Source organism: Dreissena polymorpha, chromosome 6 (assembly GCF_020536995.1).
Source record: "Dreissena polymorpha isolate Duluth1 chromosome 6, UMN_Dpol_1.0, whole genome shotgun sequence".
Taxonomy (NCBI): domain Eukaryota; kingdom Metazoa; phylum Mollusca; class Bivalvia; order Myida; family Dreissenidae; genus Dreissena; species Dreissena polymorpha.
Window position 1 is genome coordinate 35165853 of NC_068360.1, and position 72089 is coordinate 35237941.

General features: G+C 36.0%; 2 protein-coding genes across 8 annotated transcripts; one reads left to right on the top strand and one right to left on the bottom strand.

Moving 5' to 3' along the window:
• Nucleotides 1-16514: 16514 nt before the first annotated feature.
• Nucleotides 16515-33812, bottom strand: LOC127834700 (polycystin family receptor for egg jelly-like). Of its 5 annotated transcripts, none has more exons than XM_052360722.1 (17): nt 32739-33812; nt 32510-32632; nt 32108-32276; nt 31445-31576; nt 29625-30294; nt 27925-28095; nt 25734-25894; nt 24866-25005; nt 23763-23962; nt 23385-23618; nt 22412-22576; nt 21791-21870; nt 20805-21153; nt 20392-20566; nt 19816-20067; nt 18530-18655; nt 16515-18038 (listed from the first exon to the last, which is right to left on the bottom strand). In XM_052360722.1, the coding sequence occupies exons 6-17, from the start codon at nt 27964-27966 to the stop codon at nt 17986-17988; spliced, it is 1977 nt and encodes a 658-aa protein (XP_052216682.1). In that variant the 5' UTR covers nt 27967-28095; nt 29625-30294; nt 31445-31576; nt 32108-32276; nt 32510-32632; nt 32739-33812; the 3' UTR covers nt 16515-17985. The 5 variants fall into 5 exon arrangements, 4 of the variants coding, with proteins under 4 accessions (XP_052216682.1, XP_052216681.1, XP_052216680.1 ...); XM_052360721.1 differs by having other exon boundaries at nt 31200-31576; XM_052360720.1 differs by having other exon boundaries at nt 31110-31576.
• Nucleotides 33813-42543: 8731 nt separating this feature from the next.
• Nucleotides 42544-53357, top strand: LOC127833961 (uncharacterized). 3 transcript variants are annotated; one of them, XR_008027699.1, is made up of 5 exons: nt 42544-42787; nt 43425-43487; nt 43766-43807; nt 44368-45171; nt 53093-53357. XR_008027699.1 is itself a non-coding variant. In XM_052359478.1 (5 exons), the coding sequence occupies exons 2-5, from the start codon at nt 51144-51146 to the stop codon at nt 53038-53040; spliced, it is 420 nt and encodes a 139-aa protein (XP_052215438.1). In that variant the 5' UTR covers nt 49886-49996; nt 51058-51143; the 3' UTR covers nt 53041-53070. The 3 variants fall into 3 exon arrangements, 2 of the variants coding, with proteins under 2 accessions (XP_052215439.1, XP_052215438.1); XM_052359478.1 differs by lacking the exons at nt 42544-42787; nt 43425-43487; nt 43766-43807; nt 44368-45171; nt 53093-53357 and adding exons at nt 49886-49996; nt 51058-51216; nt 51854-51916; nt 52195-52236; nt 52799-53070; XM_052359479.1 differs by lacking the exon at nt 53093-53357 and having other exon boundaries at nt 44368-45402.
• Nucleotides 53358-72089: the final 18732 nt, after the last annotated feature.

Consider the following 72089-nt stretch of genomic DNA (forward strand, 5'->3'; position numbering starts at 1 on the left):
TAATGTGTGCAACCATTCATTTATTTCGTTGACACTGTTCCTAACACTACGTATATGTGTACGACTGACACAGAGCAGTATCAGAATATAATACAAGACGAACACGAGTATCCCTGAACGAGCACATGAGAAACTGAAGCTTAGAGGAAGAATACTCAAACCCCATGTTTGGGCGTCTTTGGATATACAATAGCATACATTAAAGCTACACACAACGATGGTATGTACAAATATTTATACCTATATGGCTCTAATCATTTTAGAGAATATTGTTTACAATTATTTTGTTATATAAGTCTATATATTGTACCTCACATAAAATGTACCATCGTTATCTATATAACCGTTTCATGTATTTCAAATAGGATTTAGACAATCTTGAGTATACGGACCGCTATCAAATTTATTTTATGGACCGCGCGGGCTCATTATGCGAGTTGCATACAGCTAAAATGCACTGCGCGATACCCCTAATTTATTTCGCTTTAGACATTTGCGATTGATAAAAACTGGATTTTTATTGCATCAATTATCTTTGAAAATAAGTGACAACTTCTCATTCACATATTTAATATTTAATATAAGTGTCAACGCAATACCGGATTAGAACTAAAATCGAGATTAATTACATTTTTGTCAGTTTATGAGTTTTTAAAATCATTGATATTAAACTGATTGATACACGTGACGAAAATATTCGGTACTATATATGAAACGGAAAACCCCACTTTGGGCTGAATGGCAAAACAGTGACCAGCCTCTCCGCCCTTATCTATATACAGACAAAAGGCAAAAATTATCTCATAGTAAGTACCTAACTTTTAAGAGTGTTTCGGCATTCAAATCAAATAATAATATTAGCTGGAAACCAGAAGTCAGATATATACCTATTTCATTTATTTACTTTCAATAGTTTTCTTAGCTTAAATAATGCAACGTTAGGATAAAGTTGTGCCTAAAAAAAACAATGATTTTGGTCCGTAATCAGCAACATATTTTCGTATCAATTGAAATTAAAAACACTTCTAAAACTGCATATGGAAGAAAGCAGCACAGACATATTAAGTGATAATTAAATAATGAGCTTTAGTACAAACGATTACGCCAACAAGGTTAGTGTGGAACCACATTTTATGTACACAAACTTATCTTAAGGTAGACGACCATGCTGTACGATCCCGTCGAGTTTTTGTTGAATGGTATGACAATATTAACTCAACAGGGTAATTGCGACTCTAGGGTAATATCAGATACTTCAGCATGGTTCCTTGCACACCATTTATATCGCCTGATTATGTGACGTTTACTCATTAAGTTGAGTATTAATGGCTGATATTATATAAATTTCTCTCACTGCTGAAATCATTAGAGACTTTATGCCGGAGATGACCGATGTATTTGACCATTTTGGAATTCTAAGGATTTGACATATTTAGTAGATAAAATGAAAATTCAACTCTTGACGTTTTGGACCGATTATTCGAAGCTTCGTTTGTAAAGAATTATACCCATAAAAACTTCACGATATATTGTGTTTTTCAAAAAGTTCCAATAATAATGAGATGTCTAGTTTTATTCGACGATGGCAATGTTTTCACTTAAATTTTAAAGAATTGTGTACGAATTATTTCTGCATACTTTACAGATAGAATAACCGATGCCGAACAATTCAGGTGTAAAATGAACATTTGTTCGTAAGAAATGTACGCAATCATGGTGATGGTCTTTACAAATCAATTCATAATAAAAATGATTTATATAGCTAAGCAAAAGAATTCTAACTGTTTCACTCATAAACATTATATACAACAAATGTAGACTTTACAGCCCAATAGATTGTTAAACCATTATGCAAATACTTTAGTGAAATGCGTTCAAACTATTACGTTTACATCCTTCTTCATGCAGTAATTGTGCGATTACCATTATCTAGTATGGTGCCCTCTATATCAATGTCATTTCGAAGAAATGCTGTTCCATGAATGTGTCTTACATCGCAATAATTGCAGAAATTTAGCAGAACATAGCACGTACATTTAAGTACAAATAACATTAATAAATCAACAAAAACAACTTAATATTACAATAGATGTATTTACGATACAGATATGCGACCGACGGACTTCACTTCTTGCTATGTTCACCGTTCCAAAAGGATTCGGTTTATAACGAAATATGATCGCGGATAGGCATTGTTATTGGAGTCGCCATAATATGGTTTTGCATAACTGAAAAAAGTTTATTTGTATAGGAGAAAAAAGCAAACAGCATTCCGAACAATGTGTTTGTGCAGCTTGCATATCCATATGATTTAAAAATGTGATAGTTACAAGGTGTTATGTTTCTTGTGAATCCGCTCAAACTGTGCAGCTATGTAGGTTGTTTTATTATGACCGAGAATCCGGACCTACTCACAACAAGTCTTGTTTCCCCACAGTGAGCGCATAAACAAATATCTTCATATGAAGTTATCTGAAGCAGTAGTACGAGAACTTACATAACAGATTACTTTTATCTTCCCCATTAATTTAACGATCCGATAAACTAAGACAGAATTTTCCGAGCACCATGCATTTGTTAATTTTAATACCCACAAAAGATGAAATTACAGATGCCGAATATTTTGTCTGAAAATGTGTCCGTGAGAAACGAACACAAGCATGGTTATGGTAATTAAAGCATTTATCATAATTAAATAAGTTTTTGTTATAGCATACGTCTGCTTATGAATAAAATAAAAGTGTTATCTGTTGATGTAGTTTGAAGTAAAAAAATCTTTGCTTCACATTATTTTATTTAAATTCCTATATTTAATAGAACTGCACTTATAAAACTTCATGTAATAAGCATCTAAAATTAAATAACGTACCCAAAGGACTAAAAGGACATTTTCAATTTATAGAGCTTAACAAATCTACTCGAATTGTATCATTCGTAAACATTCTCTTCAATCAAGGGGGACCTTACATCCCGCTGCATCGATAAACAAGTATACACATAGTTGACTTTATTGCGGTCGAATATTCTTCTGTTTATAGCCTCTGTATCCAGTAATCTTGCCATTACCATATCCTATAATTATACCCTCTTTGTCGTCTGATAACGCAAATACAGCATACAGCACTTTGTTGAGTTTCAGTAGTGCACTGTATGTACATTTTATTATAAATAGTTTTATAGGAATTAATAAATGAGATCTTCTACGCACAAAACATATTGAATAGTACAATAGATGCCAAATACCAGACCGACGTGTTTCACTGATTTCTATGTGCACTATTCCAATAAGATCCGATGTCTAACGAATGATGACCGTCGATATGGCAATGTCAATGGAATACTTTGGTTTTGCATAAGGCCCTAACTGAAAGAGTTTGTTTGTATATAACATAGATTATATCACAAAATGCCGTATATTGAGTTTGTGGAGTATGAATATCCATCTGGCCTCAAAAGGCGTTATTTACAAATGCATAACCCATTAGGCGCATACGACATATCTGCGCATTAGGCTTAATCGGAGAAATAGTAATTTGTTATTATTTGTGTTACTATGTACATACTGTTATAACATATGACATAGTTTGTAAATATGTGTTAAAAACTTACCTAAGGCTTATGAGTTTTTTCACTTGCCAATAAACTATTATGTTTTGGTTAAATTTTCATGTCGAAATATTACAAATCTGGTAAACCTGTTGAACAATGGAATGTTCATGTTAAGATTTAAATAACAGGATCATTTTCAATTAAGCAATCAAGCCACTATGTCATTACTCTAGCACACAAAAGTGGTGCCATTAAATATTTATAGACAGTGTTGTTAAGCGAAATCCATTAATGACACTCACTATAACCAAGGCGCGTGTTTAAATGACCTTATTGACTTGAACGTGATACTGTTATGGAGACGAAATTCGAAAGAAGTGTTTTAAGTTTTTACTAATTGATCCACCCAGGTTCTAGTTTTAAAACGAGGATCGGACATGAGTTAATATGATACAGTAACATATTTAACTGCCCAGCAGTCCGTCTTTTTCGCCCATCTTACATAATTTGAATTTATTTTAAATACTAGACTTAATATTTAATATTCGATCAGTTTATAGTCGTTTTATGAAGGCAAAGTGTCGAATTGCGATCACGAATATTGCGAACCAGTTGAAATGTCACGCAATTTCCCGCGTTTCTTTTAATAATATGATGTCATAATAAGCAAGATTGTCGACAAAGCGAACAAAAGCGAACGCGATCCCAACTGGTCGAAGCCAGAGATATAGTTTTTAGTGCAAGCATGTACTAACAATTAAAGTATAATATTAAGCTGACTAGTGGTAAACATTTAAAAAAGCGACTTCTAGGCGGACGTATAGTTCTATAGTACATGCCATCATCTATTCAATTATTTTCCCGATTGTGTCTTTTAAACTTGTCTGATTATGGATACTTATGTTTCTTATTTATGGTTATATTTTTATTTTACATCAAAGAGTTATAAAACATAAAATAATTTATATTTCTTTCTACGTTGAGGTGATGTATTTATTATCTAATTAGATAAAATTATTGTAGAAACAAATCATATCTTGCCGCGATCGTTTTATAATTTACAAAGCGCTAGTGTGTGTTTATATCATGTTTTTTTTGCAATATAATATTCGAGTATATTCAAGTTCAGTCAATATTTTATGCATCGAATTAAAAAAATATCTTTTTTTTCTTTGTTTTTGGAGTAAATACAAATTTTTATCACTTACTTTCTTCACTTTTCATATATATATATATATATATATATATATATATATATATATATATATATATATATATATATATATATATATATATATATATATATATATATATATATATATATATATATATATATTCATTAAAGCATACATTATACGCTTCATTCAAACCGAAAATCGTCTGATGTGCAGTTTGTTCTTTTAAGGACAAACTTGTTTTTTTAAGGACAAACATAAACCACACGATTCAAACGGATGCCGATCCAACAGCAGATAGAAACGCGGCAAGCTGCTAGGCTAGACATTGCTTCCTGCCAGAAACCAACAAAACCTTACTCAGAATTGCCGTGCTGAATGGGGTATTTTAGAAAGTTATTTTTATAATTTATGTGTTTGTTTTAAGTTATTTTCAATATAAACAACAAAAGATTTTCAAAAATTATACAATCTCATTACTCGTTTTGTTGGCCAATGGCTCATGGGCGTACGCAAATTCATATCTCTATATTTGTTTCCATGATTTACACGATTGTTTGTTAAACAAGGTAAAATAAATAACACCAATTTTATGGTGCCCAAACTTCTCTGGATCTGCCTGAAAACAAAGATTTACAGCATAATGTCAAAGCTCTGTTTTCAAAACAATGAATATAACGAAGATTTTCGTCGATTTCCTTCCGATTATGGTTGATATTTTAATTCACGACCAAGGAGAAGTGTTTTCTGATATTCTGTGTCGTACATGACTATGAGCAGGACGCCCGTGCGTCAATGCAGAATCATCTTCCATACTTTGTTTCCTTGTAGCTACCGTAATGCCGTTGGGACCCAGTAGTCATAGAGGGTATTTCTCAAATATTTCGAATATTTGGGATACTTTTTCTTAACTTTTATAAAGCATCCTAAGGTAAATGTTGGACCTTACTTGAACGATGTTATTGTTATTAATAAGCAACGTATTTTAGTTTGATTTCAACTGAACAACCTAAGTTAAGCAAATTATGCATACGACAAGGAAGTAGAAAGCACTATCGGTCACGTCTTGTTACTACTAAGATAGTTATAAATACCTACTAAACGTTTCTTATACAAATTATAAAAACTATTTTATATATTTTGCAATTGTAAATTGCATATTTACCTTCTTAATAATACCTTTATTTTGCCTAGCCTGACCTTGCCAATCTAAGTTGGTCGACAACCGACGGAAATTCGCGCTAGATATTCAAGGCCATATGAAACCTATTGACGCCTTCCCAAATATACTTGAAGGTTAGATGACCATGCTATACTTTCTTCCTGTCCAGTAACTGTTCAATTCTCTGACGTTATTAAGTCATCGTGGCAATTTATACCCCAGGGTAATAATATCGTCTGATTATCAGCAGTTTACACATTAATGGCGGTTTGTGTAGCAGTTGTGATGTTATTCTCTAGTGCTTAATTTACAGGATGTATTATTTCAGAAATATACTATATTTACAACCCTTACCCTACACTACGTATGCATTTATGAAATATGATTCAGAAAGTTATTGGATGCAAGCAACGAAAACATAAGTTATAACCACCACAATCGATGAATGTCACATTTTCTTTTATCTTACAGCTAAATGATTTTATAGAACAAATACGACTCATAAAGAAAAGATAAGGTTTTCTCCACAGTTTGTTAGATCAGGTTTCATCCACACTTATTTTTAGAACATTACGTAGGGACTAGTTTTTTTTTTTGGCCTTTCACCCCTGATTGCGTCATTTAGGTCATTGGGTACGCAGTCGTTTAACGAGTTTGCGTGTGTGTGTGTGTTTACGATGGATAACTATAATATTATGAATGTGAAAAACACAGTGTTTGGATATAAAACTGGAATGAAACTGGTGAGACTGCATTTTCGATTTAGTTAAAATGTCGAATGTACTCGAATAACGCGATGTTTTGTTGAACAATTGATGGATTAAATTTAAGAAAAGTGTCAGTGAATTGTTCATTAACTTTTCGAAGGAAATCGATGTCGAATTAAAATGGTAATTTCTTTGATGGTTTAGTCGTTCCTTTGTCAGTCGATCAAAGAATGTCTATCCACAAAGAATTGCCTGATTACATCCAGTGCTTTAAAATGGAAAAGATGGATGGCGATGAAGAAATTTGTATAGAATTTTAACTCGCCATGGAAGCAAATTAAAAATTACGAAAATAAACATGGACGTGGTTATTATACAACTTCGTTAAGTAGAACAATAATTGTATGTAAGTAAGTATAAAGTGTGTAAAAAGAAGAGTTGTTTAAAGACTAAAATTAACAATATCGGCGGGAATAAATGCTGCATCATGCTTCACGTAGCCACGGTATGTGTCTACACATTTTGTAAATTTCAAAATGGCGGGAGCCATGTTTGTTTTTTGGTTTATTACAGTGGTGAAACAAGAATTGTAGTTTGAACACAACCGTCTGTGTTCTACTTGAGTGTGTTACATTTGGAACGTTGATTAAATTTGAATCGAGGCGTATAGCGATATTTTGTCTCCTTACTTTTCTTTTGCGTGGAATTTTTAAGGACTATTTCGATTTCCGTAAACAGGAAAGATCACAATAAATATTACTACGCAATGTAAGATTCAGTTAATTTAATGTGTTTTTGCTTTTATTTTAAGGAATAAATTAAATAAAACAATATTGTAGGATAAATAGAATACTATGTTAATGTGATTGTGTACTTAAATTTATCCCACTCGTGCCAGAAAGGTTTACAAGGCTCGGCAAGCCTTGCCATATAAACCTTTCTTCACTCGTGGGATAAATTTAAGTACAAAATCACACTAACATAGACACCCAAAGATGAGATTTGCAACCTTATCTTTCATTTCTGGCATAGTTCAATACACAGTAAGACAACCGAATAATGTATTAAATGTTTTAATGAAGTAAAACGATATAAATCACGAACCGGGATGCCGGGGCCTATTCCTTACTACTTTATTTTTTGGCATGTAGAAATTATTATAGCAAATTACGCCACAAATTGTGGTAAACACTACATTTATTTCTTCAGGATCGGCAGACGAAATTACAGAGGGCTAACCATGTTACTTTAAATGAAAAATGAATACGTTGGAATAAAGCGCAATGGTCGTTAATACACATAAATCAAGAAAGGTAATAATTTGTCTAACAAGACATTATTTGTTGAGCAAAAATAAATGGAAATAGTCTTTTGTGAATTCGATGCTAATCATGTTTTAACCGGTTTCAACCCGCTTTGCTTTTGATTGACTCATCTTATGACATGACTTGATCCCATTTTAATCATTTATGTTTTTTAATGGTTTGTATGTACCGTCCTACTATTATGAGCGATTTGACACTTAGTAGCAATGGTAAAAAGAATTTCTCTCCTCACAATCTTTTTTTACTAACCCTACATGCATAATGTTGAAATGTCAAATATATACTTTTATTCCTCCATATACAAGACACGAAGATCAAAACACAATATAACTATATATAAACAATGGTTAGATAAATACAAACATAAACGATATATATGGATGTATATATCAACATCGGCAAAAAAAGAGAACTTTAGTAACAATATTATTTAGTAAAACTGTGTTATGTTACGTAGAAGAGTCTCCAAGTTGTCCCATCTAGGAGGCAAAATCGAAAGTTTAGACAGGGAGCTAGAAGTATCGTGATATCACGATCATTATATAAAGTTAGATATATCCCCAGGACATCTGTAGCCTAGCACCGAAACACGAAATTGCTAGACAGACGATTTCTGGCTGAAAAAAAACAAACAAACTATTTAAATGCACTGTATATACTTATAATAAGTTAATGTAATCGCAATGTAATCATTGAGTGAGTCCCCTACTGTAAAAACATTTTGCAGACTAGTGATGAAAGTTTTGTATGATTGAGATTGTCATAATTTATATTAAGAAACATCCGGAGTACATAATTGCACTGCTCAGAAAGACTAGAGCGACACATCTGGTTGAAAGCACCAAGTCCGTTTGTGTCTATTATGGTATTCCATAACTGTTCACGAATGTTAGAATTCATATTACAGAACAGAATACGATGGTGCACTATATTCAAATTCACTCCATTACAAAGTGCACATGTATTTATATACGCGGGCATAGTAAGTCGCCCAATTACTCGCATTGTCTTACTACATAGAGAGGAGAGTTCAGGGTTATTTCTGGCGATAGTCCATAAACCACACACTCCGTCAGACCGTAATATTGTTGAGCCAAGAAAGGGGTACTTTTCTGAACACTCTTGAAACAGATTTACATTCCTTTTTTGTGTAACGTGTCGGCGGAGCATGGTTTTCCACACACTTTTCACCGGGAACAGGCCTTCTTCAATGTTTTGATCCAGGGTGCTGTGTAGTTCGTACTTGCATAATATCGCACGTATGTCAGGAATAAAACAATGGTGCTGTTCGTCAAAGTTTTCATAATACAAGAGTCTGCTGTTAAACAAATGTTTGGCCATGTATGTTTTTGGCAGGTTACATAGTTGTTCTAGAAAAACCAGCTTTCTGTAATCAACTATTGTCTCCATAGGCACGGCATGGATAGCACATAAAGTAAAGTTAGTTGCAGTGTTTCGTGGCAGACCCTGTATGTGTTTTGGGCAAAACCTATGAGAGCGTTCTAGCTTAATTATGTCGTCTGCACTTATTGAAGTCCACAGTTCACAGCCATATAATGCTTTAGGTGTCACAACAGAGTTATAAACTTTTATAGATGTTGATGGATTGAGTGCAAGGGGAGTTATTCCACTATTAACGATACTCAGATATGTCCCTCGAAGCTTGTTGCACGCGTCATCAACCATTCCTGTAGAACGTAGAAACGGGTCGCACTTCAAACCGAGGTGAACGTAGGAAGATGCCTCTTTGATTGTGTGAGTACCGAGTTTGAAAATTCGGTTTGTCTCTCCCTTCAAGCGTTCATTAAAAACAACGACTGCACATTTGCTCGAGTTTTATTGGTACTGCCACTGTTTTGAATAGTTGCTACAGATTTCAAGCATTGCATTTAATCCATGAAAAGAGTATGACAGCAATAGCATGTCGTCGGCGACTGTAGGTGAGCTGACCCGAATATTGTACACACAGATACCAGCCCAAGATTTCTCTAGGGTACTGATAAGCCCGTTGATGTAGAGTAAGTAGAGCAACGGGGAGCTGCGTCCACCTTGCCTCGTGCCCTGAAGGACGTCGAACCACTCTGAGTGATTCCCCTGATACCGGATACGCCGCTTCGTCTGTCCGTGCACAATTTTTGTCCGGGCTATTTCTCAGCAAATAATGACCGGAATTCAATTAAACTTTATGGGAAGCTTCACTACTAAGAGGAGATGTGCATATTATCCGCCGGTTCTGGTCGGATGATTTTTCACAGAGTTATGGCCCTTTGAAATTTTCCATTAATCTACATAAAAGTGCAATTCTTGTCCGGGCTATTTCTCAGCAACTAATGACCGGAATTCAGTGAAACTTTATGGGAAGCTTCACTACCAAGAGGACATGTGCATATTATCAGCCGGTTCTAGTCAGATGATTTTTTCACAGAGTTATGGCCCTTTGAAATGTTTAATTTGCTAAACTATCCATTGTATTATTTTGTCCAAAGTTATGCCCCTCAAGACGATTCCTTTTATCTGAATATATAGTGCAATATTGTGACGAAAAACAACTTTGGTGAGCATCACACGTCTCCGACGGTTTCTTGTTTTATATGTTACAGATATCTAAGTGAACGAAAGCTTCTGCGGCTCACGTTATTGGTTAACGTATTTGCACATGTACAAGATGAAAATAACGTTCGCATATACAGTCAACCAGTTTAGAATCACCCGGCAAAAAAAAACGTTAATTCTTATGGCCACAATAATTTATTTTGGGATTTAGTGTCAATGTGAGAAGATGTAAAAATAAAGGGTAAAATTTATTATGTATGATAACAGTTTAGGCCAGACGGCATATGCAATTTTTTGTGAAAAATAGCCAATTAAAGTTCACTCTTCGGAAAATTATTAAAAATCATTCAACTGACAGAATTAGTATTTCAAAACATTGTCATGGCATTTGTTTTCAGTCAGCAAGAAGGTTATTTTAAAATAATAAAGCCTTCTATATCCATGTGCACATTTCAAAGCATGACTCATTCAATTAGTTCCAGTTAACTTTTTGCCGCATTTATCCATCCTGAAAGCATAATACAAAAGCTTTCTTGCTAAAACTTTGTTAATTTATTCGTTTACCTAATGTATACCTTAGACACTTATCATTTAGTTGGTATGGGGGCATTATTGAAAATTAGATTCAAATTAATCGGAACTGCTGATTATCCGGAACTGGTTGACAAACTGTATTTGGTTTCCCCGTATTATTTTGAAATTACAAAACGGCATGTGCTCATCATGGTAGTTTCACCTGAGAGGAAACGCTATAAATAGACATGTTTATAGACAAGTTTATTTAACGCAATAATTGGACATATCTGTGTCTGGATTTTATTCTGTAAACGCATCCATCAAACGTATGATCAAACGTTTTCCGGGATTTTGTTATTGAAAAATAATACGGGGAAACCAAATATATGCGGACGTTTTTTTTTCAGCGTGTACCTGTGCAAAAACGTTGCAAATAAACATCAAATATTTTAATATATCAATTCTTCATTTAATCAATGGATTAACTTTGAAGCTTCATAAAAAGAACACAATGCATGCTTCACTGCTTAAATTATAACCTTGATAATGCGTTTGTTTTGTACCTTGCATAATAATAATAATAATAATAATAATAATACAATTACAAATGAAAATTGAAGATGAATTAAATGTGCTGTTACCACAAATTTAGTTTAATCATAATCTAAAGAAAAAGGGAACAAGTTAATGACCGACAAAGGTAAACAAAAATTATCTGGTATAGCCAACATGTGCAGTAGAAATAACTACTAGCACCTTTATGACGTTACATAGCCATTATAAGCGGTAGAAATATATATCAGCTGCTTCGTTACGTTGCATAGACAATATTGACAGCATGTAAACTGTGAGTGTCAATGTCAATGTTAACAATACATCTTCGAGGATAAACTAATCTTGATGTTTAGGTTTCATATCATCAGCACGTCATTTATAGATGTTTGATTATATCGAGTGCTATTCTTCATTATAGAAGGATAGCAACGGAAACCTATATAAGCAAGTTAAATCTGATTTTTTCAGTAATGAAACTTTGTTTAACAGTGATGGTATAACGCTTTGATTTGTGGTATTAATATGATTGCAACTTGGCATCGCAGTTTGGTTTTAGCGGCGTACAAAACAACAATTTTACCACCAGTGTTTTGCTATGGACCTTTCTCACACGTTGCTGTGACGATTTAAATCCCTAACACTTAGAGGCGCACCGAACCTCACACCTAGCCCATCGCAAAACAAACATATGTATATAGTCATTACCTCAGAGCACTGAGAGTTAATGCAACAGGATAACAAAGTATATCAGCTGAATGTATTAACACTTTTAATTACGCAGTGACTTTATTGGCGTCACACTGAAGTGCGGCGACTAGTATGTAATACGTTTGTTTTCGCTTATGGGAGGAGAAGTTATTTTACGGATCAATGTACATATTTTTGTTGTCAGAATATCTTGCATAGTGGTGATTTTTTGTGTAAATTAGTGTAAATAAGTACTGCATTTGTGCCTTTTACATTTACTACAACATTTATTGCCAATAATGCAGAGCTATTTGTTTCAATTAATAACTGATCACAGGGACTGGGCAATAATAAAAGATCAAGGTCGCCGTGGTGTAATGGATATGGTGTCCGCCTAGCGACCGGGAGGTCACGGGTTCGATCCCCACCGTGGGAGCGTTCTTTAGATCTCCCACAAAGACACCAAGTACTGGTTCTAGGCCCAGGAAACGGACTCGAGAGCATTTATATAAGCTTTCGATGCAATAAATAGGTTTAAACTAATAAAAGATCACAGGGACTGGGCAAATACGCGAACCTGTGAAACTTTTTGGTTTTGTATAAAAACTAAACTTCTTTGTTCCACTATCCTAGTAACCACCTAGTTACTAATAAAGGCGCTATAGAGCGCGAAGCGCGACACGTATTATTAATTGTTATTATGAGTCTTGATAAAGGAAGCAACCGCTTATCAATGAAGAGCACCATCACAGCACCCCAGTCTCAATACTATCAAGTCCTCCTACAGGGTTGTTTTTTAAGAACCACATATAGAAGGCCGCAAGCCTGACCCGTATCTTGCCAGTGGTATTGACCCTTTGGTATGGACCTTTAACCCCGCTCACTATCCAGCGTTTAATCTTTCGGGTTTACATTTAAACCGACTATTAATAGCTAATTAATATCTTAGTTAGAAGGCGATTTTTCAAGCGCTTCCGTAGTGTAGTGGTTACACGCTCGCTTCACATGTGAGAGGCCCAAGGTTCGAGCCCCAGTAGAATCAACTTATTTTATTTGTGTTCTATGTTAACTTTTTGTTTTGATGTAGACATGTAAGTTTAAATAAATATACTGTTTTATTGTAACCATTTTGTGTTTTTATTATGCCCATGAAATATATGTGTGAGAGGTTGGGGGGCTGGGGGGAGGGTTCGAAAACACATTAAAACTTTAACAGTGTTTTCATATCAATGAGTCCTCAACCCCTATCGTAAATGAGCAACGTAAGAATAAGTTCAGAATCATCTCTCCTTGAATTTGAAAAAAATATGAAATTACGCTTACAAGATGAAGCAGATTTGTTAAAACCTACACAGGTCTGTTCCATTAATGAAAACTGCACACAGATGCCAGTAAAAAAAGGAAAACAATGTAAATAAAATGAATTATGAAATATTTGGGAGTTACAACACAAAATAATAGATAATGGTTATTTGGGAGTTATAACACAACATCATAGATAATGGTTATTTGGGAGTTATAACACAAATCATAGATAATGGTTATACCAGTATCTTTTTCTATTTTGTTAAAAATAATCGGCCAATATATTATATTCACAGTAGAAAAAAATCGTTCCATGTAACTTCATTGAGTGCCTTTTACACTGAAATTCCCGACGCCCTTTGATGCTTTGCATCAATACTTATCTAGTGGAGTAAACAAATGCAACTGCCCGAGGCATGATGATTTTCATGGCATATGCAAATGATGTATCTGTGTGCATCGATTTTTGAATAATGGCTTCACATGCGGTTTTTATTCCGACATCTGACCCACTGATTATTGCAGCCAATGCGTCACACCAGGCTACTGCTTCGACTTTTTAGCGTTCTAATTTAATGGAATGAATATGTTTGGTCCAGCTATTTGCACTATTGTCATTATAATAGTATAAACTAGAATAATCATATCCCTAATGAATCATTATATTTATTGCGTTTTGTGCTCTCTACTGTGAATGCTGTAAATGACATTATTTAATTTGTGTATGTCTCTCACCATTATAAGTTAAACTTTCCCAAGGGAAAGACACCCGATAACGTTGTAGAACTTTAGGTCTTACCCTTTCTCCATTATGTATATTTGGACCAAATGTATAAATTTGTATAAATGTCATGCTTTTGGAAATAAAATATGTTTAAAGTTTAAAGGTACTTTGCACACGACGAAATCATAAATCAAACTTGCTAAGTATGAGGCGTTTATTTCTGATCGTTTTTTTTTCCAGAGATTACCATGTGGTGAATGCGCAAAACGTAGATCGCACATGCTTTACGATTGAATGCATAATTATACTCTTATTCAATAGTGTATATATAGTCTCTTGTTGACACTAGATTATACCTAACGAAAGTTTTATATATAATAAACATAGTTATTCTATGCCTTCATTAATTCAAATTATTCATAAATGCTTGTTGGGCTTCGTGTCCGTATTGTCTGAACGCACAGACAGCGTATCATAAAGCTACCTACCCACTCCATTCCAGTAGTATACCTGTATGCAAACCGTCGTTATATATAAAATAAACATTGTTTTATTTGTAGCAACAATACCACAGACCATAAACCGCTTGGTCCACATATAATTCAATTGTAGGCCTTCATGAAGCTTGATTTTTCCAAAGTTATATCTAGAAAAATCAAATTTTGTTTCTGACAAAAAACAACACATTTTCGACAATGTTCGCCCGCCACACCAAAATCTAACTGCATAACAAACGTGTTTAAGAAGAAGAAATTAATGCTAAATATATAAAACTATTCTCTCTCTTTTGGTTCGGATTCTTTAATATCGTGACCAAATGCATTAATTGTTTTTTAATTTATAATATTTCTGAGATTATTAGATATTAAACATATTTCGTTGGCGCTATTAGTTTAAAGACGGGTAGAGTGTATTATTGATGAATGCTTAGTCGATTGTGGTTTGGGTGTGTGTGTATTTCTTCACATGTATAAAACACAGTTATCATGATAAACATGTGTTCTCTCTACCAGTAAATATGTTTTTATAAAAACTGGAAAAGTTTGTGATTGTGCTTTAATGTGTTATCGACTCATGCATATTGACGTAACAAAAACTTTGTTACATACTATTTAAGTTAATTTCATATATGTAATAGAACTTTAATATAACGGTTTAAAGCAATATGATTGTTTTGCCAATTTAATGACAGACGAATATTCATTATGTTAAAGGCACAACTACAGAAACTAATTATATATTGATATATTTCATTTACATAGCTGAAACAAACAAGAGATTTGTTTGTTGGAAACACAATTCCCCCTTTTGCGCCGCTTTGAAATAACATTTCAATATATCATTTGGAAGGTTTAGAAAATATCTCCCTTTGAAAGCTTATTACTTCCCTTGGATTGTATGTTTTGACTTTTGACCCTGAAGGATGACCTTGATCGTTCACCACTCAAAATGTGCAACTTCATGAGATACACATGCATGCCAAATATCAAGTTGCTATTTTCAATATCGCAAAGGTTGTCGCAAAACTTTAACCAAGGTTAAAGTTTTGGGACATAATGACAGACAGACAGACAGGCCAAAAAATATGCCCCCAATCATTCGATCCGGGGGCATAAGAAACTCTAAATGTATCATTCATAAATATTATTTAATATCAATTCGTACCGTACAGTCCACGCTCTAAATATATAATTATCCAAATAACCGAACTAATTACGATCAACACATTTTACCGTGTTAGCCTTGTTCATGCAATAAGTGTGCGATTTCCATGATCTATGATGCCCTCTGTGTCAATGTCATCTCGAAAAATGTATATGTTTCCAAACAAGGGCGTATCATAACCAAATGATCGCAGACATCACTGTTGAGTTTGAGCACTACACTGCCTGGGAATTGTATTACAAATCTTATTTTTGATTATTATTTTATCAATGAGTTTGTTTACGCACAGCACAGCTGAATATAACAATAGAAGTATTGATGGCATACCGACGGACTACACTGATTGGTAGGCCCACCATTCCAATACAATCCAATTGCCTGACAGTCGATAAGGAAATGCATTTACGTCGACATACTTTGGTTTTACATAAAAGCCTAACTGCAAGAGGCTTTTTAATATAGGAGTAATATATAACAGCTTGATGAGCTATTGGTTTGCGCAGTATAAACAACCATTCTATCATAAATAAACAAAAAAATTATAAATATAGTCATGCGCTATGGCATGCAGTTGAAATCGTAATTGAAACAAAAGGATCAACATATTTATTTCCCTCAAATTCATACATTTATATTAAAACAATGCAAACGTTTATCACAATGACACAATTGCATCACCATAAATGTTTCAATAAAACATATAAGAAATAACTGAATTAGATTTTTTTATATTACCGATATTTTGGGTGTCGTTCAATATGTCGTAAACAGCATGCAAATTAAACAAAATATGTTCTAATTGCAGATACCCCACGCAACTTTTAAGTCAGCTAGCTCTTACAACCAGACAAAAAGTACTTTCAATGGACAATGTCCCAATATCGTAAAATGCCTCGATTATTACGTGAAACAGTATACACTTTGCAGTGAGGTAGATAGTTTCATCTAGACAGAGAATCCGAATAGATTTACAGGAACATCTTATATTTCTTCACATACAATACCTCACACAGTTGCGCATAAATATAAATAACATATGTAGTAAACTGAAGAGGTCGCACAGTTATATTACAAGCAATATCACGTTATTATTATAAGTAACATATGGCATAGTTTGCAAACATGTGTCAACAGTCGCGATGATGTTTCTTTTCATTTGCAAAGCAAACACAAAAACATTTACATTTTGGTGTCATACATGTTTTTATGTCGAAATTTAACAAATCTTTTAACTATGTGAAATCATCCGATGTTCGTGTTAAGATTTTAATAGCAGGATTGAGTTATAATGACGCACTTATTTTCAATCAAGCAATCCAGCCAATCTGCAATGAATCCTGCGCACAAAATTAGATCCATTAAATATTTAAAGCCAGTATCGTTAACCGAAATCCATTTATCACAATAATTATAACCAAGGCGCGTGTTTTAAGTACTCATTAACTCGCACGTGATATTTTTGGGGAAGCGAAATACGAAAGGCGTGTTTAGTTATTTATTAATTGATCCATGATTGATAAATTTCCACAGTGAACAAAATGTAAGATTGTAATACCCACAGTAGTTTTACACAGGGGACATGATATGAGTAAAACTGATAAGAGTCTGATAATACAGCTGCCCATTGTTGTAATTCTGAAACATTCTGCGAAGGTTAGCTAATACGTTTCTATATATTTATTCGTTAGTCAAGCATGTATATTCGTAGTTTAAATGCAAGATTTTATATAAGCTTTTTTATTTAAAAACTAAACAGACAAACACCAAAATCTGAAGATAAGAAATACATACACATTATCAAGTTTTTGAGGAAAGTGTCGTCCCTGATTATATATATATATATATATATATATATATATATAAAATGTCGTTCATGCTATTAAATATATATATCGACATTACTCGTATTATAGAATATTTATTACACAACAGCGTAGATACAACATGTATTACAAGTGTGTTTTTTAATAGTTTCTCAGACTGCAATACAGTGTGATTTTTTAAAATAGCACTCCGCAACAAAACGTTACTAACACTGGCGGTCAAAATGCCGATGCTGTGTTCATTTTCGAAACCTGACCATCGCTCGTTTGTCGGCAACCGGCATCGAACAATCTAAAAGACACACATTGAGTCTTCGTGTTATTCTACAGAAAACAATGAGAAATGCAAGCGATAAAACGATATCATTATGAACGGGCATAAGGCTGACTGCTATTTAAACTTATTTGAATGGATTACTTTACAGTCTTACTTTTGAAACACTCGAATATTGTCTATCACACGAACAATGGACTTTATGGAAACGAAAACTATCACGAAGCCATGGCTATTTAAAAGATTGAATGAAATCACTTAGAAAAGACCAGACTACTTGCGCTCAATTGGTCATTCTCGACTCAGGTACTACTTAAAGTTCATCGGATACTCTAGTATACTACAAAGTAACCGGTGTAAGGAAAATATACTAAAAAGCACCCCGGAGTATGGACAAGTGCCTTTAATGGTATTTTCCGTACCCGAGGTTAATTGTTCTATACTTAAAAGTACCCCGGGTTTTTAGAAGCACCACATGAGCCTCAAACGACCAATTGAGCACTACTTGCCTAGGGGGTCGGATGTGAGGGCGCACTGCATCGCGATCCGGGTCTCCTTTAAGGTGTCAATATTAATGTTTCCGATCCGTGCGTTGTTACTCCGCGGAGCCGAATGCTGCGACTCATCTTTTTTCACTGAAACATTCAGACCAACTTTACTACAGGTACAACGGGGCATTTTGGTAAAACAAATGACGCTGTTTATTAATCAACGCCCTCACCGGTTGCTAAATTTCCAAAACCATATTGTCTCCTTATATATATGGACACACTACTAAAAGATAACGTTTACAAGAAAAGGTAGGTGCATCATACAGGAAACGGAAAACAAAATTCAATGATTGTAACGTACCTAATCGTTTAACGGATTTGCCGACCAATATGAGTCTTTGCATTTTTTTCAATACAAAGTCAACAATTTCATCAACCGTGTCCTTCTTGGCTTCATCGTGAGCAGCGCCAAGAACATCGTAAGGACGAGGCAGACCACGAAGACGATGAATAACAGAAAGTAGATCTTAGCCATTTAGGGGCTCGTGTTATCCATCTCCGTAAACCTGTTCTTGCCGATCATGCTGAGAAACATGGTTTGAAGGGAGGAGTAGATGTCCTTGTAGTGCTCGAGATTGGCACCAAACAGCAACCAGCCGAGGATGCAGTAAATGGTGAAGCAGGTGGTAAAGAACAAAGCGAACCAGATCAGCTGCGAGGCGGCCTTCTTGAAGACCCGTACCACGGTTTCGATGCTCTTGCTGTAGCCTAGCACGTTGAGGAGTCGAAGAGTTGCCATAAAGCAGAGGATTCCCTGCAGGAGCACGAGCATGTCGTTCGATAGAGCGATATGATAGAAGTTGATAAACGCCTTCTTGTCCACTTTGAATACGGACATGGTTTTGACTGGTCATCGCGTGTCGAACTAAATACATTGCAATGGCCACGTATCCTAGGATGACAAAGACAAGATCATACACCTGCCACGCGTCGCTAAAAAACGCTTTCTTTTGTTGCACAATCATGACGATTATCATAACCGTAAACCCCACCAGGTACACGATGTATATCAGCTCGCCCGCCAGCGTGTAAAGGCCCATGGGACCGACGTGCTGGTTCACATTCATGGGATGTATTCCATAATAGACGAACGCACTGCCTGTCATAGGGAATTCTACCAAGAACATGTTGTACGTAAAAATGTTGGCTTGTAAGCAGTAAAGGGTAAAATCTAGGGCAACTGCTCTTGTGTGACGGTCAATCCAGGAATTCAGGTAAAGCTTGGTCACAATTTTCTGACTTACTAGCATATTGACGTCCAACTTTGCGATGTATCCTTCTCCACCATATATATTGTTCCTCCCTGCGATAGGTAGACCCCCAGATATCGAACGCCGACGTGAAATTCCAGGCAGCAGATGAGTAATCGAAGATGCTCTCCTTGTCGTCGCACGGCCCGGCCTTCCAACCAATGCAGAAGACACGTGTTTCCTCGTCCGGCTCGTTATAGTTCTTAAAACATTTTGTTTCATCCATGTACTCGTTTTTACAGCGATCTGAAATTGTGAATGATCGTATGTATACACTAAAAATGATATTGTTGATTATTATAATAATAATATAATAATAAATTGCCTTTTATCCTTCTATAATCTTCTATAATTATTCACAGAGGAAAACAAACTATAATGGTTATTATTCAGCCAGATCTTGCTGCAATCCAAAATAATTTCTTATCGATATCAATACATTAAATTTCATTCAGCTTTAAAATGTTTGAGCAGTCAAAGTTGTATACTCGAGCCTGTATTTAGCTGTATGAAAAGTGATGGTGGTAGTTGTAAAACTATAGTAATGGAAGCTAAGCAGTAAACATGCACCTGATTTGATTCTGAGTTGTCGCAGTCGAGGAGGACCGACCCTGTACTTAGTCCCTCCTTTAATGAACTGCTGTAAGCGCCAGTCGAGCGTTTCATTATTGATATCAACTTCCGGGAACATCCGGGGCAGCACCGTCTTGTTGAGCCATTCAAAGTAATCCTGGTGCTTTTTTATCTACAATACACATAGTTCATCAAGTCTCGTTGTTCGTGACTATAAATTTGATATCTCTGTAGATATCTACACATAACTCGATTTATAAATCGAATTTTATATGAAATAGGATGAACACTAAAGACAAAACAAAAAAGATACATTAACAAATAACAAACATAGCAAATAAACGTATGACTTATTTTAAGTCTGCAACAATAAGAAGACATACTCCTCACGATTGAATACATGTACCAACCTCAGTAAATTTCGGTAATTCATGTTCAGTTTGATGAGGAGGTGGGTAATTTCTATTGGGAGGTGCAATGAATGCATCAATAGTTTCTTTGTAAATAAGGTAGGAGCGTCCGTCACGTATACTGTAGGCGATACTGAAGATTATCCAGCACATGAGGAGGTTCAGTATGGTGTTCCGGATCGCCCTGTTCATTTGCAGCTCCTTCCGCCGCAGACGCTTGGCTTTCTTCAGATGCCCCTTGGCCAGAGGGGGCGCTGCTAGCCGCATACCGCATGCAGACGACATTGTATGAACAGGGTGCGCATACCCCCTGCAGACGACATTGTATGAGCACAATCTCGCATATCGCCTGCAGACGACATTGTATGAACACGGTGTCGCATGGAAATGTTTTATATGGATGGCATGGTTTCACGTGCAGATGACACTATGTGCTTTTTAAAGATATCACGACTTTGCTTCTAAAAGAAACTGTTGTTGTTTTTTTTAAATAGCATGGTATCGCTTTCAAAATACATAATAGTTAGATCTTCATAAAAGTAAAGCTTCCTGTAGAAAACAGTACGATTTTTAAAAAGCTTCCTTCAGAAAATAGGTAGATCTAAAAAATGTAAAGCTTCCTGCAGAAAACGTTGTGCTTGCACGGTGCGGCATGCCGACGACCTTTTATACAGATCTGTAGATAAAGTATAAACTACGTACACGACGCTGTATTTATATATAGGGAGTTTCTTCCCGCAGTTGGAAAAAGTTTCCGTTGTTTATCGACAAATACAAATATTTGAAATTATGATGCTTGGAATAAATCTACGCGCGCGTTTGCATAATGTCGCCGGCAGACAACATTGTTATAACAGAGAGCAAGGTGCGGCGTGCAGACAGTATTGAAGGCATGGTTAATAAGGATAACATGGTGTTAAATGTATTGTTAATAACATGGTGTAGCTAATATCTAAATATTAATTTAAGTTAAAATAAAAGATTACCAGACCGTCCCCTGAGACTGTTCGAGTACTTCTTCATGATGGTACTTTTGTCGATGATCGCCTTGGAGTCGGGCATCGAACTGAATACGATCGTGAATACCAAAGTCATCAACACGACCTGCAGTATGCAAATGCATGTGCGTAAAATGTCGTCCCAGATCAGCCTGTTCAGTCAGCACAGGCTTATCAATGACGACACTTTCCGCATTGACTGAATTTTCGTTTATATGAAACCTCCTTTAAACGAAAACGCAATAAAAGGGGAAAGTGTAAAATCAGTGCTTTTTGACGTATATAATGCGCGAATTTAATAGTTTTTGGAAAAAAGTAAATACAAAAAAAAATATACATCAAGGCTGAAGTTTTAAACAAATTTTGATTAATGAGTTCCAACCAGACCTATCGACAGACACATATGTTAAAAAACTTGGAAGAAAATCTTCCCAAATGCTTACATGTAAACAAAAAAATAAATACTTAAAACCAGGTACATCAAGTCTGACCGTAAAGTGCATTTGAGTAAAGTGTGGTTCCAGATAAGCCAGTGAGGTCCACACAGGCTTATCAGGGACGACACTTTCCACTTGAAGTGTGCGTGAAGTCGGCCTAGGCTATGGTTACCTTGACGGGGTCAAGACAGAATATGGACTCAAAGCAGGAGAGGAAGAAGGAGGTGAGCCTCTCTTCTGACTTCTTCTTGCCCCAAATGAAAAACGCGCATAGGAACCATATGATGAAAACCAGGAACCAGGCGAGGTACGTGCACTTGTACGGCAGTTTCAGGTCCTGATACCAAGCGCAAACGCATGTTCGCAAAGTATCGTTCCAGATAAGCCTCTACAGTCCGCACAGGCTAATCAGGGACAACGCATTCCGCATTTACTGGATTTTCGTTTGGGAGAAATCTCATTAAACAGAATAAATCCATGTAAGCGGAAGGGGTCGTCCCTCATCGACCTGTGCAGACCGCACAGGCTAATCTGTGATGACACTTTACACACATGCATAAAGCCCAGTTTCGGGCGTTCGGATTTGTGTTTGTATTATCGCTATTGATCGACCAGTAAGCTACAATTTGAAATTTTCCGAGTGGCTTCATGGTCGGTAATGACAACGGCAATGGGCTGTTTATTGACCGACAAAAGTATGCATTGAGAAACACATTTAACAATGCTAACCATCACCTTCTGATATATATTTGAAAGGAAAACAACGATAATGGTGATATATAAAAGAACGGTAAATATAATTAGCATGGCTTATTTTTAAAATGTCGAGATTCCGTTAAAGGCGTCAGCGCTTGAACATCGTCATCTACTGACTGTCAGTAGTTTTTCTAGTTGCGCTGCATGCTCGCCATTGGTCACTGTCAGATATGAATTATCAGGTGAATTATAAACACGACGAACGAACCGACAAGACAAAGAAGCTATTTCAGCTACAAGGGCGTTGATACATTCTACTAAATTCAATATATCAGTATACATGGATATGAAGGGGCTATTGTGTTATACCAAATCAAGATTCTTAATATTGTTTACCTCAAGTGTAAACAAACCACAGACGTTAACAAGAAAAGGGGAAAAATATCAACCTGCGTTGAAGGGTATCCTTTCTGGACAAGACACTTTTCAAGCTGAACGCTACGCTGGTGATGTTTTTCGAGCCAGTCGTGGACCATCGGGACCCGGATCTTGGTCGACCTCTCACTGGGCTTGAACAATGTCGTGTTCAGGTCTGCGGGCTTGGGTTTGGAGAGTTTGAAGAGGTAGATGAGGAGGATAGTGGGCGGCATAACAATCAGCGCCGAGAAGAAAGAGGTGTATACCTACAAAGGTCATATACTTTGGCCTCGTTCTGGTAAAACTGAGCTTAAAGCATCCGCGTAAAGTGACGTCCAAGATAAGGCTGTGTAGTCATTTTTTGTCTACCCCCCCACCCCTAAAAATAATAATAAATCCACTGAACAAACCTGTTTCAACGAAAATCGGAAAGGCCCAACTTGGATGTCCGCGCCGTCCTCGATGTCTTCGTCCTTGCCCTCAGCCCGGAAGAACATGGCGTTGGAAATCAGGCTTAGCATGATGAATGCCAGGGCGCAGGAAACCCGCTGACAGCGCCTGTAGTTGCTGGTCTGTGGCCGGTATGCGATAGACACCCACATGTGACTCTCTGTGCATCGTGCAGGCAGGGATATAGACAAGAATTAACGCTACGAATTTAACTGTAGCGAGGTCTTATAATTGTTCTTACCAACAGTTTTAAAAATATGCTTACGGAGAGATACAAACAAATAGATTGTCATTTATTCGTGCTCGATTTGGTGCAATGAAAACGTCTGATGATTATATTATGGGAATTCTACAATTGCTGAGATTTGTTATACCAAAATTCTCAGTACAATAGTATTTTATTAATTTTACTAAAATATATGCTGAATGCATAAGTAAATGAAATGATATGCGATTCCTATTGTCATTGACAAATGATGGAGGACTTTAGTCTGTCAACATCTTTTCTAATTTCACAATTACTTCTTGAGATGTATTGCAATACACTATCAAAGCACCTTTTCTCTTCTGGCTGAATAAGCATTTTATGCAGATAAGAAAACGTAACTCTGTATAGTATAGGTACATGTACAGGACAATAAGTAGGAGAGAGTTATCTATATAAAATTGATAGTGCAGAGCTGTAAACAGTGTAGAAGGACTTTTGCTTGTTGCTGTGTGATAACGCATAAACAAGACCGGAAAAACAGACACTCTATGGTAAAATAATCACACCAAAACACATTATCTTGTAATTTTATGATATTCAGAATTAAAGCATATTTACGGTAATTCAATCACAATGAGCGATAAAGGGATTGAACGGGTTTGACAGCATGTGAGCTAAGTTTCGTCCCAGAATAGGGAAGCTAATAATAGACTTCTATTAAACAAAAAATACAACAATAGCGGACAGTATCGTCTCTGAAAGCCTGTGCGGACTGAACAGGCTAATCTAGGACGACACTTAACGTACATGCATCAAGCCCTGTTTTCTCAGAGCGAGAATCATATATTGTATTACCGGCAAGCATCTCCTTGGCGTTCCTGATGAATCGTGTGTTGAACTGGTTAATGCTCTCCGTCTTACGCAACGGAAGTACACACTGAAGCAAGCCGTCGTCCTTCTCGAGCGCCATCCAGCGCTCCGCCTGGAATATGAATCTGCGAGCAAAAGAATTTGAGCCATGCTCTGTGAAAAGGGGTTTAAATGAATGTGCGTAAAGTGTCGTCCCAGATTAGCCTGTGCGTTCCGCCTTAACTGAATGTTTGCTAAGAAGAGTTTTTCTTCAAACAGAAAATATATAAACAAGCGAAAAGTGTCGTCCCTGATTAGACTGTATGAAATGCACAGGCTTATCCTGGACGACACTTTACGCATATGTATTTAACCCCTTTTTCACATAGCACGGCCCATCTTAATTGCTTTTCTTCATTCGAGTCAAAATAATTATTGAAAAGTGGAAGTTCAAAGATACATAGGGAAAACGTTCTATTGATCAAACTGCCCAATCACTGCACCCCAGTACTCGAAAATTTAAATGTTTTCCATGCGGTTCTTATTTTGTATGGTTGCTTATTTCTGCCAAAAAGATCTTGTGTATTAGCGGGTTTGAAGGTCGACAGCACGTCAGATCCACACATTTATTTACCAGAACGACACACATTTTTATTGAATTCATTAATGTAGTTTCGGCTCTATTTTTTGTCGCTCTAAGAGTAAAGAGTCGTGGAGTGGGGGTGGGGGGGGGGGTAAGGCGGAAAGTGTCGTCCCTGATTAGCCTATGCAGATTGCGCAGAGGGCTAATCTGGGAGGACACTTTACACAAATGGATTAAACCCCGTTTTCCAAGATCAAAGCTCCTATGAATATTGTAAGCGCTTATACGAACGTTTCGTTTCTCTGCAGGTCCTGCACCTTTATGCGACTCAGATACCAGCCGGAGTGCTTGCCGCCGCCCGAGTTGTCGGGCCAGATCCGGATGTACTCCAGGTCTCCAAGGCATACCGTCGTCGACAACAGGAAGTTCAAGACGCTGCCGCTAGCAAATTCCTTAAATCAACAGCACATCTTTTTCAGAAATGTTTTCTTAAAACAAGCATTTATTACCAGTAATTTATAAGTCTACGTCTTTAAAGTGCTATTACCGCGGTATTTACGAGATCGAGTAAAGAAAACAATGTCTTCAAACAAATCAATTATATAAGTTTTATTAAATTACTGATATACAGAAAACCTCAATTTTGTATTATCTCGAAAATGCATAATGAGAAGCGTATGTCTTGCAGCGATTAATACAAGCACTTAAGATTAGGGTAATAATGTACGCTCATTATCTCGGCTGTTTTCGGAGAAAACCCGAGCTATTGTCATAGCCAGCTCGTCGTCCGCCGTCAGGCGTAGGCGTCGTGCTAAAAACCTTAACATTGGCCATAACTTTTTAAATATTGAAGATAGCAACTTGATATTTGGCAGGTATGTGTATCTCATGAAGCTGCACATTTTGAGTGGTAAAATTTCAAGGTGAACATCATCCTTCAAGGTCTTAAAAACAAATCCAAGGGAAGTAATAAGCTTAAAATGGACATAGTTATCTGACCTGCCAACGTATATATTTTTGTTAAATAAATCAAAGCGGTGCAGTAGGTGGCATTTTGTTTCTGACAAACACATCATGGTAAAAGGTCGAGGTCATCCTTTACGGTCTACGGTAAAAAATACAAATGCAAGGGAAGTAATAAGCTTTAAATGGAGATACCTATTTAATATTGAACATAGCAACTTGATATATTTGGCATGCATGTGTATCTCATGGAGCTGCACATTTTGAGTGGTGAATCTTCAGTCCCGGTAGTGGCTTTTAATTATTTGCTACTAAAAATAGAGATTTGTTAGAGACAATTATTTTCAAGGGAAGTAATTTATTTAATTATAAATGTCATAATATTATATATTTCCTTACCAAGAATTGAAATTCTTTTCACAATTATTGTACAGATTTATTATTTTGATTATTTATAATTCAAATGATTGATTTGTCAAAGTTTTTTTTTAAAATGATATAATTACCATTTCTTTCATGTTCATAACATGTACATACCTGTGGACTTATGTCCATAGATACATGATCAAATCTGGCTATGATCTCTTTTAAACCACAGGCCTAGGTTGTCAGTGATGTCTGACATGGTCGTAATAGGGGGCATTGTGTTTCTGACGAACACATCTCTTGTTTTAAATTATACAATTATCATTTCTTAACTGTTCTAATTTGTGAATGCTAGTTTTCATTAAATACCAGTGGACTTATGTCCATAGATGCATGATGAACTCTGGCTATGATCTCTTTCATAAACCACTGGCCTATGTTGTCAGTGATGTCTGACTTGGTCATTTTTTACTGTCTACAGACCCCCCCCCCCCCCCGGTTGGATTGGACAAAATCCAAGGGAAGTAATAAGGTTTAAAGGGAGATGATTTGTATATCTGCCAAATGATAAATAGAATTTTTTTTCTCAATGCGGCGCAGTAGGGGGCATTGTGTTTCTGACGAAAACATCTCTTGTTGGGTCACTAGGTCAAAGGTCAAGGTCACTGTCACCTCTAAAAAAAAATTCTGACAAGCTTTCGCAGCCGAGCGTGGCACCCGTTATGCGGTGCTCTTGTATATAACTTCTGATTGCATCACAGTTATTCGTCCAAAATAAGGCAATTTGCAGAAGCACATACATTAAACAGATTTTGTAAAGCAACAACAACAACAATTCAATGACTTAGAACGCCTATACATAATCTTTATGTAATAATAAACATGTGCATCGCTCCGGGAAAACAGGGTATAATGCTTGCGAGTATCGTCCAAGATAAGCCTGCGAAGTCCGCGCAAGCCTATCACCGACGATACTTTCCGCTTTAATGAAATGTTCGTTAAAATGAAGCCTATTATTAACAAAAAGCAACAGTCTAAGCGAAAAGTGTCGTTCCCGACTAGCTTGTTCGGACTGCACTGACTTAATGGGACGGTACTTTACGCACATGCATTAAGCCCCGTTTTCTCGGAGCAAGGCTGAAGGATTGCCAACCTTTCTGACACCATCGGAGAGTTCCCGGACCCCTGTGTCCATATCCTCGCCGGAGATAACGAAACCCACGCGAGATCTCGTGTCGGCCCCTGGGCGGATCCCAGTGATCACCTTGAGGATGTAAAAGTAGTTGTCCAAAGAGAAGTTGTCGGCTAACGGCGTCACGCCCCACTGAAGTTACACCGGAAGTAATATGGGCCACTGTGCGTTAATGCAATTATGCAGATCCCTCCTTAAATTAGGGAGATGTGTGTCTTGTTCTGTGAAAATTGGTCAAAATGCATGTGTGTAAAGTGTTGTCCCAGATTAGTCTGTGCAGTCCGCACAGGCTAATCAGGGACGACACTTTCCGCTTTAATGGTATTTTTCGTTTGAAGGAAGTCCCTATTTGCCGAAAATCTAGTTTAAGCCGAAAGTGTCGTCCCTGATTAGCCTGTGCGGACTGCATAAGCTAATCTGAGACGGAACTTTACGAACATGCATTATTGCCAGTTTTGTCAGAACAAGGCACATGTTATCTTGACGGTACCTATTTACAGACTAAGGAATTAGTAATGTTCCAATTGTGTCCAATATTTAAAAAACCCAACAGACAACATATATCAAAAGGAGCAAAACAATAGGACAGACACATCAATAAACTAAACGAGATACCATATAGTCAACGAGTACATATCTGATAAAATCGAGATTTTTTAACCATTTGAAAAATAAGAAGATTACATTAATCAGAACGTTTTGATATTTTGTTAAATTGCTGTCAACGCTTTAATAGCATACATGTAATCAAATCGTAGTCTCATAAGTACATTCGGGGCAGGCCGATGTTTGGTGGTGTAACCTTTTGAATCCATACAAATCAGTTTAGAATCTTGTTGGGGGCAAATGTTTTCGGATTTTTTTGTATTACTGTTTGTTTCACTTCAACATTTTGTTAATAGGCTCAAGTCTTTTAAATTGAAGCACACTTCAGAAAACGCAACAATGCGTGAACAGTTACGAAAGTCTATGGATTGTGCATATAACTGCATGTGCCTAATACACCGATAGGTGATGTTAAGATTCGTTTACAAATGCATGTTGGATTAATATTTAAATGAGCGAATTAATTGTTTACATTGTATGCTTTTATAAAAAAAGTTTTTCGAATACATCCATATTAACGTGATGATGAAACATTAAGGAATATATCGAATCCTTAATACATGTCTGGCGATATAACAAATCTAAGTGTCCTTTTATTATACCAGCAAGTATTCATTCCACTGATCAGATGATCCTTTTAATCAAATGCCAAATACATAAAAAAGTAATTTGGCTGTTGGAAACTTCGTACGTTCGGTTGCTTAGTGAAATCTAAAATTGTCCATAGATTGGAAAAACCATTACGCAATATCATATGTCAAATATGCCACAAAGCAAATAAAGATAAACCGTTGAAAAAATTATTAATATTGAGTAGCTCTCTTGAAAAACTGCATCAGGTACGACACTTTGCGTCTTGACAGACATGTCATTCAGAAGAGACTTCCTTAAACGATAAATTCCTTAAAAGCGGTGTCGTCCCTGATTTCGCTATGCGGACTTCAGAGGATAATCTGGGACGAAACTTAACGAACATGCATTAAACCCGGACTTTCCAGAGCGAGGCGCAATTAAACTGATAAGAGAATGAGAACAAACATTTATGCCTTACTTACCTTCAGCACATTCAGTCTGTTCTGGCGCCGGGCTCAGATGATGATAAGGGCGTAAATGAGCAGGATCAGGATGAGCGTTGCCATGACGGCGGCCTGGTTTAGGGGAGAGAACTTCAAGAACACAGAACTGATGTCGATCCTGTTGGTGGGCACGTGGAAGGAGTGAGAAAACGTCATCTTCTTCATGGCTTTACATTTGCATTCAAGGTAACCCATTTCGATGAAGTAATCGCTCCGAGTGAGAATTAACGTATTCATGTAGATACTAATTGATACTCACCCATATTAAAGGCATACGTTTATTTGATCCTTAACAGAACTATACAAAGTATCCGTTAAACATACAATTTGGATGATGGAATTCCTTAAAATGTTAATTGAATGAATGTGACTCCTGCAACAAATGTTCAGTGAACATATCTAAGGATATGTATATCATGCGTTCATGTAGTCTTTATTTTGTAATGTATCCCTTACTTTGTGTTTTACAATAATATGCTGAGTGTACGTGAAAGAACATAACATATATCCCGCTCCCTTCCGCTCCACGTTAAAATAACCTCATCGTCCCAAAATATGCAACCAACGGCCACGACGGACATGTCGAATGTCGTTCGTTTTATGTTCGTGGCGTCAGTGGAGCGACGTGTCCTAGCACCGGTCTGATTGCCTGGAATAAATAGGAGTATAAAGGCATTTGCATTACGTGTTGTCACATATGAGCATGTGCAGTTCGCATAAGATAGTCAGTTTCTTTCCGCCTTAACTGGATTTTCGCTTATAAAAAACTTACTTTAAACAAAAAATACCATTACAGCGGAAAGTGTCGTCACTGATAAACCTTAGCGGAGCGCACAGGCTAATCTGGGACGACACTTTATGCACAAGTAAAAACCTCGTTTTCCCATAACAATAAACAAAATTCCAATAGTATTGACTTTGGCAAAATGAAAATAAAAGCAAATATCAGCCTACGTGTAACTGACATCGGACACGGCAGCCTAGGTGTACCGGACAGCGCACACTGCAACCTACGTGTACCGGACAGCGCACACTGCAGCCTATATGTATCGGACAGCGCACACTGCAACCTACGTGTACCTGACAGCGCACACGGCAGCCTACATGTACCGGACAGCGCACACTGCAACCTAAGTGTACCAGACAGCGCACACTGCAACCTACGTTTACCGATCAGCGCACACTGCAACCTACGTGTACCGGACAGCGCACACTGCAGCCTATATGTATCGGACAGCGCAAACTGCAACCTACGTGTACCTGACTGCGCACACGGAAGCCTACATGTACCGGACAGCGCACACTGCAACCTACGTGTACCGGACAGCGCACACTGCAACCTACGTTTATCGTTCAGTGCTCATTGCAACCTACGTGTACCGGACAGCGCACACTGCAGCCTACGTGTACCGGACAGCGCACACTGCATTCTAAGTGTACCGGACAGCGCGCACTGCAACCTACGTTGACCGATCAGCGCCCACTGCAACCTACGTGTACCAGACAGCGCACACTGCAACCTACGTGTACCGGACAGCGCCCACTGCAACCTACGTGGACAGGACAGCGCACACTGCAACTTCGTGTACCGGACAGCGCACACTGCAGCCTACGTGTTCCGGACAGCGCACACTGTAGCCTACGTTTACCAGACAGCGCACACGGCAGCCTACGTGTACCGGTCAGCACATACTGCAACCTACGTGTACCGGTCAGCGCACACTGCAACCTTTGTGTACCGGACAGCGCACACTGCATCCTTCGTGTTCCGGACAGCGCACACTGCAACCTTCGCGTACCTGAGAGTTCCAGTCCCAGACACAACTTGCAAACTCTAGCGCTACTCTGACGTTCTTTCGGAGTGAACTTCGCCGACCAGTTGGGGCAGAGAGGACCTTCTTAGAGTTATAGTTAAACCGACTGCAGAAGCCCTATCAGAGCGAAAGATAACGTGGTCAGCATTTTAGAAGTGCATACATCTCAGTGAAAATAAAACACTAGGAATGGGGAGTTGTGTGTAAAATACCAGCAAATGTGACATACGCATCGATCCCAAACTTCAAATATCTTCACTGTGTCATCTTAAATCTTAGCACTTTAACCCACACAAAACTAATATGTAAAGTGTTTGTATAAGCTGCTTACTGTTCACAAAACATACAAATTATGACACGTGCTCTTGGAGAACTGGACTTAATGCATGGAAACAAAGTGTCGTCCCAGATTAGCCTGTGCAGTTTGCAGAAGCTAACACTTTCCGCTTCTATGTGTTAAGAAAAATCCAGCCTAAGCGAACACTTTTGTGCCACATTAGCATGTGCGGCGTTCGCAGGCTAAACTGGGATGACACGTTACGCACATGCATTAAGCCCGGTTTTCAAAGAGCGCGTCGCATTGGAATCACTTTAAGTGCATTCTAGTTTAGTAGCCAGGCTCTGTTCGACACGTGACTCCTAACTCACATGCCAGATACGCCGTGATGGACTGTATGCCGGCGGCAGGCCGCATATTGATGTAGAGGTCATCTTCTGGGGCGTCGATTAGCACCGTGTGGTAGGTGAACATCCCCAAAGCGTCCTCCGGGTGCACCAGAGCGCTAGCGTTTATCGTCGTAAATGAGGCACTAGCAACCTGTGCGAACAATAGCTCACCGTTATGGTTTATTACTTTGTGCAGTAAATGTATAATTTGTTTCGATTATTTAATTTTTACACCTGAAAAAAAATCTGAAATAGCGTTAGGTTAAATAACTTCACGGTACAAACATTTTCTGAAGATTATTGACTACATGTGCCCCAGTTCTTACTTCAAAAACCTTAACCATGTAAGAATATGTTATTTGAAAGACTGTTTAAGTTTGTTACCTTGTGAGTTAAAGTTATCCGCCCATTTAATTCGCCTGGCGCATTTAGGATGAACGTCTTCTGCTTTGCTATAAAAGCAGACGGTCGGCTGTCATCGATGAGCATTGACGTCTGCTCGCTAACCTGAAATAAACGTTCCAGCATCAATAGAAACAAGGAACATTCGGTCAGTATTCTTAACGGTAACTGAAAACAAAAGAGCAATTTATGTCAGCCCTCTTGCATATACCATTTTTCCCTTAAGGCCAGATATGTCTCGTTAAGTCTGTGGACCACATCATTCCGCTTTATAAATCATGTCATTTTATGTCACAATATAGTATGATAAATCCAACAAAAACACATATTTTTCTTTCCTTTTTTATCAACGTTTCGGCTTACGCCTTCATCAGGATAATACAAATAATAACAGAAAGCGGATGTTACGTCATTGACTTAACGTACATTAAAATGCGGGAAAATGTACGTCAATAAAATGAACGTTAATTAAATTAAGCTTAACTTTCGGATTCAAGAATACACAATTTCCTATAAAATTATATATAAAAATACTAATAGGAAAAAACAAAAGTAAGCTTAATTAAATTGAAGAGCTAGTCTTTTATGTTAAAAAGAACTTTGTTATTCATACCATTAGGGTGTAATGTTTTAAGTCTATGTATATAGTAAGTTTCTTTACATAGACGATCTATGTTGTTATTAACAACATCAATTGGCATAAAGGAAAAGTCATTTGCGCTGTGGTGATCTTCATTAAAATGTGATGCGACCAAAGTTGAAAATTCAGGGTTAGAAAAGTTTCTTATGTCAAATCGATGACTGTTCATTCTTTTTGACACCGGTTGCATGGTTTGTCCAACGTACTGTTTCTTACACTGTTTACATGTAATGAGGTATATTACATCTTTAGATGCACAATTCATATTCTTCTGTAAATTAAATTGCTCGCCTGTTACTGTACTTTTAAATTTTTCTCCAACGTGTATGGATTTACAATGGGAGCAACGTGTTCTTCCACAGGCACTGGACGCACGTGAACTGTTCAAACTGTTCGTAAACTGAGCACGTGTAATGAAGTTTCCTATATTATTAGGCCTTTTAAACGCCAGTATTGGCTTATAAGTTTCATGCACACTTTTCACTTCTTCTTTCTGTGACAGGTTAAGTAAGTCCCAATACTTGTTTATTGCGGCTCCTATGTTTGGCAATGACGGATTATATTCCACTGTAAATGGGATAACTTTTGTTTTTGCTTTATTGCAGGACTGTAATGCGTCTTCTTGAGATAGAGCAGAAACTTTTTCAAATGTACAATCGATAATTTTTTCCGGATAATCTCGCTGTTTGAAATGATGCTTGAGGTCTTGAAGTGACGATTTAAAACTGTTGTCATCCGATATAATACGTCTATATCGCTTCGCCTGACTGTATGGTATTCCGTCCTTACACTGTTTAGGGTGGCATGACGTATAGTCAAGATATTGGTGGTTATTGGTCTCCTTTATGTGTATATCTGTTTGAAGTGTTAAGTCGTCATTAATAGAAACAGCCACATCGAGAAAAGACACGATTTTCTTAGAAGCAGAATACGTAAACTTCATGTTGGGGTGAAAACGGTTTAATGCTTCAATAAACAATTCAAGCTTCTCTAAAGAGTGGTCCCAAATCATAAATATATCATCTAAAAAGCGAAACCACAGTGTCGGTTTATGTTCACATATTTTAAGGAAGTCTTTTTCAAGTTTTCCCATAAATAGAGAGGCATATGCTGGCGCCATTGGACTACCCATAGCCGTACCCATTTTTTGTAAATAGAAATCATCATCAAATTGAAAATAGTTATTTTCAAGTACAAGTCGTAACAATTTAGAAACTATGTTGCTATTAATGTTGCCATTATGTAAAAATTCTTCACAAGCCTTGATTCCATCGTCGTGTGGGATGTTCGTGTAAAGCGATGACACGTCTAGAGTGACGAGATAGGTTTCTTTACTATTAACTGTCTTATTTTTGAGCTTTTTTATGAAGTCTGTTGTATCTTTGATGAAAGACGGCAATTCAAACATGTATGGTTTGAGAATGGAGTCTATATATTTCGAAATATTCTCCGTAGGTGAATTACATGCTGACACATTTTTTTTTATGTCACAATATAGGAACTCAGATTGTATACATGCACATCTGCACTTCTGCGTGGTACGATGAAGTTCATGCACCTATGACAATGGACGCCCTGCTATTAGAACTCAATGACATATGTTCCACGCTGATGATCGTGGGCTCTGACTCCAGGTTCTGTTTCAACAAAGAGGTAGCCTTCTTGAGCTTTGCCTTGTTGCCGACCCCTCCGTACTCCCTCGTGCAACCGTCACACACCGACCTCTCATTGTCATCGACCAGGTCCTGCTCAAACTCTCTCTTAATTACATTCAGTTTGGTTGTCTTAATATAAATAGATTGAAAACGTTCTTCACTCTACTCAGTTTGATTGCCTTATTAGAAATAGAATGACAGCATTCTAATCTCCACTCAGTTAAGTTGCCTTAATACAAATACCGATGGATCGAAAGCGTTCATCAGTTAATTTAGTTGGGTTGCCGTAATTCAAATAGAACGAAAGCATTCCACTCAGTTTGGTTGAATTTACAAAATGCATTATTAAATCCACGCAGTTTGGATGCCTTAATAGAAATATATTGAAAGCCTTCTTCACTTTACCGAAGTTTGTTACCTTAATATAAATAATTTGAACGCGTTCTTCACTTAACTCAGTTTTGTTACTTGAATAGAAATAGAAAAAAAAGCATTCTTAACTCAACTCAATTTGGTTGAAGTAATATAAATAGACTGAAACACTCCTGCTCTCGACTAATTTGGTTGCCTTGATACAAATAGAATCAACGCGTTCTTCACTCCTCTCATTAAGGTTGCCTTAATCGAAATAGATTGTAAGCGTTCTTCCCAAAACTGATTTGTGTTGCCGTAATAGAAATAGATTGTAAGCATTCTTCCCAAAACTGATTTGTGTTGCCGTAATAGAAATAGATTGTAAGCGTTCTTCCCAAAACTAATTTGTGTTGCCGTAATAGAAATAGATTGTGAGCGTTCTTCCCAAAACTAATTTGTGTTGCCGTAATAGAAATAGATTGTGAGCGTTCTTCCAAAAACTAATTTGTGTTGCCGTAATAGAAATAGATTGTGAGCATTCTTCCAAAAACTAATTTGTGTTGCCGTAATAGAAATAGATTGTGAGCGTTCTTCCCAAAACTAATTTGTGTTGCCTGAATAGAAAAAGATTGTCTTCCCAAAGCTTATTTGTGTTGCTTTAATAAAAATAGATTGTAAGCGTTCTTCCCAAAACTACTTTGTGTTGCCTTAATGGATATAGATTGTAAGCGTTCTTTCAAATGCTAATTTGTGTTGCCTTAATCGAAATAGATTGCAAGCGTTCTTCCCAAAACAAATTTGTGTTGCGTTAAAAGAAATAGACTCTAACGAGTTGGTTGTACTAACGAAAGCGCCCCTTCAACATACAGAATTTGGCTGCCCTTAAAGAAATGTAATCAAAGAATTCTTCATTTCACCGAGTTTTGACTCCCTAATTAAGTTAGAATGAACACGCTTTTTACTTGATCGAGTTTGGATTCTCTATTAGAAATATAACGAAAGCTCGTTTTATTTCTCTCAGCTTTTTTATCTAAAAGACATAGTTTAATTTAGTTTAAACCTATTTATTTTAGCTCGGTTGCATTGAAAGCCTAAGGCTTATATAAATGCTCTCGAGTCCGTTTCCTGGGCCAAGAACCAGTACTTGGTGTCTTTGGGGGAGATCTAAAGAACGATCCCACGATGGGGATCGAACCCGTGACCTCCCGGTCGCTAGGCGGACACCATATTCGTTACACCACGGCGACCTTCGAGACATAGAAGAAAGCGTCATTCATCCCACAGTGTTTAATTGCCATAACGGCAATGGATTTAAAGCGCTTTTAATTTTACTTAATTGCCTTAAAAGCAATAGAACGAAATAGTTATTTATTCAATTTATTTTGGTTTTCAATCTCATGTGTAAAGAATGAAAGCGCTTTTCGCCGAGTATGGTTGCTTTACCAGAAATGAAATGAAAGCGCTTTCCGCTTAAAAAAGTTCGGTTTCCTCTTGATAAATAAAATGAAAGCATTCTTTACAACGCTGCGTTTGGTTACATGACCATGTATTAAATGTAATCTTTATTCAGGCTACACTGATTGATTGTCTAAAAAGAAATGGAATGAACACGTTTTACATCTTACAGACTTTGGTTGCCTTAATTAAAATAGAATGAGCCTAAAAGTTAATTTTTCGTTATAATATGATTATTTATCATTCAAATTGATGTTTTCACTAATTAATATCATAGCCACACGCTAACCACCTGTGGTTATAACAACCGTAGCAAAAATCTGCAATTTTAAATATATTCATATAAAGTTATTATGTTTTTATACATGTGTATATAACAAAATTGTGTTAGTTATACTTTTTGAATAAACAGTTTATGTAAGATTCAAAATTCGTGAAAGCAATTATTTTCCTTCAGTAAAAAGTGATGTTGTTATTGCTGCTTCGGGTGACGATGTACCTATATATGATCTTTGTTTTCTAAAAGACTCGAAACCAACGAATAAACTATTGTGATTTAACTCTGTACAAATGAAGCACGATAATTAGTACTCGCGTTTCGGCTTATATGATATGGTATAATATAGGTTTGGGGAAACAAGTTTAAACGTGATCATCAAAGAAACGAACCCAGCCCGACCCACATACCTCCTTATCTTCATCAGTGTATGCTGCAACAGGGGCACTCTGTTCACGACCAGAATGAAAGTATCTCGAGTCCAGCCTGCAATCGTATGCAACTTAATGTAGAATTATTTATTATGATACGTCAATCACCGATACCATTTTGTGTAATCCGTTGTAATGACTGAATCACGCACTGTCGTGAGTTAAATGATAGTAGAAAACGATTTGATGTAATGAATTATATAAAAACTCTTCATGCCGATATCTATTGTTTACATGACGTTCAATGAAACGCACTGAAATGAAAAAAATATTCACAATAGGGTGAGGATTATTTTATTAGTTTTGGAACAACTAACTCGAGGGGTGTTGCCATCTTATTCAAAAATAAATTACTAATTACGGTTAATTCGGTTGAAAAAGATGATAATGGAAATATGATAGCCCTTAACCTTAGCTTCTGTTCCAAACAGTGAACATTACTGAACTTATAAGGCCCAAATACAGACAACCCGTTTGTGTGTTTGATAGATTTGGTAAAATGGCAATACTATGTTTATTATATGTGGAGACTTAAATTTAGTGCTCGACCGACTGTCAGATTATTGTTATGTATAATGATCACGTCAGTCATGATAAACCCCGCCTACCATGTTGTATTGCTGCATGCCTATCGCTGTATCTGTGTAGTATTAAACTAGCCATCAAACAGACCGGTGTTCTCGCGTTGTCTTAAACCCACATACACAACAATTATGTTAACTATAAAAATTTAAATAGTAATAGGAAAGCAAAAGACTTGCTAATGGTGGAAATAGTAAAAAGGGATTTGAATGACACTTTCAGATATATTAATGGTGAGAAAAAAGGATACACTTGGAAACGTACTTACCCATTGCAACAGGGTCGTCCTAAAATATCCCTTATTACAAACGATATGATTGAAAATTTACTAAATTCTCAAATACAAACAAGCTTCAGGTCATATCATTCTATTATTGGCATAGTTTTATGTTTTGAAAAAAATATATATGGTAAAGGTTTATGAAAATTCAATAACTCATTGCTATCTGATATAGAATTTTTGCAAGTGATTAATACCTTGATAGATGACATTGAACGGCAATATTGCGTTCCTGTATATAATCTAGACATGTTAAATGATAGTGATGACAGCCAAATACAGATGTCATAAATCAATTTTTCTCAGAAACACTTTTAATGGAGATAAGAGGCAAAAAAATTTCTTATTCACGTCACAAAGCAAAATTAAGAAGAACAAATGAAAGTATAATAATTTCAAAAATTAAAATATTAGAGCAATCTCTGACTGAAGAAAATAAAGAACAACTACATACACTTAAGAATGAACTAGAAACGATCAGACAGGAAACTATGAAAGGTTGTTTTATACGTTCCCGTTCAGACTGAATTGATAATGGAGAAAAACCTACTAAGATGTTTTGTAATTTTGAAAAAAATATTTTCTTCCAAATGTATCATGCATCCATAGAGAAGATGGAACATTAATATACGAACATGAAAACCTTCTTAAGGAGGCCAACTACTTTTGTAAATTGTTATAATCAGAACAACCCACTAACAATTATGATCTTAAATACGAATTTAAAAATGATGAATTGCCCAAATTAACTCATCCAGAGGCGGACTTGTTAGAGGGATTTCTCTCTTTACAAGATGTGTCAGTTACCCTTAAACACATGAAAATGACAAAAGTTCAGGCTCTGATGGATTATCTGCAAATGTCTTTTAAGTGTTTTGGCGAAAAATTGGTGTCTGTGGTAAGAAGTAAAAAGTTATTCATTTAATATAAGATCACTTTCAATAACTCAGAAAAAAGGAATTATAACATGTATTCCAAAAGAAGGAAAGCCAATACATTTTCTTTTTCAAAATTGGAGACCAATGCGCTTGTAAAACCTGTACATAAACTAGCATTAGGAACAACAGCAAACAGACTTAAGTCAGTCTGGAACAAATAAGTAAACACTGACAAAACTGGTTTCGTTAAAGGCAGGTTAATGAGGGATAATACACGATTATTATATGATATTATGAACTATACTGAATGCAACCAAATCCATTGCTTACTGATGCTAATTGATTTTGAAAAAGCATTCGATACTTTATAATTCAATTTTATTAAACAAGTGTTTGATTTTTTAGCTCATCTATTTTTTTTTTTAATTGTGAGCTATTGTCATCACCTTGGCGTCGGCGTTGGCGTCCGGTTAAGTTTTGCGTTTAGGTCCACTTTCCTCAGAAAGTATCAATGCTATTGCATTCAAACTTGGTACACTTACTTACTATCATGAGGGGACTGGACAGGTAAAGTTAGATAACTCTGGCGTGCATTTTGACAGAATTATGTGCCCTTTATATACTTGGAAAATTGAAAATTTTGGTTAAGTTTTGTGTTTAGGTCCATTTTATTCCTTAAGTATCAAAGTATTGCTTTCATACTTGCAACTCTTACTAACTATCATAAGAGGACTGTGCAGGCAAAGTTATGTAACTCTGACTGGCATTTTGACAGAATTATGTGCCCTTTTTATACTTAGAAAATTGAAAAATTGGTTAAGTTTTGTGTTTAGGTCCACTTTATTCCTACAGTATCATAGATATTGCTTTCATACTTGGAACACTCGCAAACTATCATAAGGGTACAGTAAAAGGACAAGTTGCATAACTCTGGTTGTCATTTTTATGGAATTATGGCCCTTTTTTGACTTAACTTTGAATATATGGTTAAATTTTGTGTTTCGATCCACTTTACTTCTATATTATCAAGGTTATTGCTTTCAAACTTCAAATACTTTCATGCTATCATGATGTTACTGTATCGGCAAGTTGAATTTTACCTTGACCTTTGAATGACCTTGACTCTCAAGGTCAAATTATTAAATTTTGCTAAAATTGTCATAACTTCTTTATTTATGATTAGATTTGATTGATACTTCGACAAAATTACTCTTACCTGACATACCACAATAGACTCCACCCAAACCATCTCTTGTGCCACCCCCCTCCCCCCCGAATCCCCCCCCTAATTTTTTTTAAGATCATCTCACAAATGACCACCACACCCTCACACTATACCCCCCTCCACCCACCCCCGCCCCCCCAATTTTTTTTGAAACGGTTAAAAACACAAATATTTATTTTTATTATTTTATTTTTGAAATACCGTCCAACCATCGCACCCAAGAATCCCCTCCCCCCCACCCCCCCCACCCCCCCCCCCACCCCGATTTTTTTTTGCATTTTTTTACCGCATTTTTGGAAGATAATGTAATAAATGTCAACACCCCCACACTATACACCCCTCTTCATTCCACCCCTCCCTCCTTTGTGATTGAAATTGCGAGTCCATTCACGTTTGAAAAGAAAATAGATGAGCGGTCTGCACCCGCAAGGCAGTGCTCTTGTTTTTTTTTTACTTTTGGCCAATGAACTGGATCACACTTTTTGTAAAATAATTAGAAAATGCAATCAAATTGAACGAATTTCTGTCAGATTTTTTTTATAAAAGGACGTGGATGTCATAAGGGAGATCCTATTTCAGCCAACATATTTATACTTTGTGCAGAAATACTAGCGATTAAAATAAGGAAATGTAATCAAATACAGGGTATAATAATTGAAAATGAAGAAAACAAGATATCACAATTTGCTGATGATACTTATTTATTAATGGACGGGTCAGAAGAATCCTTAAATTTTGCACTACAAGTATTACACTCCTTATAACCATATTCAGACCTGAACGTGAATTTGAAAAAAACAACAACATGTTGTCTAGGTTCCTTAAAATACAACACAAGATCAATAAACACAAGATGGAAACTGTAAGATTGAACTCTACTCATAGTTTTGAAAGACATTCTATGGTTTTATATAAGGTACTTAAATGAAACAAAATTGTATTGATTGAAAACAATTTCAACATCATGTTTGAATATTATTTACATTGACAGTACTTGTAATTTCTCTGAATAGTACTGAAATGAATCTCAAAATATATGTTTGCTCCTACCGTCACATCATAATCATTCGATTATTATGTGTGCTTGTTGTAATATTTTGCTTTAAATTCACCTGAAACAAATTTAACTCTAAATAAAGTTAGCTTAACTTAAATTTCATTGTTTTAGGTGATGGACGCATGGACTCTCCAGGCCATTCTGCCCAGTACTGCTCGTACTTTGCCATGGACAATGCTTCAAAGGAAATTATATCAGTCGTCACAGTTGACAAACGAGAGACTGGCAAATCAAGTACTCAGATGGAGAAGGAAGGTTTCCTGAGGACGTTGGAAAACCTTGACAGAAAAGGGGTCCTAGTAGCTGAGGTAGTGACTGATGCCCATCCATCTATTGCTGCATACATGAGTGTTGTTGCGTTGTTAAGGAATGAATTTTTCTGTTAATTACATTGTAGGATCTTAAACATGTAATATAAAAATGTACACATTAAAATATCATAAAATGGATCATTTTAAAATCATCAACTTACATTTATTAATTAAATTTAAAAATTGATGGCAAATAGTAACCATATGTATGTGCATAGACATTCATAAACCATTATTTACAATAGGAAAATGTTAGTAAATAGTGCATGTTTTTATTTCTTTACCACCCCATATATAATTTGGGTAAATCATTTTAGGAAATAGTCAACAGATGTAGACAAATAATACATGCAGACTCCCTTTATACATTTATTTTAATTATTTCATTCGGTATCCAGATTACATCTTCCTGAAGCAACTTTCTTTAGGAAAAGACAAACCAAAAATAAAGCACTCATTTGACATCTGGCATGTTGGTAAAAATTTGGCAAACAAATTATTAAAGGTAAGGTTTGTGTTACTCAAAAAATATACCTATTAATGTTAAGATGTTATGCTTCAGGGACATATCTCATTGATTACCATACTGAAGTTTTTGACAGAAAAGCAGCAATCTTTTCTTCAGATATTTTTCTAAGGAGCTTTATCATAATACATTATTAAAATAAGTATATTCAGATATAAAGATGTGAAAAAAAACAACTTTTTATACCCCCACAAACAAAGTTGAGGGGGGTATATAGGAGTGAGCTTGTCTGTCGGTCTGTCTGTTGGTCCGTATTCAGTGTCCACTCTCTAGTTTAAGTTGATTTCATATGATCTTCACCAAACTTGGTCATACGTTATCTCTGTTACTATCTGTTACTACTTTTGCACCTTGTAATGCGCTTTAGAAAAAAATCGTAAATTCCCTATTACGAAAATCACACGCCTATGTCCTATTTACATATGCTCAGATGCGCCAAGTGCCCCGGGAAATATAATTAGTGGACTGGACATACACTCTGCACTGGACATCACGGGGGAGGACTCCCTGGAGGTCATGGACACCTCATGTGTGATGAGCATGGCTGTGCCGGGCTCCGCCGCCACCACCATGAGGACGTCCGTGATGCGTAAGTTTATGATATTAGTAACTCTCTGATAACTGTAGTCTGGGGACAATGCATAGACGTATAATTTGAACACACTGTTAGCCCGCAACACCTGTTATTTAATGCATTATTTATCCAGATGAACTTTGTTTACTTGAACTCTTTTGAACTGTTTAATATGCTGCAAAGTTGAAGTAATGTGGAATTCCCGATTGTCTCTCTGCTCATTAAATACAAAAGCTAAAATGTAAAAGGTGTTTATTTCAAAGTGTGTCACTCGAAGCGCTTTGAATACCTTAGGGAATTTTCATATCTTTTTTTTAATATCGAAAATTAAACATCTTCTGCATCTCGAACCCTATACTAGTAATTAGCAATAGTATGGTTACCCTATGTTAAAGGGACTTGTTCACACTTATATTGCATTTTTTTGAAGTTTTTCATTTAATGCTTTGAATTCATAAATTTAAACATCGGAAATAAAGTGCTCCAGTATAAATATATTAATTAAATAAACTTTGCATTTACTGTTGTCACAGATACATCAAATCTATGCATAATTGTAATTGTACAAATATTATTAATGAGAATAAGTGTATGTGCATAAGTGTTTTACAAACTGATCTGTTTGAATACATTTTTGCTGTCTTTTTTGCAGCTTCTTCATATGCATTACAAATAAGTGAGAGTGCCATAACAGCAAGCTATGAAGAACACAATGGTAAATAAATAGATTATCATATATATGCAAACCATATGTGTACATCACATTGAACACAGTATACAATATAATAGAGATTTACCCATATTTAAAACCAAAACAAAACAAAAGAAATAAACTTTAAACATTTTGTTTGAAAATTTACGCTGTGACTATCATAACACATAAACTAAAGTATAGTATAATAACATTAGTTGTCCATTGTATTGCATTGAAAACTTCACTGGAGTTAATTAATTTTGATTTTTAAAGTGTCTCATTTTTCGTTGTAATTTCAGATTCCGCAAGGAATGTCAGTAAAGACGTGAAGCGAAAAGAAGGTAAGTTTTGGATATGTTTAAATATATAATTCAAGTTGTCCATAGCAAATTTTAACCACTTAAAAGGTCATCAATTTGAAACTTAATACTATGGCGGCTCTATAACAGCTCTATAGTAGTCTATAATAACAGGTATTAAGGACACTTTAAAAGTATGAAACTTTCATTGATGGAATACCAGTTCTTAAAACTAGATTGACAATACCATCTGAGAAAGCAAGCACTGTATAATATGTTACTATTTAGTATGCAAGAAATAGCATGCATACTTTGAAATATAACTAGCATTAAATATGTCAACATTAAGTACTAATGAATAGATTATACAATATGTAAAGATTTAAACATTTGAATGTAATAACATGAGAAAAAGTCCATTTATCGGGGCTTGACACTAATTTCTACAGATTGGTGTCCACAGAGAACCCTGCCTATTAAAATTAGAGCAAAATCCTGGGAAAAACTGGTGTCTCCACCAAAATTTGGGGGTCTCTGGTTCCCGGGACACTGTTAGTGTCGACGCCTGTTTATCAAAATTACACGTTTTAACCTGTTTTCAGCATTCACAAAGAAGGCCGACAAAAGATTGTCCAGCAATACATTAACAACGCTGACTACTGCAAACATGGAAAAGGACATTGAAAAGTTGAATATTGACATACACAAATTAACTGTAGAAATTGAAAAAATCCAAATGGATAAAAAATATCTGCTGCATTTAAAAATAAACAAGGGCTGTTTGCAAAACATGCATGCCCCCCTATATGGGCTATAAGTTGTAGTAGCAGCCATTGTGTGAATACGTTTTTTGTCACTGTGAACAACGGTGGTGGTGGTGGTGGTTATTATTGATACAATGCATTACAAAAATGCAGTTAGCCTAACATTTGGTAAAATTTAAATATATTACAAGGGAGGCAAATGCTGTAACAAAAAGAACATGCATAAACGGTAGTTGTTTCCCTTGTTTGAACCATGCTTAATCCTTAAAATGCCTATTTCCAGTAACTGTGACCTTCACCTGTGACCTTTGACCTAGTGACCTCAAAATCAATAGGGGTCATCTGCGAGTCATGATCAATGTACCTATAAAGTTTCATGATCTTAGGCCCAAGCGTTCTTGAGTTATCGTCTGACAACCACCTGGTGGACGGACCGACCGACCGACAGACAGACAGACCGACATACCGACATGAACAAAGCAATATACTCCCTCTTCTTCGAAGGGGGGCATAAAAATGAAGAACAATATTCCTTATGTTTACAGGCAAAAACATTATACTACAATGGCAAAGTTTTAAACAGCATGTAGATATTGTATACCGAGGAAAATAAGAACCTATTTACATGTGCTTTTATTACAGGTATTCAAATGAAACATACAAATGTGTTTAGGGTCATTATGTGACCAAGTGCTTTAACTCCGACATGCAATGTATTAGATTTATGGCCCTTTTTCATTTTCAGCAGGATCCCCAGAGTTGTGCCCACTAAATCGATTGAAATTGAGGAATGTTGTCTGTCAAGAGATGTTGCTATGTTACTTTTGCATGGAATTTCAAGAAATTTAGAAATAAATGTTTATTATCATCATACTACAATGTTTTACATGTACATTCTGTCGTGATCGACTTGGTCACTTCCCTTATGGCCTTTGATTAATTGAAACTGATCAATTTTGTATTCCCTGAGCTGGGTTTTTTGTAGTAATAGTATGAAATTTCATGACATTTAAAATAAATTTGTATAATATTTTCTTCGAAAGGGGGCATAAAAACTAATTAACAGTTTTATTGTTGACTCCAGGCAACACATTCGATTCGTGGAGTTTTAGTTTATTTATAAAGATGTTTTTTGTTCCCAGCATTTACAAGGTTTTCATTCAGAATTTAAAGAAAATGCTGACACATGTCTAAATAAAACTGAAATGCAGGCATATGCTCACAGCAGTACCCACAAAATGCAGTGCCAAAAAAAACCCAGTTCATATTTATTAAGTTATAGGAGGTTTCGGGGATTCCGATAATGACGTCACGTTTGCGCATGCTTAAATTTCGGCCGTCAACACTGAAGCCATTTTGCTATTTTTTGCATTTGATGAACTGCATCGTGATGAGGTTACCATAATAATCTCTACTTGACACATATTGGCGACCCTTTTTAAGAACAACAAAATACTCAGAAATTGAAATTCTTTCAGCATAAATTGATTTCAATGAACGAACACAAAATTAATAAGGGCTAAGGACGAAAACAAACAACAGACAAATTGATTTTATTTAATCAACACGAACTGATTTGAACCTATATGTCAGTAAACACTTACCTTGTTACAGAATAATTCAATCCTCTTAAGGTAATGTAAATGTAATTGTTTTTTATTTAATTGTCCACAACAATTTCGACACTCTTTGTTTTGAGCATTTTTATCCCAGTGTTTAATTGCTCCTTTGTTCATCACCAACCGATTATCTCGATAGGATCGAATACTGTCAACGCAATTACTAAGAAAACAGGGTGTCATAAACCTGGGGACCTATACCCTGCATTAACCACATGCGTCTGGTCATTTACCACAATTTATGATACCTCCATGTCATCTCTTGGCCTATTGAGCAGTCATTTAAGCCAAATACTTAATAGTTGCTTTAATAAAATATTTGAACATATTTAACAAATAGACATTTCCGACATGGATCAACAGGAACTATAAATGTATAATGTATATTAGCCAGTTTTAACATAACAATGAAGTGTTTAATAACTATACATTTAAAATATTTGACAAACTCACTGCTACACAATTAACGTATTTAAGGGGTACATGCAAATGTAAACTCCGCTATAACGCGTAAAGATCGTGCGTTACTGCAGTGTTCGAAACATCATCATGAAAACATGCAAACACGTTTGATCATAGTAGGGATATAACAATTTTATTTTTATCGCTAATTAACACTAGTAAAGAGTTTTCAATATACATGTACATTCCAGTTCAATTTTCAAATATGCAGTTTTTTTTCATTTGAATGCTAATTAAACTTATTAATATTTTCATTCAATGTACACGAAACGAAAATTCATTCTATGTAAAAGAAAATTTAAACTCGTAATGTTTGTCGCTTTTTTAGGGCTTTGTTTTATATAACTGATTCAATGCACCTCTAACAATTAATTTCGATCGCTGATGATAAATTACACTTTCGCATTCACACCACTTATAATTATAATCAAATTAAGATATGTTTTATTATTTTTTAAATATTATTTATTAAAGTCTTACTTTAAGAAAGAATATGTGTATATTGATAGTTTGTTTGTGTGAAATTGTCAGTATTTAGTCTTTCAACGACCTTTACTATTATACGATGTAAATGGCCGCGATCAAGTGTTGACGGCCAATCTATTTTTAGTAACGGAAAACCCCTATTGTGACGTCACACAAAAACCTCCTATTACCTTTCGTAAGTTTTGTTACACAAATATAATATTAATCAGCAAAAGCAAACATTTTATGAACAATATTTGTTCCTTTTTTGTGGATTGTTTTATAATATGCATTTTTTTTTTTCAAAAGGACATAAACGGTGTATTGCCCGGCGCAGACTTTAATGAAAAACAATGCAGTGTGCGAAAGCAACAATCAGAGACAGCAGGAAAAGTTGTCTCGGACAATACCGCAAAAGCAAAAAAGAAGCAACAACAAGATTTTATTCAAGCCAAGAACAAAAAAGAAAATTTAATCAAATACATGTTGGGGCTAGAGTATTGAAGTTCAATTCTTTGATGACGGCTAGAAAAGCCAAATGCAATCTTCAAAACAATTACACTGGACCATAACACTGGACCATATGTGGTAGACAATATTAAAGGGAATGCAGCAACATTTAAAACAATGACTGGACAGATTTTGAAGTCTGGTGTGTCCCTAAATACGTGGAATCATCAGATGTGTTGTTTGATAACGTTAAGGAACTTTCTAAGTTGGATGTTTTTGAAAGTCTGGCAGAAAAATGCTTCAAGCTTCAAACAGGAGTCGGCAGTGAAAATCTTGTCAATTTTACAGAGAAGCTAAGTGTGTGTCCAGTCAGCTCCTTCATTAATGAGGTGTGTTCATAAATGCTCTATATTATAATCTTCTCCACCCACCTTCACTCCCAAATTCTAATAAAATCAATCTTCAACGAGAGTCAAACTGAAATATGGTTCATCCAGCCCTCGGGTTTTTGCCGGGATATACAAGTATATCTATAACTTTTATATATACATCTGTCTATCTGCATTAAATTACTCTTAATAAAAGTACAAACACCCATGGTCATAACTTCTGGTTTTGAATTAATAAAACCAAGAAATTGTCCGTGTGGGTGTTACAATATTGACTTTAATTTGCAGAAATGTAATATCAAACTAGAAAATAATAGACAGTTTTTGTTTCTTGCTTGATATCAAATCTATAATTTGTATTATAAGTTGTAGGTGATAGAAATCACATTATATAGCTTTATAGCTCTCTACTATGGCCTAAACCATATAAATACTTGTTTTGAATGCCATTAAAAGGTGTCAGATGAAAACAAAGAGATGATAGACGATTTCCTGCAAGCCCTGCTTCAGGAATTAGATTCAGAAGTGACAAAGACAGCAAAGTTCACCCAAGCAGGCTGGCTCCTTTGCACAGTCTTGATACATGCCTACATAAATCAACAAAATCCTGTGGAGGTCATTGAAACAGTAGAGAACATGCCACCTTTCATTGCCATGCCACTGGGAATGGATCAGCATAGAGAAGGGGAGATGCTGACAATAGCCGGGGAAGGGGTTGCTGAGGAAGATCTAGAAACACTTGCTGGTGACTCCTGGTTGAATGACAAGGTAACCACCAACATTGACTGGTTATTGCTGTATTGTCCAGTTTTACGTAAATGTTGGGCCACCAAAAATAAATGCCCAAGTCCAGAAATACATGTCATGCCTTAAACAGACATGTTTATATCATTTCATTTATTAAGAGCCAGTGATTTATGAATAGCCTCCTTAGATCTGTATGCAAATAGCCATCATTGTCCATGTTAGAAATTTTAATAACTACATTAAAGCAAACCTACAATGAAAGGAAACAAAAGTTCAGCTAAGCCAAAATGATGTTTTGATATGACCACTGTCAGTCACCACACTCGACAATTTACTTTGTCTCTGAAACCACTTGCTTGAATTTTTCCATGGCAATATTGGCAACAGTTAAACATCTCTTGCTGTTTACAATGTATTGCAGTTGACAATATGTTGTATTATAGTCTGTAATACAAACTTTCTGTTTCATAGACATTTCTATTGTTTGGAAGAATATATCATTGTCAGATTGTCTGCTGATATAAATGTTCAGTGTCTGTTCCGCACCTGGTAAAAAACTAGTATAAGGCCCACTTGCATTTCTTTTTTATAAATCCTGCATGACCTTTGTGTGGAAATCCTATCCATATTTTCAGATCATCAATTGATATTTGAGTATGCTAGCCAGGGAGATGACAGACAGTTGGTCTCCTCAACAGAACAGCCATGCAAGATGTTCTTCGTGCCTGCACAAGCTGCTGAACACTGGTCATCTAGAGATTTTATCGTTGTTGTTTTTTTAATTCTTAAAGTTTGGTATTTAGTTATATAGTTTATTTCATATAGTGAGCATGTCCTTATGAAGATATCGAAACTACAAATAAGAGAATTGTGAGTTCGATTCCCTGTCTATCCACTTTGCGTGTAGGGATTGGGGATAACATTAATTGTATGGCTATTCTCCTTTTGTTGTATCTAAGACATGAACACTGTTGATTGATTTTAAGTTTTCTTGTCTTGAACCTCTGAGAGTAAATAGAAAGTTGGCAGGAATGATTCATCAACATTTCAAATGATTTAGAAATGGACTTCAAACAACATAACATCTACTTTATTATACCAAAACATGTTAGAATTTAGGTTACATCATTTTTTAGAAATAAGTAGCTATTTCTTCTCTGTTAAAGAATTCCCAGTCATCAGCCATGTATTTGGACAAATTACAGGACACTGCCATCGATGTTCAGTTCCTTCACGAAAACATCCAGTACCTGTTCCGCGTGTCCGCCGTCAACATCATCGGCCATTCAAAGCCCCTCATTTGTGATGGTACCATCACAGCCAAGATGCAGTAGGGTACGTAACTCGAGTTAAGAAATCAGCTGTTCATGAGGCTCCCTAAGAAATGGACCATGATTTGCTTTTATGACTTCCAGTGATTTGCTTTTATGACTTCCAGTTACCGATAGGGAATTATCATTGAAATAAAATTGGTATATTACAGTTCTTTATGTTACTAAAAAAATGTGGGTAGAGTTCATTACCTTCATTTTATGCCAATTTATGATTAAAATGTAATATTTGAGTGTTAAATAAAATAACAAGGGACAAAATTGTCACAAAACCAGGTTTTCATTGTGAAAAAAAAATCTGATAAAGGGAGAAAACTCAAACTGAACTTTTGAAATGACCAAAAAAAATTAACCCCCTTTGTAAGTTTTTTTTTTTTTTTAAATCTATTTTTAGTCGTAGCGACCTTGACATTGGAGATATTGACGTGATTCTTTCGTGGGACACACCGTCCCATGATGGTGAACAAATGTGCCAAATGATTTTAAAATCTCACAATGAATGACATAGTTATGGCCAGGACAAGCTCATTTATGGCCATTTTTGACCTTTGAACTCAAAGTGTGACCTTTACCTTGGAGATATCGACGTAATTATTTTGCGCGACACACCGTCCAATGATGGTGAACAAATGTGCCATATGATTTTAAAATCTGACGATGAACGACATAGTTATGGCTCGGACAAGCTCATTTATGGCCATTTTTGACCTTTGAACTCAAAGTGTGACCTTGACCTTGGAGATATCGACGTAATTATTTCGCGCGACACACCGTCCAATGATGGTGAACAAATGTGCCAAATGATTTTAAAATCTGACAATGAACGACATAGTTATGGCCCGGACAAGCTTATTCCGCCAGCCCGCCAGCCAGCCAGCCCGCCAGCCAGCCAGCCCGCCCGCATTCGCCAATCTAATAACCAGTTTTTTCCTTCGGAAAACCTGGTTAATAAAATTCACACCATTATCTGTTACTACTTTTGCACCTTGTAATGCGCTTTAGAAAAAAATCGTAAATCCCCTATAACGAAAATCACACGCCTATGTCCTATTTACATATGCTCAGATGCGCCAAGTGCCCCGGGAAATATAATTAGTGGACTGGACATACACTATGCGCTGGACATCACAAGGGAGGACTCCCTGGAGGTCATGGACACCTCATGTGTGATGAGCATGGCTGTGCCGGGCTCCGCCGCCACCACCATGAGGACGTCCGTGATGCGTAAGTTTATGATATTAGTACCTCTCTGATAACTGTAGTCTGGGGACAATGCATAGACGTATAATTTGAACACACTGTTAGCCCGGAACACCTGTTATTTAATGCATTATTTATCCAGATGAACTTTGTTAACTTGAACTCTTTTGAACTGTTTAATATGCTGCAAAGTTGAAGTAATGTGGAATTCTCGATTGTCTCTCTGCTCATTATATGCAAAAGCTAAAATGCAAAAGGTCTTTATTTCAAAGTGTCACTCGAAACGTTTTGAATACCTTAGGGAATTTTCATATCTATTTTTTTGTATATTAGAATTAAACATCTTCTGCATCTCGAACCCTATACTAGTAATTAGCAATAGTATGGTCAACCTATGCTAAAGGGACTTGTTCACACTTATATTGCATTTTTTTTGAAGTTTTTCATTTAATGCATTGAATTCATGAATTTAAACATCGGAAATAAAGTGCTCCAGTATAGAAATATTAATTAAATAAACTTTGCCTTTACTGTTGTCACAGATACATCAAATCTATGCATAATTGTAACTGTACAAATATTATTAATGAGAATAAGTGTATGTGCATAAGTGTTTTACAAACTTATCTGTTTGAATACAGTTTTGCTGTCTTTTTTGCAGCTTCTTCATATGCATTACAAAGAAGTGAGAGTGCCATAACAGCAAGCTGTGAAGAACACAATGGTATATAAATAGATTATCATATATATGCAAACCATATGTGTACATCACATTGAACACAGTATACAATATAATAGAGATTTACCCATATTTAAAACCAAAACAAAACAAAAGAAATAAACTTTAAACATTTTGTTTGAAAATTTACGCTGTGACTATCATAACACATAAACTAAAGTATAGTATAATAACATTAGTTGTCCATTGTATTGCATTGAAAACATCACTGGAGTTAATTAATTTTGATTTTTAAAGTGTCTCATTTTTCGTTGTAATTTCAGATTCCACAAGGAATGTCAGTAAAGGCGTGAAGCGAAAAGAAGGTAAGTTTTGGATATGTTTAAATATATAATTCAAGTTGTCCATAGCAAATTTTAACCATTTAAAAGGTCATCAATTTGAAACCTAATACTATGGTTGCTCTATAACAGCTCTATAGTAGTCTATAATAACAGGTATTAAGAGGACACTTTAAAAGTATGAAACATTCATTGATGGAATACCAGTTCTTAAAACTAGATTGACAATACCATCTGAGAAAGCAAGCACTGTATAATATGTTACTATTTAGTATGCAAGAAATAGCATGCATACTTTGAAATATAACTAGCATTAAATATGTCAACATTAAGTACTAATGAATAGATTATACAATATGTAAAGATTTAAACATTTGAATGTCATAACATGAGAAAAAGTCCATTTATCGGGGCTTGACACTAATTTCTACAGATTGGTGTCCACAGGGAACCCTGCCTATTAAAATTAGAGCAAAATCCTGGGAAAAACTGGTGTCTCCACCAAAACATGGGGGTCTCTGGTTCCCTGGACACTGTTAGTGTCGAGGCCTGTTTATCAAAATTACACGTTTTAACCATTTTTCAGCATTCACAAAGAAGGCCGACAAAAGATTGTCCAGCAATACATTAACAACGCTGACTACTGCAAACATGGAAAAGGACATTGAAAAGTTGAATCTTGAAATACACAAATTAACTGTAGAAATTGAAAAAATCCAAATGGAAAAAACATTGCTGCATTTAAAAATAAAAAATGAAGAACAATATTCCTTATGTTTACAGGCAAAAACATTATACTACAATGGCAAAGTTTTAAACAGCATGTAGATATTCTATACCACTCACCCAAACAGGTTTGGCATATGTGCTTTTATTACAGGTATTCAAATGAAACATACAAATGTGTTTAGGGTCAATATGTGACCAAGTGCTTTAACTCCGACATGCAATGTATTAGATTTATGCCCCTTTTTCATTTTCAGCAGGATCCCCAGAGTTGTGCCCACTAAATCGATTGAAATTGAGGAATGTTGTCATGATCAATCTACCTATGAAGTTTCATGATCCTAGGAATAAGCGTTCTTGAGTTATCATCCGGACACCATTTTACTATTTCGGGTCATTGTGACCTTGACCTTTGACCTAGTGACCTGAAAATCAATAGGGGTCATCTGCGAGTCATGATCAATCTACCTATTAAGTTTCATGATCCTAGGAATAAGCGTTCTTCAGTTATCATCCGGAAACCATTTTACTATTTCGGGTCATTGTGACCTTGACCTTTGACCTAGTGACCTGAAAATCAATTGGGGTCATCTGCGAGTCATGATCAATCTACCTATCAAGTTTCATGATCCTAGGCCTAAGCGTTCTTGAGTTATCATCCGGAAACCATTTTACTATTTCGGGTCACTGTGACCTTGACCTTTGACCGTGTGACCTGAAAATCAATAGGGGTCATCTACGCGTCATGATCAATCTACCTATCAAGTTTCATGAACCTAGGCCTAAGCATTCTTGAGTTATCATCCGGAAACCATTTTACTATTTCAGGTCACCGTGACCTTGACCTTTTACCTAGTGACCTTAAAATCAATAGGGGTTATCTGCGAGTCATGATCAATGTACCTATGAAGTTTCATGATCCTAGGCCCAAGCGTTCTTGAGTTATCGTCTGACAACCACCTGGTGGACGGACCGACAGACCGACCGACATGAGCAAAGCAATATACCCCCTCTTCTTCAAAGGGGGGCATAATAAGCAAATAATTCTTTTTATTTTTACTTTTTCTATGATGTGGCAGAGCAACAGGTTCAGATCTGCAAAGCAAAAGCGGCTCAAAAATCAAATGATGAAATTCAGGAATCCGAGGGTGAACAAAACGATGTGCTTGGTCTAGACCAGGACTCGGCTGAAGAATTTTGGGGTTTTGATTCCGACTACATTCCTCGAGAAAGATCTAAGAAAAATAAAAATGTGAAGACATTGAAGTCTGTTGTTAACAAAGTGACGCCGAAGGACGCTAGTCGTGGTAAGAAACAGAGTAATTCTAAGAAAACACAGAAAAAAGGTTAATCTACAAATAATCCCAGTTGCATGGTTTAAATAGATTTGAATAATTTGACAGATAGTAACCTGAACTTACTGAAGGATAAATTAGGCCTGTCACAACCTGAAAATTCCGATGATTTTTATTATGATGATTTTTATTATGATGATTACGATGGGTATGAAAACGAGACAGAATGGGATGAAACTGTAGACATTCATAATGCACCTAATTTGCGTGTACAGGTAGAGAATAATGATGAATCTAAAGATGATATTTGAATGAATGATACTGTTAGACCTAAAGTAAACGACATGTCAACGAAATTGATGACTGACTTCTTTGGTGATACTAGTGATAAAGATAATAACTCTGATGATGAAAATGAATGGACTACATGACTTGTAATTATGTCTGATGAAGAGATTGAAATTCAACCCCCATGGTGAGCTGCAAACGGTAAGTTTAATACAATATACATGTACTTGATTTCATGTGGATATAATGGTTAATCACTTCAACCCGTTTTATAATTTATAATAAACAATAATGTTTGTAAAATATGCATGCCCCCCATATGGGCTGTCAGTTGTAGTGGCAGCCATTGTGTGAATACGTTTTATGACATTGTGACCTTGACCTTTGACCTAGTGACCTAAAAATCAATAGGGGTCATCTGTGAGTCATGATCAATGAACCTATGAAGTTTCATGATCCTAGGCGTAAGCTTTCTTGTGTTATTATCGGGAAAACATTTTACTGTGTCAAGTCACCATGACCTTGACCTTTGACCTAGTGACCTGAAAGTCAATAGGGGTCATCTGCCAGTCATGATCAATGTACCAATGAAGTTTTATGATCCTAGGCATAAGCGTTCTTGAGTTATCATCCGGAAACCATTTTACTATTTCGGGTCACCATGACCTTGACCTTTGACCTAGTGACCTGAAAAACAATAGGGGTCATCTGCGAGTCATGATCAATGTACCTATGGAGTTTCATGATCATAGGCCTAAGCGTTCTTGAGTTATCATCCGGAAACCATCTGGTGGATGGACATACGAACATACGGACATACAGACGGACCGACATGAGCAAAACAATATACCCCCTCTTCTTCGAAGGGAGGCATAAATATGAAATCGTAACTGCGTAGCAAATGGTTTTGATAATTTGGCATATATAACGTAAGAAGTTTGCCCAATTCTATATTTGGATTAGAAAGCATTTGTGAGACAGGCATATATGTAGATGGAACAATTCTTAATAATGTTGATGCAACTAATTCGCGGCTGGTTGGAAAGACATTGTGTTTTTTATACTTCATTGAATGATTGCTGCTTTAAGATGTCTGTTATTATTTAATTTCAGGATCCCTTGGTGCGAATGGTCAGTTAAGAACAGCACTAGGCCTTGCCCTCAAGTCTGTACAGACTGCAGTGGCCAACACCAGGGCCAATCGGAGGAAAGGATCGGAATGACCAGCTGTCCGTCTGAAGTTCTACCTGTTGCCAATGGGCGCTCCGCCCCCACGACTAAAGGGCAAAAGTGCACAGGAACAATTGATTGCTGTTTACCATACCTGCGGGTTTGGTAAGATTTCGATGTTTTTTTCTCACAATATCGATAAATTGCTACCTTAAACAAAACAACAGCAGCAACAACAAGACTAATTCACCACCTTTAACGTTTTTGGGATTGTTTTTCTGCCATTCAAATAATGTTTTATCATACTAAACAACAAATACTGTAATTGCACCTATAAAGGCGAAGGTCTAAAGAATGATTCATGGAATTGACTGTCACAATGTGTCTTTATATGAGGGTGCTTCAATATGTAATGTCACCCCCTGTCTATTTTTGAGGTTTCAAGAGATAACCCCATTTCGTTTTTGCATGATATAGATTGACCCTTCTTCTACCAAATGGTTTCATTTTTATGTCAATTGTGATATTAAAAGGGGTATGTAATGGTCGCCGTTTACAGTAACCACAGGTCACTGCGTCTTAACAAATACGCATAATAAAAAGTTAGGTGTATTGTATTTTTATGTGATGTGATTAGTCGGATGTCAGGAGATGAAGTTTCTATAGCAGTGAGAAATGATCCTATCATAATCAAAGTAGGAGAGAAATTATACAGGAAGCATGGCAGTCAGATGCATCTCCATACACACATTAGTCAGAAAATGAGAGAACTTGGTAGGTTCCTTGTTAGAGCTAGGATATCTCCATACACACATTAGTCAGAAAATGAGAGAACTTGGTAGGTTCCTTGTTAGAGCTAGGATATCTCCATACCCACATTAGTCAGAAAATGAGAGAACTTGGTAGGTTCCTTGTTAGAGCTAGGATATCTCCATACCCAAATTAGTCAGAAAATGAGAGAACTTGGTAGGTTCCTTGTTAGAGCTAGGATGTATGACAATGAGATTCATGTGCATTTGCGTGACATTATTGATGCAACAACATTTCCACTGGTTGTTACAGTTACGAATGCCTTATGTCAGTATGATGAGGAAACAAAGAAGTACACAAATCCATTCCTAGCATTGAAGCTTGGTCATCTTCTAAAGAAGGCAGCGAGAATCCTAACAACATAATCATTGATTGCAAGAGATAAGGAACAAAAGGAAACAAGAGATGTGTTTGTCAGAAACACAATGCCCCCTATTGCGCCGCTTTGAAGCCATATATTTGACCTTTGACCTTAAAGGATGACCTTGACCTTTCACTACTCAAAATGTGCAGCTCCATGAGATACACATGCATGCCAAATATCAAGTTGCTATCTTCAATAATGCAAAAGTTATTGCAAAACTTTACCCAAGGTTAAAGTTTTGGGACACACACAATGAATGAATGACAGACAGACAGGCCAAAAACAATATGCCCCCCATCTTTCGATCCGGGGGCATAAATAGCCATTGAGTTTCTGGATGTTTGTGAAGAGGAATGGAAAACTGAAATTTATGCTGCCGTGCATACACTAACAGATAACAAGAGGAACAAGCAGGAGATGCTGACTCTGTCTGAAGACATTTCGATGCTTCAGACACACCTTCAGAGAACTTCTGAATCATTGACGGAAGCTTTGGAAGAGAGATTTTCTAAACATAACTGGGAGCTTCTCAGCAAAGTAACACTGGCAAAACTTGTTCTGTTCAACAGACGGCATGGCGGAGAAACAGAGAGAATTGAAGTAGTGCATTATGAAAAGAGAAGAAATAAATCAGAGCAGGCACCTAAAGAAGTAGAAGATTCTTTAAGTGAAACAGAGAAAGTCCTTTTGAGAACACTGTCCAGAGTTGAAATTTGTGGGAAAAGGCTAATAATATGAAAGTAGACATTACCTTTTTTTGATAGACTCGTGGCGTAAAATTTGCATAATCAATGTAATAAAACTTAACAATTTCAAATATCTGCCTATTAGTTTTCAATAACTATCAAACAATATAATTATATTTACAAATTACAACTGGAATTGTCAAATTGAAATGAAAACGGAATTATTATGATGTGACATTTAAGTTGAAAGTGATTGAGTATGCAAAAACACATTTGAATCGTGCAACCGAGCGCGAATTGGAAGTAACTGAGAAAATGGTTAGAGACTGGAAGTCCAAGGAAAATAAGTTGTTGAACGTTGAGTCTAGATCTGTTAAGAAAATGCGGACTGTGTTATCGCCGTACGATGCTATCGAGGGGCCACTTAAAGAATGGATTATTGACTTGCGCAGTAATGGACTTATTGTGACACGTAACACTATTAGGTATTAGGAGCTTAAAATAGCCAAAGAGCACAGTTACACGGAATTTAAAGCTTCATGTGGGTGGTGTACGCGCTTCATAAAATGACATGATCTTGTGATAAGACAAGAACGCATATCGCCCAAAAGCTACCAAAGGACTTGGATGAGAAAGTGAATAAGTTTCATAAATACAATATTGATATCAGAAAAGAGCACGACTTCGAGTTAGGGTCAATCGACAATATGGACGAAACACCGATGTGTTTCGACATGCCTGGAAATAGGACAGTATATATTAAGGGAACTCAAACAGTAACTGAGAAAACTTTGGGAAATGATAAGGCTCATTTTACAGTCGCATTAGCGTTTTTGGCTGACGGAACTAAACTTAAGCCAGCTGTAGTGTTTAAGCGTTTAACTATGCCAAACGAAAAACTATGGTCGTTTTAGTGCTAGAGAAAGGTTGGGTAGTCGGGGAGATATTATTTAAGTGGTTGGATGAAGTGTGGTTCATTAAGTGGATTATTAAATAAAAAGTCTATGTTAGTGTGGGATATGTTCCGCGCACATCTTGTGGATAGTGTTAAAATACGCTGTACATACAAACAAAAAAAAGAACAAGCAGCAGATCAGATGGCACCCAATGGTTTTAAATGGTGTATTAAGTCCAGCAGCGGGTATGATACTTCAAGAAAATTAGGCTTTGTCAGTCTTCCAAGTTTGAGACTTCTGTATGACTATTCACATTTGATTGAAAATGGTGTTGGGTTTCAACCCAAAGTTGTGGAGATGTTGTATAGTGACTGATATAAAAGTGAAGATCCGACAAATTGAAAAAAAAATGTGGGAATTTTACACGACAAAGTAAAAATCCAAAGTGATCTTGTATATGATAAACATAGTGGAAAGTTAGTAGGATTTGTGGACCTTGATAAAATGGGAAATGACTTAAATAACATTGACGAGATATTGAGAAATGACGATAGACAGTTGGCTTAGCAAGTACTTGTAATAATGGTTAGAGGTGTTGCATCCTCTCTCAAATTTCCACTTGCCTTTTTTGCTACTGACGGAGAGAATTCTGACCAGCTTTTTTGTTTACTATGGCAGGCAGTCAGGATACTTGAATTAGACTTGGGTTTAGTAACTCTTTTCATTACAAGCGACGGGGCTTCCCCCAACATGCGATTTTGCCGATTCCATCGAGGTCACAATGTAGGAATAATTTACGGTGCAGTCAATGACTTTGCTTCAGACAGACAAAATATTTATTTTATCTCGGATTCACCACAACTCGTAAAGACCACTAGAAATTGCTTTTCATACTCGTATACGCATAAAAAAAAACACGAAAAATGTGGAATAACGGAAAGGATGCATCATGGCTGCATATTGTTAATCTGTATAGGGACCATTCTCAAGATCAGTTGTGTCGGTACTGTAAAAAGTTGACGAAAGAACATATCGACATGACATCCTATGGCTGTATGAAGGTGAATAAGGTTGCACAAGTATTGAGTAAAACTGACGCTTCTGCCCTGGAAATGCTTTACGGAGATCAGGTGTCAGAAACAGTTACAATCATCCGTCACATGGACAAATAGCTTTGTTTCGTGAACAAAATATTTCAATATATTCCATAAAAAAATATAATAATCATGGCAAAGGAAATGTAATGGCCGGTATCTAAACAAAAGCATAATCGCCAAGACCGTAGCATCAGTTTGGTGCGTTAGGTCCGTGCGCTTCTTTCTTCCACCTTCATTCCTTACTTACTTTTATTTTTAAACCATTCTTTTTTCTATCGTATACAGAATTGTGTTCTCCTGAACAAGATGTAATTTTTTATACTGAACTCCAACTATAAACGCAACAAATCGGTATAAAGTACAAACATTTCAATCGTAAATCTAGATTCTAAAACACCAAAACGGTATGACATTGGCAAACGTTTAAGTTATAACTCGCCGGGCTAAACAAATCAGAAGAAAAACTTAATATATATTTATATATCTGAAAACTACATAACGTAGGCATTCTAATAATATATAATTTGTCAAAATCGGCGGAGAAATGAAACTAAAATTTAAAAAAAGACGTGAGTGGCTACATCAAAATGTATAACCTCGGCGCTTCGATGTACGCTAATTATAATAGATCGATAGTTACGACACGGTTTAACACGCTGTGGTAAAACATAAAAGGTTTATTTCTTGTGTTGAACTCGGTATAAATTCATTAATAACAACGGTAATATACTTAAAGTTATATTTTTTTTAAGGAATTAATAAGCAACAAGATAATGTATAAACCAATAAAATCGGATGATTAGTTTCTGCATAAGATTGAATTTACTATAGTAAGGGTCAAATACTCGATTCATCTCCTATCAATATACGCTCCGTGGTCTTGTAAACAGTTTGGGGCAGATATCAGCAAAATCTGTAAGAAGCAGGAGCATAAAGTTCAAAAGAAGCATAAATGTTAAATTAATTTTATTATACACCTCATACTAATAAATGTAATAAGGAAATAATATGTATAATTATTGAGGAAGGATTATGTGGAAGAATTTTGTTATTTACTAAACTGATGTACAATAAACAGCTTCAGCAAATATGATTTCTTTAAATAGGCCTGCTTAATGTCTTTGTTTTAGAATTTCATTTAATGTCATTATTTGACTAACGGTTCTAACTCTAAAGTTAAGTATTATCAAAAGGAAAGACTAGTGTTAAAGTATTCTGTGTGTTTTCGTGAGTTTAAAAAAAGGCAATAGAACATCTGGAAATATCTGCTCATTTTCAGTGATTTACAAATCAGATGATGTAGTATGAAAATGTAATCAAGTCCATTCACCAAAGGCGGACAGATATTGTCTTGGCATTGCCTGTCCATCTTTCAGTCCTTCCTTCACACTTTTCCGTCCGGAGCTGTTTCTCGGTAACTGATGTTTGTAATTTAATGAAACTTACAATAAACGTGTATCATTATACTGCAATGGTGCATGCGTAAATTCCGCCGGAATCTCCAGAGTTGTGCCCACTAAATTGATTGAAATTGAGTCTGTCAAGAGATGTTGCTACGTTATTTTTGCATGGATTTCATGAAATTTAAGAAATAAATGTGTATTATCATACGGCAATGATGTACATGTAAATTCTGTCGTGATCGACTTGATCACTCCCCTTATGGCCTTTAATTAATTGAAATTGATTCATTTTGTATTGCCTGAGCTGTGTTTTTTTTTGGAGTAATTGTATGAAATGTCATGGTATTTAAAATAAATTTGTATGATATTTAATTATTAAATACTTACCTGCTATCCCTAGCTAAACCTTTTCGAAAGGTATAGCTACTCCAGAAATCTTCAAGTGCCGGAATTCGGCCACCTCTCCTACTGAAAACAGATCAGGTTAAACATAGTACAATGTAACCTAACCGGAAATCAAGAACCGGTACTCATCTTCCTTTTCTGGATAAACACCGAGACAGACAGCCATTTTTCTGCTCCTGTGGAAATTGGTGTTTTCTTTCATTTCTGCGCTGTGTTTTGGATTTCCGATTTGATAAATTACTTAATTTGACATTATGCTACATTTAGAAATCTTTTCTCTTTAAATTTCGTTGTAAATATTGTTATTTGAGATTTTGCCGGGTTTTTCTACGGGCTCGTGCACTTGTGGGGTAGTCAAAAATTATTGACTATATTTTGTACAGTTTATTTACCATGTTTAACGGTTGTTATTCATCATAATTGTCATTAAATATTGTTTCTTGCCTTAATTCTTTCTATTTTCTAGTTAAGAAATTAGAATGAGTTTTCAATTACGTGGCGCTTGTGGTCATTTAAAAGCGTCGTGGGATAACCACAACACTTGTTTATCTTGCACTTTGTGTACAGTTTACCAGAAATGTTCTATTTGCAGTTCATGGGACGACGACGTTTGGCAGAAAGCACAGTTTAACACACGGTGGTAAAACATAAAAGGTTTATTTCTTGTGTTGAACTCGCTATAAATTCATTAATGACTTGACCTTTGACCTAGTAACCTGAAAATCAATAGAGGTCATCTGCCAGTCATGATGAATGTACCCATGAAGTTTTATGATCCTAGGCATTAGCATTCTTGAGTTATCATCCGGAAACCATTTTACTATTTTGAGTCACTGTGACCTTGACCTTTGACTTAGTGACCTGAAAATCAATAGGGGTCATCTGCCAGTCATGATCATTGTACCTATGAAGTTTCATAATCCTAGGCCTAAGCGTTCTTGGGTTATCATCCGGAAACCATCTGGTGGACGGACCGACGGGCGGACAGACCGACCGACGGACCGACATGTGCAAAACAATATACCCCCTCTTCTACGAAGTGGGGCATAAAAACAATGCAGTGTGTGAAAGCAACAATCAGAGACAGCAGCAAAAGTTGTCTTTGACAATACTGCAAAAGCGAAAAAGAAGCAACAAAAAGACTTCATTCAAGCCAACAAAAAACAGAGAAAATTTAATCAAATACATGTTGGGGCTATAGCATTGAAGTTCCATGCTTCGAGTGCGGCTAAAAAAGCCAAAGGCCAAAGGCAATCTTGAAAGCAATTACACTGCACCATATGTGGTAGACAATATTAAAGGTAATGTAGCAAACACTTAAAACAATGAGTGGACAGATTTTGAAGTCTGGTGTGTCCCTCAACAATTTAAAGTTATTCTTGGAATCAGCAGATAACTTTGGTTCTGAATTAATAAAACCAAGAAATTGTCAGTGTGGGTGATGAAATATAAACTTTAATTGGCTGAACTGTAATATGAAACGAGAAAATAACAGACAATTTTTGTTTCTTGCTATCAAATCTTTAATTTGTATCACGAGTTGTAGGTGATAGAATCGTATTATATAGCTACACCACATTAATACTTGTTTTAAATGGCATTCAAAACATTCGCTGTTTCAGGAATTAGATGCAGAAGAGACAAAGACAGGGAAGTTCACTGAAGCAAGCTTGCTCCTTTACGCAGTCTTGATGGATGCCTTCGTGAGCTGGTATTGCACTTCTCATGGGCAATACGTATCAGCTGGTCAAGCCAAATGTAAGACACAAACACCACCAAAATCATTATTTCAGACATTAACTTGGTCTAGAACTTCTCATGGGTAATGTATCAGCTGGTCAAGCCAACTATAAGACACCACCACCACCAACATCATTAGTTCAGTCAACCAGTAGAACATGTTCTTGCACTTCTCACAGGTAATAACTATCCGCTGGTAATGCCATATAGAAGACACAACCGCAACCAACATCATAATTTCAGACAATTACTTTGTTTTGCACTTCCCGGGGTTGCAATTTTTAAGTGGCGAAGCAGTTTGGGCAACATGCTAAATAAACAAGGGCTGTTTGTAAAACATGCATGCCCCCCATATGGGCTGTCCATTGTAGTGGCAGCCATTGTGTGAGTACGATTTTTGTCACTGTGACCTTGACCTTTGACCTAGTGACCTGAAAATCAATAGGGGTCATCTGCGAGTCACGATCAATGTACCTATGAAGTGTCATGATCCTAGGCAAAAGCGTTCTTGAGTTATCATCTGAAAACCATTTTACTATTTCGGGTCACCGTGACCTTGACCTTTGACCTAGTGACCTCAAAAACAATAGGGGTCATCTGCAAGTCATGATCAATCTACCCATGAAGTTTCATGATCCTAGGCGTATGCGTTCTTGAGTTATCATCCGGAAACCATTTTACTATTTCGGGTCACCGTGACCTTGACCTTTGACCTAGTGACCTCAAAATTGATAGGAGTCATCTGCGAGTCATGATCAATCTACCCATCAAGTTTCATGATCCTAGGCGTATGCGTTCTTGAGTTATCATCCGGAAACCATTTTAGTATTTCGGGTCACCGTGACCTTGACCTTTGACCTAGTGACCTCAAAATCAATAGGGGTCATCTGCAAGTCATGATCAATCTACCCATGAAGTTTCATGATCCTAAGCGTATGCGTTATTGAGTTATCATCCGGAAACCATTTTACTATTTCGGGTCACCATGACCTTGACCTTTGACCTAGTGACCTCAAAATCAATAGGGGTCATCTGCGAGTCATGATCAATGTACCTATGAAGTTTCATGATCCTAGCCCCAAGCGTTCTTGAGTTATCATACGACAACCACCTGGTGGACGGACCGACCGACCGACCTACCGACCGACCGACCTACCGACTGACCGACCGACATGAGCAAAGCAATATACCCCCTCTTCTTCGAAGGGGGGCATAAATATGCTCAGCCTCTGGCTTCACTCAAATAATGACTGCCATCCATCACCCAGGCTTGGATGGGGGGAAACATTATCTCATCAATGGTATATAAAATACTGATGTATAGATATTTAGTATGACAACATGGCATGGGATTCAGTGATAGAATTTGTGATTTGAAAAAGAGAGCCTCTCTTACTTAATTCAAAATGAACAAAAAGACAATTTTCAATCCCAAATTTTGCACAGATTTGTATACTTTATTTAAAAAAAGTTGTGTTTAGTGTCAATATTGCTTAGTTTAGTTGAATAACCAAATGATATTTATCAACCTTGCCGGTTCAAGACAAAGGATGAATTACAAAGTTGCTTAACCACATTTTGCTTCATAATCAGATGCATTTTGTCAATGAGACACTTCACTGATATGGACAGTAATATCAAATTCTTATTGGATGAAATGTATTTAAGTGCTGCATAATGGTAGAGTTAAAGCGGGAAAAAAAGTGGGTTGAGTCTGAAGAAATGGGTTCCAATCGTCAGTTAAGAACAGCGCTAGGCCTTGACCTCGAGTCTGTACAGACTGCAGTGGCCAACACCAGGGCCAATCGGAGGAAAAGATCGGCACGAACAGCTGTCCGTCTTAAGTTCTACCTGTTGCCAACGGGCGCTCCGCCCCCCACGACGAAAGGGCAAAAGTGCACAGGAACAATTGATTGCTGTTCACCATACCTGCGGGTTTGGTAAGTTATCAATATTTTTTTCTCACAATATTGATAAATTGCGGTTGCACATGCCAAAATGCGATGACCTTCTTCATCCATATTACCATGGGTCATACTGCCAAATGAGTGTGTTAACAAGTTGTTCAATAGAGTTATGATACACATTTTAGAACTGTTTAAGTTAGCCATGCAGTTTCTTGTTACTGTTCCGTTGATGTTTTTTTTTGTAAACTTTTCGTTGTTGAAATATGAGATTAATAATTGTTCATCAGATAATGTTCATGTTGTTTTTCTTATCTGATTTTACTCATCAGGATACTACCCGGGTGTACATTGTACAGGGTAATCATGGAACTTAGGCTGGAAATCCATGGTATAACATGGAATTCCATGGAAATCCCTGGAATTTGAAACAGTTTCCAGGGTTTTCCAGGGTTTTGTTCTAGAAATGTCCATGAAACGTGGACTTTTTTCCCAAGCATTTTCCAGCCTTGGATGGAAAAGCATGGAAAAGGAATGGAAAACGCTGGATTTAGGCTGGATAACCATGGAAAATATTTCCAGATAGCATGGAAAGTGGAACATAGAATTTTTTGAGCATGGAAAAGACTCTAACATTTTCAGCTGACCCTGGAAAAAACTTAGACTTTATAAGAGGAGAAAATAACTTATAAAAATGCAACACATTTTATTCGAAGTAAATCAGAGTTCAACAATTTACACAACATATGAATAAAACATAAAACAATGTGCATAGTTTGGGCAGAAATAGTAGTAGTTATAGTAGTAGTAGTAGTGGTAGAAGTAGTAATGCTGAGGCTGGCAGTAGAATATGTTGTAGGAGTAGAAGTAAAAGTGGTTGTTGTATAAGTTGTACAAGCAGTTAAACTACTGATAATTATACTATTGGTGCAAATTAAAGTGACAGTAGCAGTAGTAGCAGTTATTATTGTGTTGTTGTTTTAGCATTTACAGGAATAGTAGCAGTAATGGTAGCAATAGTAGAATAAATAATAATAACAATACTAGTAGCAGCAGTAGTAGTTAAGGAAGTAGCATTAGCAGCAGCAGCAGTAGTAGTAGTAGAAGTAGTAGAAGTAGAAGTAGTAGAAGTAGCAGCAGCAGCAGCAGTAGTAGCAGTAGCAGCAGCATCAGTAGGTAGTAGTAGCAGTAGTAGTAGCAATAGTAGTTGAAGTACTAGTAGTAGTAGTAGTAGTAGTGTAGTAGTAGTAGTAGTAGTAGTAGTAGTAGTAGTAGTAGTAGTAGTAGTAGTGGTAGTAGTAGTAGCAGTAGTAACAGCAGCAGCAGCAGTAGTAGTAGTAGTCACTGCAGCAGGAGTTGTAGTAGTAGCAGCAGCAGCAGCAGTAGCAGTAGTAGTAGTAGCAGCAGCAGCAGCAGGAGTAGTAGCAGCAGCAGCAGTAGCAGCAGCAGTAGCAGTAGTAGTAGTAGTAGTTGAAGCAGTAGTAGTAGTTGAAGCAGTAGTAGTAGTAGTAGCAGTAGTAGCAGCAGTTTTAGTAGAAGTAATAGTAGTAGTAGTAGAAGTAGTAGTAGTAGTAGTAGTAGTATAAGTAGAAGTAGCAGTAGTAGTAGAAGTAGTAGTAGTAGTAGTAGTAGTAGTAGTAGTAGTAGTAGTAGTAGTAGTAGTAGTAGTAGTAGTTGTTGTTGTTGTTGTTGTGGCTGTTGTAATAGTAGTAGTAGTTTTGCAGAAGTAGTAGTAGTAGTAGTAGTACTAGTAGTAGAAGTAATAGTAGTAACTTTCAAAGCAATGTCTACAAGTTTAAATTCCTTAACCCTGTTCAAGGCGTATACACAGTCAATATTCAACTACCGTCCAGGTTTGCAATTAACAAACTATCTGTGTGTGAGTCAGATATGTCTGCTGCTAATCTATTGGTTATAAAATATCACAGCCTTTTCTGATTGGCTGAGTTCAAATACAGAAAGTTTACCTGTTAGATTGAAATTCTGGAGCAGGCGTATTGTAAAATATGCAGGTTAAACTTGTTGTTAAAATGAAGTTAATGTAATGTTCACAAACAGTAGAGTTAATGAGTTTTTCCATTAACAAGAATTTCTTAAAATAATAATGTATGGATATCATTTGGAAAGTGACATGAAATGTTGTCAAAAAGTGATGCATACAAGTGTTTCAGAAGTCTGTCTAGGAATAGAACAACAACTGAAGGTTTGTGCTTTTCATTATTTCTAAATATTCCTTTAAATTTATTCTTCTTATGTCATCATTGTAGACCTTTTTTATGTGACATTTTAGGTAAAAGTATGGCAAATATAGAAGTTTAAAAGCAGCTGTCACACACATTTTCACTAAGTGCTGTTTGCAGCTTGATAAAGGAAGTCCTATGTGGAGATTTTAATAAGCTTGAATGTAGTATCGGAAGTTTATAATGCATGGCTAGGGAACTGAGGCTAAGGGAGTTATGTGCTGTGCATGATGAGAACTCAATGCTCATTAATGCTGTTAATGTTTATGAATTAATTAATTAAACCAATAGCATTGTTTTTTAGGTTTCACTGTGCATTTTCATACCAATAGAATTACACCTCATTCTACAATCATTCTAATTATAGCAATAATAAATTTGTACTAATCATACCTACAAATTTTGTTATGCTATGCTTTGTGATGTATTAACTTCATTGTAAGTTATTATTTAAAGACCATTTTACTAAATATTTAAAACAATACTTGAATTATTTTCTATATACATTTTCATTATGTGCTTTAACTGTAGCTGACCAGTTGATGAAAGATACTGCAGAGTTTGGCAGGGAAATAACCCAAGACAGCAAAGCGGCTCTTTTGGCGCATTTACTAAGAGGACTAACATGGCCACAAATTCATGGTAAATAGTGTTATGCCCCGGGCACATATAAGTAATTTAGTGTTAACCACCTGAAAGTATTTTGTCTTTTTGGTATCCAATATTTTGGTCTAGTTTCAATTACAGGTTATTTTTATATGAATTAGCAAATTAGCATAACTTTCATATAGCAATATCTGAATATAAAATTCCTACATACATGTATGTTTGAGTTTCCAGATACATGCTAGTGTACCCCGTTTTGGGGCATTTAACAATATAAATTTCAAAATAAAAGAGAGTCATATAAAAATATAAGTTAAATCACCAATTTATTCACTTGAAATTCTCAGTTTTCCTGTGTGGTTGCCTGTTTGCAAGTAGATTAAAGCCCACTTGCAAACTTTAAGAGAATAAAATTCAGTAAATGGAAAAGAAATAATTGGTACTTAGGATCGTAAATGTTCGCTCAAATACAAAAAAGCCACATGTACAGAATTGAGCAGTGATATGAAATATCTAAAATAGATTAAAATATGAATGAGCATTGAAGTATAGATATTCAATCATATGATTGCTGCACATTTACTTTTACAGATGAATGTAAAAAACTTATGACTTTCTTGTAATATTGTTTGCTTTGTTTTTCTTTCAGAGATCATGCAGGAGCCGTACAGTATAACAGCAGTACAAGTTCTATAAAAGATCCACGACCTACTGAAGCCCAGCTAATTAACAAAAAAGTTTTTAAAAACTGTAATTCTATCCCACCTGGGTACTTATAATTTACTAAGCTGCCTACACAAGTTTTAGACTTGCAATTATATTTTAAACTGTCACTTGGAAAGTAATACATGTACATGCATTATGTTCTGAATTTCTTTGAACAATAAATTTATATAAAAGTATTTTAATGAAATTGAGCACCTAAATTGCATTAAAGTGAAAGTAGCTGAAAAAAATAGTATCCTTGTGCTCATGGGCAGCTACATATATTGTGACAAACATTAATTAGCTAAAATAACTTTTCATTTTGTTTCTTGTATATCGTTTGTACAGGGTTCGTGAATTGTTACTGTATATTACTTGACTTGCTTGTATTTTGTTACTTTGAATACATGTTGTGAAGGTTGCATTATACTTTTTAACTTTTAAAGAAGTGCCTGTTCTGTTAAGTAAGGGCCTGATTTATGATAATGGACATAGAGGCTTTGTAAGCATGTATTAAACAACACTTGTTTGATCTGAATAATTTGTTAAATAAATGTAACACAATTTGTAATCTGATGTTATATTTTGATGAATTGTGAACAAAATAATACATCGAAGAAACTAAGGCATTATGTTGATTTTTTGTTTTGTTTTAATCTAACCTTAAATTATGATTTATTTAAGCTGTGAGTATTGTATTCATTTAATACATGAATATTGTTTTTAGACCAGAAATTTCTTTTTCTATTCAGTGACCATGGTAAACGCTGGACAATTTTCCATGTTATACCAGGCATCCATTGAATATTAAACAAGGAAAAACCCTGGAACATTTTCCAGGGTATTCCAGCCAGCATGGAAAAAATACCGTCCGAATACTCCATGTAATCTGGAAAACCCTGGAAAAAAATCCATGGTTTTCCAGATTACATGGAGTATTCGGACGGTATTTATTCCATGCTGGCTGGAAAACCCTGGAAATTGTTCCATGGTAATTATTCCAGGGAGCCTGGAAAACCATGGAAACTATTCCAGGCTATTTCCACATACCATGGACAATTTTCCACCCTTTTTTTAAAATATTGACGCTGGAAAAGGCTGGAAACTTAGTCCGAATACTCCAGCCTCATATTTTCCATGGATTTCCATGGAAAACCCTGGACAAAGTACACCCGGGTAGTCATCTATTGAAATTCAAATATCATGTTTTGTAAATTACAGTTGTTTTAAGTCTGACTACCGGAAATAGTATTTGGTTTGTCAATAGAAGATGTTGTACAATTTTCACAATCAGACTTCCAGTTTAACCGTCTAGATCAAAGGTTAAGGAGGTAATATAATACAACTATGTCACTGACAGTCGGGGGAAAACTCCATCACTTGCTATAAAAATTAATTTTTCATGCCCAATAACTTTTTAAAAGGCATTTCATGATATTTACCTTGACAGTAAACTTTGAAACTGCCTTTTCTAAGAATTCCATATTTATGAAAAAAATCATTATTTTTTTATGTGAAACTGAAACCAAAATTTTTTGTTTGCAAATGAATAGTTTGTATATGTACTCGTGTTAATGTTATTTTTTTTAATTAAATTAGCACAGCGATTTGTGAATTTAAATTTATTGGAATATAACAACCCAAGTTAAAGACATTTTGTATCAAGTTCAAACTAAATGTTTCTCCAAAATATATAATTGATTTTTCATTATTATATAATAAAATTATGCGCCTGCAATTTTTTCTTGTCACTGGATGATACAAGTATACACTTGTCATTGCTTGTGATTGTAAAGCTTGTGATAGACTTTTAAATATGTTTTTTATAAACTTTATTATTTCATCATTCTTATTATATGCATTTTAGTTTTAATTCTTCATTTACACCAGATGCTTTATTTCAATCACTTTCTCTTAAACACTTCACATTCATGCATTTTATTCAAGTACTGGAGGAGGATTAAATTTGACCAATTTAATCAGCACAGGGCAAATATAAAACTTATTGAATTAAATCTCCAGTATTTGATTGTCTTAGAAAATAGATTGGACTGTAACCAAAGTTATCTCCCAAGATTCTGCTAGGTATATAATTCATCAATGTGAAAACCAGCTGACAAGCTCCGTGGTTAGTTTGTAGCTGCACTTTCATACCACCATCTCATAACAATTTGAAAAGAATATAATTTTATGTGGCACCGCAGGCCTGCAGCTGAGGTTTTCATTTACAATTAATATAAATTAGAGCTACAGTAAGGTCACAACAAATTGATAACTTGTTCTACAGATTATTTCCTAAAAAATGTCATATTTATACACAGGAAAAAATGCCCCATATTAAATTCATACATACATTTTCATACTAATTTTATACGAATAGTACCACGTATGAAATACGTATGAAATCGCATGTATTTCGGAGGACTAATTTAATTAGATCTACATCTAATGTCACCTTCTAATGTGGGAGCACATTGTCATTGGGGTTTAGAGTGAAGTTGGGTACACCATAAAACCGGTTCAAGCTCCCCAATGAGGCCTTTGTAAGTTTGTCTTGTTCATGTTTTATACATACATGTCTGTCCGATTTCTTTTCTCAGAGGTTAATTTAAATTTAGCATATGAAAATCAAAGCTTATGTTTAAAGTATGAATTTTTATATGCTAAACTATGTCTTAGTTAAAAAGTTGTAAAGTGCCCTATTTTTGTAATGAAAACATATAAAATATTTTATTGTATGAACTATACGTTAAAGAATTTCATACGTGAAGATTAATATGAAATACATATATGAACAAGGCTATTGTCAAGCAATATGGTCCCCTACCGGCTCCACCATTGTCAGAAATTCCACCATTGTCAGATTTTATTATTTTTTTGGTTGCCATAGCAACCAGAATTTTTGACGTAGGAACAAAATAAAATGAAGTGCATAATGTCCATATTGCCATCTATCCATGTTTCAAGTTTCATGAAAAAATATTAAGAACTTTTTAAGTTATCGCAGGATCCAGAAAAATGTGACTGATTGACAGACTGACGGACGGACAGAGCGCAAACCATAAGTCCCCTCCAGAGAAACTGGTTGGGGACAACAAGCGTTGTGTTTGTGAAACACTATGTCCCCTTGAATGATGACCTTTCACCACTCACAATGACCAGCTCCATGAGATACACATGCATGCCAAATATCAAGCAGCTATCTTCAATACTGCAAAAGTGTACATTAAATTAGCGATGTTGACCCATATATTTGACCTTTGACCTTGAAGGATGACCTTGACCTTTCACCACTCAAAATGTGCAGCTCTATGAGATACACACGCATGCCAAATATGAAGTTGCTATCTTCAATATTGCAAGTTATTGCAAATGTTAAAGTTTGCACAAACAAACACACAAACCAACCAACCAACCAACAAACCAACCAACAGACAGGGCAAAAACAATATGTCCCCCGCTATAGTGGTGGGGGATAAAAATTCACATATGTTTACCGTACGTTCATTTCCCACAAATGAATTTCATACGTTTATTGTATG

Excerpts from the sequence above, each read along its gene's own strand:
- LOC127833961 (XM_052359478.1), top strand. The coding sequence starts at position 51,144 with ATGGACACCTCATGTGTGATGAGCATGGCTGTGCCGGGCTCCGCCGCC. Across the intron at positions 51,217-51,853 it reads CATGAGGACGTCCGTGATGC|CTTCTTCATATGCATTACAA; the intron begins GTAAGTTTATGA and ends TCTTTTTTGCAG. Across the intron at positions 51,917-52,194 it reads AAGCTGTGAAGAACACAATG|ATTCCACAAGGAATGTCAGT; the intron begins GTATATAAATAG and ends TTGTAATTTCAG.
- LOC127834700 (XM_052360722.1), bottom strand. The coding sequence starts at position 27,966 with ATGGACACAGGGGTCCGGGAACTCTCCGATGGTGTCAGAAAG. Across the intron at positions 23,963-24,865 it reads CGCCAAGGAGATGCTTGCCG|AGAGTCACATGTGGGTGTCT; the intron begins GTAATACAATAT and ends CACGATGCACAG. Across the intron at positions 21,154-21,790 it reads CAGTCTCAGGGGACGGTCTG|GCGATATGCGAGATTGTGCT; the intron begins GTAATCTTTTAT and ends TGTCGTCTGCAG.